Source organism: Solea solea, chromosome 7, assembly GCF_958295425.1.
Source record: "Solea solea chromosome 7, fSolSol10.1, whole genome shotgun sequence".
Lineage (NCBI taxonomy): Eukaryota > Metazoa > Chordata > Actinopteri > Pleuronectiformes > Soleidae > Solea > Solea solea.
Genome location: NC_081140.1, coordinates 25,137,333 through 25,209,421, shown reverse-complemented (window position 1 = coordinate 25,209,421; position 72,089 = coordinate 25,137,333). Strand labels below are relative to the sequence as shown.

At 39.7% G+C, this 72,089-nt stretch overlaps 3 protein-coding genes across 3 annotated transcripts; 1 reads left to right on the top strand and 2 right to left on the bottom strand.

Annotated features, from left to right (window-relative positions):
* Nucleotides 1-20,639: 20,639 nt before the first annotated feature.
* On the bottom strand, nucleotides 20,640-37,048 carry LOC131462588 (integrin-linked protein kinase). Its single transcript, XM_058633898.1, has 13 exons — nucleotides 36,936-37,048; nucleotides 35,075-35,329; nucleotides 28,076-28,241; nucleotides 26,280-26,375; nucleotides 26,069-26,165; nucleotides 25,898-25,981; nucleotides 25,711-25,796; nucleotides 25,473-25,582; nucleotides 24,338-24,465; nucleotides 24,017-24,138; nucleotides 23,669-23,768; nucleotides 22,579-22,709; nucleotides 20,640-21,444 (listed from the first exon to the last, which is right to left on the bottom strand). Exons 2-13 carry the CDS (start codon nucleotides 35,161-35,163, stop codon nucleotides 21,295-21,297), a joined length of 1,359 nt encoding a protein of 452 aa, XP_058489881.1. The 5' UTR covers nucleotides 35,164-35,329; nucleotides 36,936-37,048; the 3' UTR covers nucleotides 20,640-21,294.
* A 587-nt stretch (nucleotides 37,049-37,635) lies between these two features.
* On the top strand, nucleotides 37,636-43,603 carry rrp8 (ribosomal RNA processing 8). Its single transcript, XM_058633897.1, has 8 exons — nucleotides 37,636-37,770; nucleotides 38,134-38,253; nucleotides 38,449-38,689; nucleotides 38,781-39,609; nucleotides 41,251-41,380; nucleotides 41,468-41,574; nucleotides 41,670-41,766; nucleotides 43,087-43,603. Exons 2-8 carry the CDS (start codon nucleotides 38,149-38,151, stop codon nucleotides 43,198-43,200), a joined length of 1,623 nt encoding a protein of 540 aa, XP_058489880.1. The 5' UTR covers nucleotides 37,636-37,770; nucleotides 38,134-38,148; the 3' UTR covers nucleotides 43,201-43,603.
* Nucleotides 43,604-44,190: 587 nt separating this feature from the next.
* si:ch211-149e23.4 (uncharacterized) lies at nucleotides 44,191-62,703 on the bottom strand. The gene is made up of 16 exons (XM_058633331.1): nucleotides 62,632-62,703; nucleotides 60,837-60,941; nucleotides 60,260-60,344; nucleotides 54,874-55,200; nucleotides 54,080-54,394; nucleotides 51,562-51,846; nucleotides 51,335-51,482; nucleotides 49,659-49,813; nucleotides 49,298-49,579; nucleotides 48,859-49,161; nucleotides 48,470-48,763; nucleotides 47,814-47,976; nucleotides 47,137-47,297; nucleotides 46,220-46,295; nucleotides 44,941-44,968; nucleotides 44,191-44,605 (listed from the first exon to the last, which is right to left on the bottom strand). Exons 1-16 carry the CDS (start codon nucleotides 62,701-62,703, stop codon nucleotides 44,456-44,458), a joined length of 2,949 nt encoding a protein of 982 aa, XP_058489314.1. The 3' UTR covers nucleotides 44,191-44,455.
* Nucleotides 62,704-72,089: the final 9,386 nt, after the last annotated feature.

Below are 72,089 nucleotides of genomic sequence, written 5' to 3'. Positions count from 1 at the left end.
GCAATTAAAGAGACCACATAGTTACGCGTGTCTGGAAACTTCTATAAAGATAGAGAGGCTTCAAATGAATTGATGCTATGATAAAAACTTTGGGAACAGTAGTTCTCACTAACTTGGCACTACAGTTTTCCCTTTCACGTTCACTTTTTTAAGTTGTTCCATCATTTTTGTGTTCACTGCTTGAGGCTTTGAATGTGAACATATTCAAATAACCACATTTTCAATGTTTCTGGTCTGTTACAATTATTTGATATGCAGCAAATACTACCTCACTGTTATTAAAAGGAAGGAATTCAGGCAACTGTTACCAAATGCAGTGTAATTACAGATAACCGACAAATTCTTTGAAGTAGTAAAGCCCTGTATATGACAGATGAAATTAATTTGAGCTTTTTTGATAAAGTTACAGCTATGAAGGTCTAGTAACTAAATGCTGCAATACATGTATAATACAATTAAGTTTCCATTAGAATGTATAATGTATTGCAAATTTTAACTGAATTCTCAAAGATTTGGTTAAAGAAAATGCAAATTAATGTGTGTTTCCATCAACTGCACCAATAGCAGTTGATATTAGGGGTGGAAATCACATGGTACCTATAATATACCATGATACCAATAATAATATCAAGATACAACGATTCTGTGATAATCAATATATTGTGAGACAATCATATAGCGATACATCACGATATCTGAAGAAGGCAAAATGTCTGTGAAACGTTAAACCTGCATGATTTCTTTATTTATTCAAAACATAGAGAACAATGTGCGACGATATATATCACCAAATCAAATTTGACCCACCCCTAGTTGATATATGGTCGTATTTCACTGCTGCCTCAATTCAATTTTGTATTAATATGGATGGATGGATATGCTTCTTGATTTAAGTCAAGCAATGTCATGGTTTTTTTACACCATTTCCAGTACTTTTTCAGTGAAGCAAAAGCAGGATGTAGGTTTCAGTCTCAACATTTCTAAATGTCCCCGTTTATTCTCTGAATACGTTTCCATTGCACTCACATTCACATTCTTTTTCCACCTCCCCTCAAGGATAAAACATTTCAATGCGATATCTTCTATTTGGTGAAAATGCACAAAAAAAGTCTGATGGAAACCTTCTGTTTTTTGTTTTTTTTAAGACCGAGTACCTAAAATATTAACTTTGTAATATCGTGCAAAACTATCTACCTGGTTCATTTGCTTTTTACAGTTTGATAAACAAGACATTACTGTTCTGTCATAACAGTAATCCAAGGTGTTGTTGATCTTATGCAACACTGTGAAAGATTATTACCTTTCCCTGGTTACTGTCATGGTTTTTGTGAGAGCAGGCAGTGGCTGCAGACCACACCCTGTCTCTCTCGGGAGTAGCATTGAGTATGCACATGAACCAGCCCTGGGCATCAGCACAGAGAAGGAGGTAAGAAGGGGCTGAGAACACTCAGTCGCACTACTCAGGATGGATGTTTCCCATCATGCAGCTCAATCAGCCGCCCAATGATTCATTTCACAGACACTTGGGTAATTATAGGAGTCTGCTCTTCACCTCTGGGGATGTGGCTGCACGAGCGGCGGCCAGGGTGGGGAGAGAGTGGAGGGATGGTGGTGGAAGCAAAGACGGACTGAGGAGTGGGTGAGTGAAAACAAAGAGACATGAAAGACAGGGGTGAAGATGGAGTAGGGGATGTGGTGGAATTCATTTAACTGACGTCAATGCTCTTACTCAGGGAAAAACAATATTTTTATTGACTCCCCCAATGAAGCAAACTAATCACAGCTGTGTGAGCCCCGCAAAACATTTACAACTCATGTGACAAAGCAAACAAAAGCTGTGGAAATATACAGAGGATGACCTTTTAAGGTGGAACGTAAAACAAAAGCTGCGAAAAAAAAAAGGGGGCTAGATGATGTGGCATGAATAAAGATGCACAAGAAAAGAAGGGGGGAAAAGAGCTGGTGAAGAACACGGGTGATGGCAAGTGTGAAAGCTCCCCCTACTGGTGAAACTGTAGCATTTCTGCTCTGTATCTTTACAAAACAGTTGCACTGAAGAATGAAGCAGCAAACAAAAAAGATATTTACAAGATTTTCATGAACTCAATAGCCATTACTGGATTAAATGGAGAGTACAGGATACTGATTTAGATGAAAATAACTGCACTGAAAAGAGACTGATTAAAAAAAAATTCAATCGTTAAGTAATGCTAAGGATGTAAAAGGAGGCCACTGATTACATTTTGATGATTTCCAAATGTGGGATTATTCATACTAGATGTGCATTTAAGCATATCAGACTGAGCTGGCTGCACATTTCTGCTCAGTCGGGATCTTTATAGCCGTTAACAGCCCAGGATTTTCATTTCCACATGAATCATACTGCATGGAGCTACTACAGTTGCAGTGCCAAGTTTATGTAGATGACTGTGACTGTAATAATGAGAGTATGAGTATGGCTATTTGCAGTCAAATACAGGTGAGGTTGCAAATTGCAACCAGCTCACTAGCCCTGCCCTCACCCTCAGCTGTTAAATGCCAAGTAAATGGTTTGTCCATGCACACAATCATGATGCACCTTTAACCTCGATCCACTATAGTCCGTGTGATGTGAATGTCATCATATGTGACAACCTTCACATTTCGTGACAGTACCCGCTGATGCACTCTCCCAGTAGCACATTTCTTTACCAAAAGACAGAAATCACAGCTACTAGAATGAAATAGAGCTGCAACTAACTAATTATTTTCATCATCAATTAATCTGTCGATTATTTTCTCAATTCATCGAGTATTCGTTTGGTCTGTAAAATATCAGAAAATGTTGCTCGGTGTTCACCAAACCTGGAAATTATGAAATTCTCACATTTAACCCTTTAAAATCTAACCTTCAAAATGTCTGGACTTTTTTGCTTATTTTAATCATAAAAGGGCCAGAAAATGTCCTGTAAGTAATTTTTCCAGAATAACTTTCAATATCTGGCAGTTATTTGCAATTTGTTGCATGTTATAATAGTGTATCAACAATTTGAAATTAAGAAAAACAAAAATATATATTTAGAAAAAACTTTAGCATGTTAAATGTGAAATTTGAACAGTATAAAACATATTTACAATAACATTTTTGTGTTCTTCCCACTCTCTCCTCTCTGGCGACAAAGACGCAGATTCTCCAGCTTCCTGAAAGCGCGAGTAAAATTACACACGTTGTCTTTGACTGGAAACATCTCAGCTTTCAGAACCCGCTGGAATTTTTCCGATAGCGCAAACAGTCGCGTAATTACAGTAATGCGTAAAAAGTGGACTTGCGCAAACGTGTCTTCTGCGATACACTTGGTGTTAAAGGGTTAAGAAGATGAAAAATCAGAAAGGTTGTTTTAATTACACTCCAACCGATTAATGATTATCAAAATAGTCGATTAATGTAGAAATCGATTAATCGTTGCAGTCATTGCAGCCTTAGAATGGAATACGACATTGAGTATGCAAGCATGGAACACGAGCCTGGAGCAGATCCTCATTTTATTATAAAATCAAACCACACACAGAAAAGTATATTGGCTGTCTGCGAATACAGAGTGTGAAAAGCATGACCCAGGCATAAAAGGGCTGGTTTGAAACTAGCAGAAAACTTAAAAAATCATTCAAAGGGCACAAACCTTCATCAAAGCAGCTCAGTTTCCCGCTGTCAATACACTCCAACTAACAAGGTCATTGCCCTGAATCCAGATCACCAAAATCATTTATTCCTCAGGTCATAACCTACATCCATAGAATTTTTTTTTCCAACAATTATCAGTACTAGTGCCGTACCCACTCAATGTCTCTTGCACTTTTTATCCAAACAACATCACACACTGCAAATACTGGTGCCCTGAGTAAGTTATCTGCCAATTTTGAAGCCTGTCAAGCAAAGTGTTGGACAGACATGTGATAAACAAACATACATACATACAGACGTTGACTCCCACTCACCCATCTTTAATTTTTAAGGACGCGTGTTTACAAATAACTTCCCTCTCGTTTCTATGTTTTCCTCTTTGATCATTCTCCATCTGTGACGTGACTATTCGTGTTCATAGCTCGATGAGTGCTGTGTTCAGAAATCTGATGCTTTTGTTAGAAATTCCAAGGCTGTGTTGAGCAGGTGCACAGCCATTGTGACAAGCACAATTTATTTGCCGCTCCCAAGCAAAGGGAACACGTTCAATAATGTGCTGAGAAGATTAATCCATTTCACAGAACACAGGGCTGGGGCTCGCTCGACACGGCAACAGAGGTAATTTACACGTGCAGGTAACCCAACTCAGCAGTTGAGTCCTTCAGTTGTAAATACTTGTGTATTAGCAGTTGTAATTCATCTCATTACACTTAGAACTTTCCAGTCTGACACCATCATTTACATCAAAACTACAAGCCTGTCATAAAGACCACACATTACGACTGTCTGTGAAACACTTTACTGGGGTAAAAGGCCGGGAGAAAGCAGGGGCGTAAGTTACAACACTTTGTAGTGTCAGTATTGGTACGATACAGGCCAAAATCACTGGACAAAGGAAAAGAGTAAAAACCTGACATGATCCATTGAGCCTAAGTATGATATAAATGCTTCATTACGCACTGGAAACATGCCATAAAGCTGAGACGAGGACATGAGTGAGGACTGCAAAGGTCTCCCACACTGTGGGAGCTTAGCATGGCAGAATATTTAATATTTCCCAGCACAATTATCCTGAACAAAATAAGTGGGATTCATGATATTATTGTTTTGCCTATTTACATCTTGAAAGTACAAGCAGCCTGGGTTTTTTTTGATGAAAACTCTTTTTTTCTTGAGCCATCATTTTGAGGAATTTGCTGCTTTTCTTATATGTTAACTTTGAACCTCTTTGACAATGTAAATCCGCCCACTTGTTCGGTCAGCTTAACTCCTTGTATACTATAGATGTTCACGTCGCTGATATTTAAATAGGAAACAATGTTCTGTATTTTACCGAACCGTTCAATACGCCCTGTTCAGTTCAATACACAACAGCAAACAACGGTATCTCGGCCCGTCACAAAACGTTATCAAAACTTTGCACAGCCGCATATGTTGTGTGATAAGATCCACTCAGTAGCAGAGACATGAGAGCAGGCAGTGCCACACTCTGCTTATGCTGCCTTCAGAGCCAATCCGAACATCGCTGAATTTCCCCGGAGCCAATCAGCGCTCCACATGCAAATGCTGAGTAGCATCTTCGTTTAAATCCGCTTATTTTTACAATGCAATATTGCCTTTGCTAGTCTGAGTAGTTTGATATTAAGATATCAAAACCGTACCATTACCCAAAAACCACGATGCATACCGAACCATGGGTAAACTGTACCGTTGCATCCCTAATGTGGAACGTGTAAATAATACAGTAGTGCAATTAATTGTGCGTACCTCTCAATTTTAGCTGTTTTCCCACACTAAAATGAACTAAATGCTGAGTCATTGATATTGCACATTTAAGAATCATTACACCCTTAAAAATCAAAAGGGCTTTACAACCCCTGTGGAGCCTGAGTGCACCCCAACGGGGGTTGGTCCCATGGAAAGTCTCTGGACTGTACCACTCAGGAGAATGGAGCCGATTCACTAAACCTGTACTTCATCTAGCAATAAATGACAAACCGCTCAACCACATCATATTGCGTAAGTCTGGAGGCAAACCACCAGAGACCTTCTTGCTGGGGGCGACAGTTCCAGTTCCTGCTCTTCCCCGTGGAAGGAAAAGACACAGGACGGCGGATCATCGACAGGCAGGAAGAGCAGCAGGCAGTTAGCCAGACATGATGTACAGCTCTGCATAATCAGCTCTCAGCCCCATTAATCTGGGCAGACTGCAACACTTGATGAGACTGTGATGCATTCGATGAAAGGTCCCTCCCTCAAGTTGTCATTTTGAAGAACAGTGACGATGCTGCCATAGAGGTAGGTGCCAAGTCACGCAGCCACACCCCTAACCAGACCCAGAGGACATGCAGCGAGACACTCAGAGGACATCAGTTGTCTTCCTACTACCGCAGCTAAAATTATAATCACACACTCATGAGCAAGGGATGGAAAAAAAATAAAACTCCAATGCATAGTCATCGGGTCTCATTTCAAAAATCAAACATTTCTCCTTAACGATCTGCATCCAAGGGCACACAGTGTTAGGCCTAAAATCCACGAGTACACAGCTATTATAGCCCAAGGATCACAATGTGAGAATGTGATCCGGGCTCCTCTCACAGGAGTGGGGAGCTTTACACAAGTGTGAACACAAAGCAGGAGTCGCTGTGTAGGATGACAAGGTTAACTGGACCTTTTCTTCTGCAGCTTTCACTCTTCCCTCAAGGCAGGTCAGCCCGCACCAACATTTACAGCCATTTCAGTGTTTTTATTTCTGTTAATCCAATGAAATCTTAGCCGCAATCTATACTTCTAAAAAGGTAGGGTACCTTGACTTTTTTTTTGTTTAATTCCGAAATCACACTTTTGACATTTTATTAATCTGAAAAAACAGGGCATGTAAAATGGAACCCATGGTGCTACAGTGGCTAGCATGTTGTGTCACCTTGTTTCTACAGCAGCCCGATTGTACATGGAATGAGTATATTGCATATTAAAACACAGTTTCTGGTATCTGAAAGACACCTTAGTATCCTCTTTGCTCTTACGAAAGGCAAGGGTAAGTGTATGAGTCTCCATTTGTTGCAATCTACAGTCACACCATTAGATGTCACTACTTCTTACACAATGGACTTTAATGTGAATGAAACGTCCAGCGGCCAGCAAGAGCTGGAAACTGTGGCCGAAAAGGTTATTGCGATAAAATATTTCAAATCAGTCGATAATTATATCACAATGTCAGATAGTAAAAGACAGGTTTTTGGTCTTGAGTTTATATATATATATACATATATATATATATATATATATATATATATATATATATATATATATATGGTTATTGAATTATTGACCAGTCACACTTGCAAGGAACAAAGAACCATGTTAAAAGATATCCTTTCCTGGCCTTTTTCTACATAGTTCAAGCTCAAAAAAATGCAGAATTCCACTGGTATATGCAACATCGAAGACGTTTTCATGAGTCTACATATATGAGAGAAACCTAAGCTCTGTACAGGTCTATTCAGTCAAATAGATATTATGTAATACCTGAGCTGATGGACATAATGGACATGCTGTTGTGACTTAAAACAGTATTATATTATACAAAAAATAACCTTGAGCATGTCATCTGTGTCATTTAACTCGTACTATAGAAACTATATAGGAGGGTGAGTAACACTCCCTCTGACATGTAAAGCAACCTTCATGTTTTCATCGATGGCGTGACCCATTAACAGGCTCAGAAAAATGTAATCTGCTGTTCCATAACTACTGGGGAGACTCCATCTTGAGATTGTGTGATACAATCAAAAGCGCTAACGCAGACACTAAAGGACGTCGGAGTGAGATTGCTTTGCCAAATAACTTCTCATCTCAGCGGTGTGATCTATGAAAATCCACACCCTGGCGTACTTATTCATTTAAATATCAAATAAAAGATATTTTGGCTCCAGTTCCCAAGTGAACTTTGATTTGTCTGTGAAGCCGATTGTTCTACGTGTGGGTTTTGAGTCTTTTGAAGTTGTTTTAGGTGGTGTATGACTTCTGCAAAAATGGCAAAAAGGAATTCAGATGCAGTTTCTTTGTTCTCCAAGGAGACGACGTGGAGGCAAAACCTTATAATATAACCTTATAGTGGGGTCACATTTACAATGTAAAACACAATAAACATTATTATCGCAGCAATTTTAGTAGGGAAAGAGGCGCCGTTTGCGAGGAAGCCAGATATTTAGACTTAATGGGCCTTGGTGTGTGTGTGTGTAGGGAGTCGGAGGCGATGACTGTGACATAGTCCACTGGGACTTCACTCCCCTTGTTCTGTGCTGGCAGTCGTCGTGCTGCGGATTTTATGGCCCTCTGTAATATTTCACGACCCCACACATGGGTAAATCAGACTGAAGCAGATGAAAAGAGCAGCGGCAACAGCCACAGTCGTCCAAAATAAACATTGCCACTAAAAAAAAAAGCCTTCCGGCGTGATGTCATTTGGCTCGGTGTCATTAGGGTCATCACAATAAGCATGTGCAACCAGGCATCCAGTGTGAACTCTCTCAAATGGTGGTGCTCAGAAGATGACTTTGAAGTCATTTATGTTGTAATGGAGATGCACCCTGCTGTGCTGTTGGTTCTTTCCTTTAATTGACTACTAACATAATTCCAAATGAATCTTAGATCACTTTGACCCCGCAATCAAATTAAAAAAAGAGAAGCCAAAATCACTCCACTCTGAACAATCACACTCTCTGCGTAACAGAAGTGCATTTGTTAATATTTAAATTGACAAATACCGTACATGACAAGAACACAAACAAAAACAAATACTGTGTGACAGGAACAGACTTCATCAAAGAAAGAAATAGCGTCAGCCATGTCTTACTAAATTATCAACGTACCTAACAAATAATTAAAGCTTACTTCCTCATGACCCCCGATGTTTCACAATGGAAAAGTAGGATGAATAACTGCCCTCAAAACAAAGCAATACTGCCATCTAGTGGGATTAGACACAGAAATGTGATATCAAACCATATGAATTTAGCATATATCGAAGAAAAATATAAATATTTCATCTTAAAAACACAAACACACACCTGAATATCTACATGACACAGAGCTGAGACTGACCCATTCAGGCTCAAAGTAGCACAACTGTCTTCAGTCACTAAATGGCTGTGCGATACAATAGTTGGCAATACTGGTCATTTTACCAGCAAAATTTGTTCTGGGAGTAACTAACCATAAAAACAATGTCATTCTTTTAAGGTCAAGTGAACAATGGGACACAGAAATCACCTGCCATTACATTTACAACCAGATATTTAGCTCCAGCATGCTGGAAAAATTACAATTTTAATGCAAACCCGAGCTCCATTTAAAAACACAGTATTCAGTTAACTGCCAACGTCTATCCGTCTTGTAACCAGGATAAAATATTATTAAAAACCATGTGGCCCTCAAATCAAGGACAGGATTGGCAGCAGATCAGCGACACAGGACACACTACACACGCTCATGCGGGCCGATCGATTCCAAGCCACTGTCATTTAGTAAATAACAAAATTAACTGATTTTTTTCAAAATATTCTAATTTCAAAATGTGTACAAACAGCCCTCACACGCAATATGCTAGCTGTGCTGTGCGAGATTTACGCGACTCAAAAGTGTCAAAAAATATGCAAGACTAGTTTTTATATATTGTTTTCTATGCATTTGTTTTATATTCTACATGTCTAAAGACATAATTATACTTCAGATGCTGGAAAACATTAAACTCTGGAATGTTTGTGTTTTGCAGAAGTCACGATTTTTAATGAAATACATCACTCAAGTTCTCCAAGGTCTCCAATATGAATCCAGTACTTAATATATTGTTGATCGGTTTTTGTCAAACCTGGAAATGATGATATTCCCAAGTTTTACTGATTTCTTTGTTATATGGAGCAAAGATACCAGAACATATTCACACAAAAAAAAAAAAATCAGACAATTTGCTTGAATTATTGAAAAAACACTCAAAATGATTATTTTCTGCATATAGGAATAGGCAGTAATTGACCCACGTCTGCTGTCATGGCTACATGATGGTAAGCCATCACCATATTCTGCAAAACTGTGCTTATTTCAAGTTATATTACATCAAATGGGCATAAAGAAGGTTTATAGCAGGTTTTATGCTGCTTTTTGAAGATACATTTATAGATATTACGTTTTATGTAAAGTGACACAATTAATTGTCATGAGCTGCTGTTACCATAACCCAAAAACAGAGAGATTTAATACAAAAAAAGTATTCAAAATGGAGTAGAACAAAAACTGACCGTCAAAAATGCAATAATAAGTCACTCAGTGTCACGAGTGTAAATATAAAAACACTAACACTAAATAGAATCAGCTCAGCTGTCACACTGTTCTTTCCCACACTAGACTTAAATACATTAGTGTCTTCATTGCGAGGTCACTCCGTTACTCACAGACTCAATATCCATTTATTCTTGGTCGTAAAAAAAAAATAGAAAAAAATCAATCTGTGTGGAGGTTGGCAGGCGTCCACACTGGCTGATAAGGCAGAGTTGGCTCTTGGCACATTACATGCAGCACTGAAGTGCCTCCGGTGATGTAGCCACAGTTGCGCAGTGTATATGAGAAATTACTTGCATATCATTCACATTGATTGTTTAATCAGAGTTCGTGACTTGGCAGCGTCGCCGTAAACAGATGTAATGGAGCTGTATGACAGTTTAATGTCAGGCCACCTGAAACAGCATCAACAACACACACTCTACTCTTCTACTATTCAGACTTTCTTCTCTTGACCGGAACCAATTACGGATGAGTGCATCAGCGTGATGAGCTCCTTTTCCACACTCGTTTTACATAGATTCATATAACACGCGAGTATGAAGGACAAAGCAAGGAGGTCCAAGGTTGGACCAGGAAGACATCAAATAATACTAGATTACTAATTAAGTTTTAGAAAATAACATTCAAAATCAATTAAATCATGGTGATTGTCCTTTCTCCAAGATCTTGACTTTATGTCGTTTTATACTTGCATGCCTACTTTCTTGTTGGTATTGTAACTGCTGTGTTTAGTAGAAAAGTTAATTTGAACAAAAAGCATGAATGAATGAATGAATGCAGAATTTAAGTGCACAGTCAGAACTATAAAAGCATGAATATGAATGAATAAATGGACGGATGAATGTACTGTATATAGAATTCACAGTCTTTAGACTCACATCTTTCTTCCCATTCTTACATATTGATGATTTAAACATTTTTTCAGACTTCCGCAAGACTTTCACACAACAATTCAGACTTTTCAACCTCTGGAAAACAACGTTCCATAAATTCCATAAGACATTTAATATCTGTGCAAGCACCCTGTAAATAGGCCTGATTTTCAAATTCAGATCAATCTTTATTTGAAAGATCCAATTAATCATTTCATTAAGTCTTTTAGATCTTTATTTTATTACATGCTGTGTTCTGTATCCTTTGCACAAATCTCACAAGATTACAGTAGTCGTCTCACGTGACCACCAGTAGCTAACAGCTGAGTCCTCAGATTAGTTTGTTACTTTGCCATTGATGGTGTAGAACCAGAAATACTTCCACGCGCTTGCTTGTGTCCTCCATTTTACTATTGTCTTCTTCGGATGAGCAAAGAGGGCCTAGATGCAGGGCAAGCGGCTCTCACAGTGCCCTCTGCTGAACAAATTGGGTGAAACTGCCTGTGGTGCTTCTGGGCTGTATATAGTATTTTGAACTATAACCATTTTATGTTATTGGATTAGTCCATTTCAGAATCTGATGACTAGTCCACTATTAAAACTGAGTTGCACTGTGAGGTTAGTGTAACTTTTTTTAATGTAAACATTTATATTACTAATGGTGGACCAGTTTGAGAGATATTTTTCACTACCAAGCAAAATTGGTATGGAAACTGAAATATCTAATTGAATCTGGACCATGGGAACCAGAATAAAATTGATTCAGAAAGAAAATCAGCAGCAATACCCAGGCCTACAATTAAAGTGACCATATTGTGGGGAATCTTGATTCTCAGGAAAGAAAAAGTGACCAAGAAAAAAAACACATCATTATTCACATCTGGCATGGCAAACAGTCAGCGAGTGGAATAAGCTCACTCTCCTGACTGTGTCACATAATCGCTCTGTACAATTGCAGTTTTGTACATCCCAGGATGCACAAAACACATGACAGCAGCAGGTGAACCATTTCACCGTTTGCTCTCTTGTCAGCCAGGAACAGAAATCAGAGGCTGCAGTGGGAACAGATTCACCCGAACTAATCAGTTCAAGACTGGACATTGGACAAATGTAGCCTGGTCGACAGAATCTTCTGCTGAGGACGACAGAGTCACAGCAGCGTGAACACGAGGGACCAAGCATCACTGAGCCACCTGGAGCACTAAAATACCACTCATTCAATGTTTGAATGCCACAGCTTATCTGGATATTGTTGCTGACCAACGTCCGTATTTATCAGTTCAGCATCCTCAGCTACTTACGGCAGGACAATGCTCTATGTCACAAATAAAAAGTCATCTCTACTCAGTTCAATGAGCATAACACCTTTCGAATGTAGGAGAGAGACATAGAGAGAGAGAGATTTTCAGCAAAAAAGGTAATACAATTTAGTTGCCTGGAATCTTAACAATTATTGGCCTATACCATTTAAATTTTAAAACAATTACCTGGAGGTTTACTATTAATAATGTCAGGAAAAATGTTCTGCAGAATTTGATTCTTATACTGGACACCATGTCTTTTCTGCACTCTTCCATACCTTTTAACTTCTTATCATATACTTCTGCTGTATTTATCGATATACTCTCATATTTTTTAAACCTGTTGTATATTTTGATATACTTTTATATAGTTTAACCCTGTACTGTTGCTGAGCAAATTGCAATGACATTTCATTCTATGTGCACTTGCTGTATACTGAAGCCAAATTGTGAGAAAACCATTTTAGATTAAATATTGTCCTAATCTATACACATCATATTCCACAGATGGAAGAAAACATCTTTTGTTTCTCACAGATTTGCACAAATATCACACAGTAATAATTTGAAATGAAAATTAGTGTAATTATGTAAAAGGTAGCATTCTCTCTCATATTGTGAATTGCGAATAGCACAAAACGCAATAGCAACTAAACTACTAAAAAAAGTACTCATAGAGAACACAGCCTACACCAAGGTTGTCACAAAAGGTTCTGCATTGGGCTCAAACATACAGTATATCCCCTGGAAATTGTAACCAAATCTGCCACTTTTTATGCTGTTTACAGACAAATGTTAATAATAAAAAACGTTGTTGATAACGTCTTCAGATTTCAGCCTTCAGAGTAAAAGTTTTGAATTTAAATCTAAAAACGGACATCGTTATGGACTTAGAGTTATTTTCAAAAATGAAAATGTTAACTGTTGAGTCATCCTCTTGAATGTCAGGTAAAATATGTCGGCTCTAAGCTCCTGGTCTGGCTCCATCCCGTCCTCCCACACGATCCATCCTGGCATCTGCCAAAGCAGTCTGCCATTAATCTGAGCTTTTTTTGTACCTGCTGAATACACTGATCCCAATTCTTGCACATTAACCTTGCTGCTGCCCCTTACCACCCCCTGAAAACTGGCACCGGTGCAGGTCACATGTACGTATGTGTGTGCGTGTGCAAATATTTTCAGAACTTGTCACTTGTTAGTGTAGCAATTCCTGCCACACTATAAATAAAACGAGTCACAGGGAGGGATGGAAGCCAGTGGAGCGCTTTGACAGGAAAGGGCGTTGTGGCCTTGTCTCCATAGGATACGAGGATTAAATCTGGTGCACACATTCACAGCTTATCATGCAGCTTAGAAACTATGCCTTTGTACATTAATGTGCATCATTATAATTACAAAACATCAATATTAAACATTATTTTATACAGTCATGGTGTTACGATTGTGTATTCGGCATTAACGTGTTGTAATACTGTCTACTTGTAGTTCATAAAACGTTTGTTTTCATGTTTATAGTGATGTATTGATGTAGCGGTTTAACCATATATCTACTTATGTGTCAATAAATTGATCCGTTTCAATTTGTCAAGAAGCCCTACATTCACAATTTCTTACAATTATCTGTATTATTCTGTAATTTTTTTGACTTGTAGTCCATCACAACTTTACAAAGCCCAAGGAAGTCTTCATATAGCAATTGTCAAAAGAAATCCGAAATATATGCATTTTATAACAATAAACAACAACAAGAATGCTCAAAATCCTCATATGAGACAGAAAACAATTAATTACATACAACTGGTTGTCAAACAGATTGTATCAAAGACCTACAGCTTGCTTCAACCAACCAGTGACATCACAGTTACATCAGTAACTGTAGTGTGAAGTATGTGTCAATATGGCCACAAAGTAAGAATGGTGGTACAAAATGCTCTCGGTCTAATATCTGGGCAGAAAAGAAATTTAAATAAAAATATCTGCGTCTTACCTTGACCCTGCGCCTCCAGAAAGACACCACAAAGAATCATAAGGCAGTGGAAGGTGGAAGACGACAATAAACCCACATGACGTACTCTGCATCTCACACTTCTGTGGCTCCTTGGAGGCATGGCAACACTGGATACTGGGGGGGAAAAAAAGATAAATATATATACACACTGACAAAAAAAGCAATTAAGGTATTGGCAAGAACTTGGTACAGTTTTAGGCACATGATATGAAAAACATGCATGGAAAATCAATCAAAGCACATGAGGTCAGAGAGAAAATATGAACACTCTACTGGGCAAATTTTAAATTCACTGCTGAATATTCATCTGAGGCCATAACAACATGGCTTTTAATAGAAAAAAAGAAACCACCAACTGAAAATGTACCTGATTTAGTACAAACAATTTTAAAGGAAGGACGATTGAGCAGCAATGGTTCCCTGCATCATTCAAGCCAGAAAACATAAAACAGATACAATATAGAAGTATTTAATACTAAAGTTGCTTCTTTTAGTGATTCCCAAAGCGTGGACCACTGCTCCCTAATGGGCCCTCCAGGTACTGCAATGAGAGGTCAGTACAAATAAGAAAACACATGCAGATATGACCTTTTAGTTATGAAGTATAATATTTAGGAGTAACTCTAAAAGTTGCTGTGCAAAAGATTTAATTTATGTTTTAGCAGGAAATGTATAGAAGAACTGAGGAAGTTGAACATTTAGCCATAAATTGATTATATACACTTGTGATTTTCCTACTGGGACCTGTCAAAACAGCTACTGCATTTGTGGATAATTTGTGGAGGGTTTTATTTTGTACCATAGACGTGGAAAGGCATAATTCACCCTGTGAAATAAATCATGTTTATGGAAACAATGGATACTTTAGTCTTGTGTTTCTACCAAAAGCTATTATTTCAGGTTTTGGTGGGCCACAGAATATTTTTAGAATGTTCCGAAGTTTGGAAAAGGCTGGTTTAGATTAATCTCACATTATAACAGCCTTTAGTTTCTCAGTTAATCATTTAGTCTGGAGAACATCAAGGGTAGAAATCTGCTAAATCCCATGGATCATGTACAACAACCACTAAACAAGTCTCTACTGACTATGATATTCATTGACTGCCAACAACAAAATGTTCTCAAATGTTCTACTTTTTTATTTGAATGCCTTTACACTTCTTTTTTAGGTTGATTAGCATGAAACACATACTAATACATTTATTTAAGACCTTCTGGCTGTAAAGACACTGCTGCCGTCTTCAGAAAGAAATCTTCCATCACAAATGTGGGCAAAGCTCCATCATCAACATCATCCGTCTCCGTGATGAATGATGAAAACTGCCTGGCAAAGTTTACTAAGTGCTATCATTCACTCTGACATTTCATGCCAGGCTTCCAAAGGAAGAATAAAATGAAGAGGTCTGGACTTTTCTATGTACTAATCTTGACTTAACCTGAAGAATTTTGAGAATTTTGATCACTGGTCATTAGGACTGTAGAACTGGGCTAAAATATCGAACAGATATTGTGAAACAATTTGATTTGCAACATCATTTTGAAGTCAAACTTCAGTTCAATCGTCAGAGTGTTATAGATTTATACTTCCATTTCTTCCAATTACGGCTGGGTTTCGCTACTGATTTCCTGAGTTCATTCAAGCAAGCAAAGCATGTAGAAATATTCCAGTTTCCACTCAAGTTTTGTGTGTCTAATAAAGAAATAATCACAGAACTAATGCCACAAATAGTACAAAATTCTCTCAAAATGTGTCTAGTCTGGTGAATCATTAAAAACACTAATGTTTAAATTAAATTTTGACCCCAAAGAAGTAACATTAATGTCCTTTTTTTTTTAGAAACAGTGAAGGGAAGGGACAGTGGACAAGGGACAAGGGAACAGTACAGTGATAACTCAAACTCGAATTTTAGAAACCCCTTACAAGTCAAAAAATACAGCCTAAAAAGGCGCACCAGACGATTTGAAGTCAACAATACAGGGTTTATTGTCTTAAACAGTGGACACAAACAATGGAGGACACAAACAAACAAGGCAATCAGAGATGGCGGTCATAATTCTTGGGCCTCTGTTGCTCATATTGCAAGCAAGTGCGGAAACACACACAGACAGAGCCACCAAAAACAACACTTCACTCCCACTCCGTGCAGTGCAAATAATACACGTAAAGGCATATACTTAGATATCAATGTAAAGATTTTAGGAAGCCCTACATCCAAGACATAAATAAGAACGCCGTAAGACATTTTATTGACAATAAAGCCACTCCATGGGGTGAAGTAACAAATCAGTTGTCAGGTCCACCAGAGCTGTCAAATCTTGCATGACAGTGATATTTGTGCAGATAATACACAAAATGGCATATACTTAAACATCAATGTAAAGATCTTAGGAAGCCCTACTTCCAAGACATAAATAAGAAAGCCTTATGATATTTTAATGACAATAAAGTATAAACCCTGGTCCCATGGGTTATATATCATCATTTGCAGCTTTTGCAATTTGCTAATTGAATAGTTTTGAACTGCCATTTTGACTTGAAAAACAGCAAAATAATTGTTCAAGCCTACCAGCAGCTAAACAGTTGTTGAGCAGAACATTGCTTTTACCAATATTCAGAAATGGTTGATAAATACATGGGAATTAAAAGGAATCACAGCCAAGCAGAGATGTACACTAGTTAATGAGTCACTGTATGAGCAATACATATAAAAGCATGAATACAATTGTAAGTATATCCGAGTATCACAACAGTACTTACTTTTAAAACAAGTTAAGGGGTAAATCTATCAAGTGGTTGAATCCAATTAATGATGATGGTTCACAAAAAAACACACAAAAAAACTTTCAATAAAATACGACTTTAACTGCCACAAAAACCCAACGCCGCCATTTTGAGGTCAGAAAATGGTGCCTGAGTGAAATCCAGTCTGGCTAAATCCAATATTATAGTTTTATTTATGAACTTTTTCTAACTCATAATTTTTTTTTGTTTGTTTGTTTTTCAAAAACCCAGCTTTATGGATTTAGTAATGCAATGGAGGAATGAGCTACACGCTGTCTAAAAACGTAGCGGTTAAAACGTCTGAGCCGTTTAATTGGGATTGTACCATCTCATAAGAACGTTTACACTATTAAAAGTGTTTCATATTCGCGTCTTACCTTCATCTGTTGTGTTCCAGCGGCAAATAAATGATAATATTTCTCCAACACTGACAAAAACTGTACAAACATTGACAGGTGGAGTCATGTCATGTGTGTCCTCCTCTCCCCCGAACTCACCTAATGGCGTCACCTCATTACGTGACGTCACAGTCAATTTACCTGACTGCTCATGCGAAAGTCGGCGTTATATTACATTATATTATATCATATCATATCATATCATATCATATTATATCATATTATATTATATTATATTGTGTGATAATAGTAATTATTATTTATACTAATTAGTTATTTTAGTTTTGTTATGATTGTTTTAAATGAAAGTCCTATTAAAATTAAAACAATATACATTACAATATATGCTTTCTTCTTATATTGCTATACTTTTGTTTTGTATTTGCCTTATTTTGATTGCTTCATTTAATCTTTCTTTGCCACATGTCTATGCCCTTATTATACAAATGTAAATGCAAATTGTATAAAAGTTACATCTTTATCTCTATTTGGGCCTATATTTTTTTCCGGACTTGTTGTGATTTTTCAAACTTAATGATAATAAAAATGAATTAATCAGAGTAACAACACTTGGTACAAAACAGCTCTTTGTCCCTTCCCTTCTAGTGTTTCAGGCAAATACATTTTCTTACAAACAAAGTCATAAAAACTCATAATTTAGTGACACAAATGACTCACACAGATAAACACACAGATAAAGTACTTGTACTCTACCTTTTCTGTCCTGTTGTGTTCCTGCTTTATCCATGAATAAGTCTGTCTGTGGGACTTTCTCCTCTTCTTTGCCTCTGCTGTAGTTCACAACTGGCTCAGCTCTGTTGTTTCCTTTCAGCAGCCAAATGGTCCATCTGCAAAGACAGAGGGAGGGAAAAGAGGGGAATAAAAGGAGGAGAAAAGGAGAGGAAAACCAAGGGATGTGAACGAGAAGAAAAGGGAAATAAGAGACAGATTGCTTGGATAATGTAGATCGTCAGGAGCTGCTTTCTTTCTTTCTCGGTGACTCAGTGTGTGCGGAGAATAAAAAAAAGAACAACCTTAGAGTTAAACTAATTTGATTTCACATTTCCTCAGTGCTGCCGTTGTGCTTTTTCCATTTTATTTGTTCGCATTTTCAGCTTTTGAGTTTCACAAATGACAAACCTGGCCACTCACTGAGCACTTAAATCAACACACAGTGTGTGTGTGTGTGTGTGTGTGCAGCCTGAGGCCATTTCAGACATTTGTGATTCACAAAGCAATCACAAATGAAATCAGCTGCATTAAAATAAATGAAAAATGTTGTTGTAAATACAAAATAAAAATAGTACTGAAAGTGGAGTAGCAAGAAAATAGAGCAAGACTGAACCAGCAACCAATTTTATTGTTTGGTATTTAGATCCGGTGTTATTGGAGATTTGAGTAGACAATCAGATGTTCCATTATCAGTATTTAAAAGTACTCTCTTTTGCTGTATTTCTTTTTATTTAATTGCTAGATTTGGAGAATATTTTCAAGTATTTTTCTATAAACATGATTGGTTTGGGCATCGTGTGGCCATCACACAAGTTATTTATGTCATGTGACTGGTGAGGGACCGGAATGCACCTGGGTGATCTTATTCTTTTTCCTAGAGAGAGAGAAAGAGAGAAAGAGAGAGAGAGAGAGGCAAGCAGGGTTTCCTTTGTTCTTTTGTTGCCCACTTATGGACAATAAACTCACACAAAACGAGAATAACCTTCACAGGACATTATGTTTATTTCACCTGCATAAGATTTATTCACTTGTGGTGCAATTTTGGTCTTTAAATTAAGTTTATTGGATTTATTGGTTGTTTGTTTTTTTCAGCCACTACACAATGACTAATAAAGTACTGTAATACATGAATGTGTTTGTCCACTATATATTAATATCAGACAATCTGACCATAGACTGTATACGGTAGTGTTTACATGACATAGTATGTATATATATAAATATACACACATAAAATATTACCATACTGGCAAAAATTTGTAGAATAATTTCAAGCAATATGAAATTTGCACTTTTATTAATGTGATTTTAAAAATAATCAGTGACTATCAAGATATGCTTTGTTAAATGAAGAACTATTTAGTATTTTATATAAATAGATATATTTCTGGAGTACCAGTTGGATAAAACTGACATCCTGCTCAAATGTTTAACCACTATCAAATAATTGAAAACAACACAGGATTTCTGGCAACAGGAATAAAGTGTGTGAACCTAGTAGTCTCCACTAGATGGCAGCATTTGAGTTAATATATTGCCAACAATGTCTTGTTTATTGAGATTTCCTTTATAATTGGAATATAGACATAAGTGAAACTTTGTTTAGCATTCATTTGACAATTTTAAAAATAACAATATACTAATTATACTTCTCAAAAACACGAAATAAATGAAATTAGTTAATTCACTTGCCATGTAAACTTGGGACACTCATCTGTGGTTAAAAAATCATCAAAATTCAGATTCAAACGAATGTTTGTAAGTTTTTAGAGAATCGCCTTTGAGAAAGTTCAACAAAGAACTGAACCTGTGATAAATGTCATTAGTTTACCCGACAAACTCCAGTTCCCATCACAAATCCACACACTCAAGCTTTTCCATCCTTTTTTTCTTTTTAATATACTTATATATAAATACATACATTTGTAGTAAGTCATTCTCGATTTTGGCTTCAACCTGTGATTGGGCACAAACAAGCAAGCTGGTGGATGCACAGACGAGACAAAACACAAACACAAACCGATTCTGAAGTAAACTACAGGCTCCAAATAATAAGTCATACAAAAAAAAACAAGTGAGGAACAGATTGTATGATGTTAATAATACTATCCCTTTATGTCCCAGTCACCGTGTGTTGGCAGCAGCGCCGGATGCAGTCGTAAAAATAGTTGTTGTTGTCGACAACAGAACAAATTACATTTGTACCATGATAAAACTGGGGTTAAAACTTTAAACTAGATGACAGAGGTATGTTTGAGTAACCCAGCGGACTATATTATTACGATTAGCAAGAGAAAAATCTGCATCGTCCTCCCATAATTGCAATAATAAAACATATTTACTGCACTGGAAAAACAAAGTAAATGAAGATACAGTCAGGACAAGCTTTACCTTTTCCTATGGGACCAAACTAATCCTGCTCCGTTCACTCATTCATATAAATTATTCTTGGCTTCCGAGTCTTTTATTTTTTTGTGACATGCCAGCATACAGTTTGAAACATGAACCTTTATGGTTGATGTGTTAATTTATTTTTATCATAAGAAGGAGCAGTTGTGTTAGGAGTCGAGCTGAACAATTCATCGTTTTTTAAGTGGAAAACACACATTTTTGAAACATCGCAATTAGCAAATCCACAAATGCTTACATTTAATTGTTGTTTTTTGATTGTTTTGCTTAACGCCAATTTCAAAAAAACTGCAATAAATTCTCGCCGTTGCATTAGAGTTAAGTATTTTGTAGATTAATGGTATATTTATGCAGATTGTTTACAAAAAAATAAAATAGATAGATAGATATTGCCCAAATCATTCAGCCAAACTTAAGAGGACGGCTTTTTTCAAGATAAAAATGTGGCCTGAAATCAACTGAAGAAAACACTCCGATTGTCGTTCAGTCGCTTAAATAAGATTGTACTCAGTCCACTTGATGACAGATTAAAAGATGCGTCAGCAGATCGGGGACAAAGACGAGGACGAGGACGAGGAATAAAAACTTGACATTACAACAACAACAAAAAAGGAAGATATAAAAGAAGAGATTGCATCTCAGAAGCTATAGTGGCGTTGAATGCGACGTTAGATGAAGGCGTTTAAGGCAATACTGGTAAGCACCACACCACCATATCAAGAGTGATACATCTGTGGGAAGATATCCAGTAATGATCGTGTTCAGTACACACACCGACTGAACTTTTCACTTGTCCTGCATTTTTTCCAGAATGGGCACAATCATGTCAAACTTAGGTCTCTTGGCAGGATCTTCGTTCATGCAAATCTTCATCAGCTTGCAAATGTGGGGGGAGATGCCGGGCGGGATTGTGGGCCTCAAACCCTCCAAGGCAATCTGAAAAAAACACACACACACACGATATACTGTCACATCTGAATCCAAGTTCCTAGTATAATACAAGTTACTTTCTCACGTCTGAAAGCCTTTTTCTGCTTATGAGCAGCTGGTTCCTCTGTAAGCCAATGAATTTTTCTGGGCTGATGTTTGGCTGCTTTTCCATTTTTGTCCAGCATTCATAAAATACAACACTTGAAATGATAAACAAAATGACCGACTTCCTGTAGACTTGAGGCCATGGTCACAGTGGACTTTTTTGTTCGTCTTGGGCAAGTTTTGCTAAAACTTGCCCAAGACGAACAAAAAAAACCCTCAAAAATGCCCACAAATCTACGGAATAATAATGATGTGAAGGAAAACAATAGGCTCCACGCACTGTGTGCCAGCTGGACACTGAACATAAACTAAACAAAAATAATGTATGAACTATATATAATACGATCTGGTCTCAAATCCTCCGTTTATAATGATTTTACACACTTTTACCTTGTTTTGTATGCGAGGAAAGTCTGCTTTTATCCGTATAACTGAGTTCACTTGACAGGCTTCAAACTTGACTTAAACAAAGTTTGACATTGTTTGGATAAGAAATGCAAAAAATATAGAAATATGACAAACATATTGGTAAAACTGAACTTGCTTGTGGATTTTAATTGTTGTGTCATTTTTTCACTCTGCCTATAAGGTGACTTTATAGTGTTTTGATAAGGTACCTTGAATAAGATGTATATTATTATTATTATTATTATTATTGTTATATATATATATGAGAAGGTTTTAGTGACTCAAATTCATAAGAGCACAAATTGATTAACTTAGATGAGTAACTATAGGCCGTTTACTTTACAATAAAAATGGCCCAAACCAAGTGACCTATAAACCAACCTGTTCTCTGATAAGCCAAGTTTCCATTTACAAATTGAGCATTAAAAACCTAAATGGAAACACAACTGAATCGAAGAAAATTGGAAAATCCTACGTTTTTACTCTTGAGGAAGGTGAAAAATCTGGCAGGCAGATAGAAGATAAATACAGACGAGTTCAATGGAAACCGATCTGGCAACTAAAGGACGGCACTGGAAACACATTAAATAAAAAGCATTTTCTTTGACCACATTAGTGAAAACCGACCTTCATGCCTATTTCCATGTTGGACAGGTCAGCAAAGGGAACTTCCCTGGTCACCAGCTCCCACAGCAGGATAGCAAAGCTCCACATGTCTGCTGAGCGACGGTTAATATCCTCTGGTTTCTTCTGCAGGGCTGGAAAAATAAGTGAAGGATTTCATTCACGACCACAGCCACCACACTTTTATTTAAACTTGCTGCTGCACATTAGTATGAAGACCAAAGCTAATGTTTGAAGATGATGAGAGGTACTTTAATTTGATATCATGTTAGTCATAGAGCAGGTCACGGATGAAAGGTGGTAATAAATAGAAACTTTCAGTAAATTTCTGCTTTCAAAGTAAGAATCACAGAGAAAGATAAGGAATACATGATGAATAGCAATAATTTTCCATATTACGTTAGTTATAATGATAACAATAATAATAAGCCTAATATTTTAGTGCACTTAACGGTGCAAACACAATGTTCCTGAGAGTAATTTAAGTAAAACAGAAAATTGAAAACCAATTAAAACTGATCAAGTAAAACCTAGATATTCTACATCAGCAGCAGTTATTTTAATCTTTTCTTTTATTTGTATTTATGCCACATTCACAAGTCAAGAATCAAGGCCACACTTGAGCTTGTTAAACACTCTTTTCTCTTTACATCTGTTATACCGCAGGCTGTAACAAGAAGACAAAGCCTATTAGGCTTCTTTACATCAGCCAAATCTATACAGTTGTTCTTCATCAAAAGCAGCCATTTCATGGCTCACTACCCACTTTATGTCCTGAACATTGTGTGGAGCTTGTTTCTATGGTAACTGAAGGCGACGTCTCTCTCTTTTATTCCACACACCCACAGACGTCATGTTCAATTCACTCTTGAGTGAAAGTAAAATCTCACTGCAACCAAAGTTTCCTGGTTCTTTTTTTTTTTACATTTTTATAATAAGTTTTGTGTTTCCATCTTGCTCAGATTTCACCTTCAGCTGTGTGGGTTATATTTAGCTCAGAACCAGTCGGGAGAAACCTGCACCCGTCATTCACGCTCGAGCCTGTGTGGCTCCTGCCGTCACTCAGGATCTGTGCCGTATGAGTGATACCTACCCTCGGGGGCGACCCACGCAGGCGAGTACATCCTGCCGGGACACTGGAAGGAGAACTTGACGTCTGACATGCTGATCCTGGCTGTCATGTCTTCATCTATCTGTGGAAACAAGGAACGCGGAGTGAGACATCAGCTCACACAGTGTAAGACATCTCTTCCTACTTGTGAAGTTTTTCTTGGTCTAAGTTTGGGTCCACACTGGATGTGTCACTGAACATCTAGTAGATTTCACATCACATCTCCACAGCAGACCCAGCCTTTGTTGTATGAACAACAGGGGTGTGAGAGATGCAGAAGGTCAGTAATGCAACCTAGAAAGCAGCACTGGTGTCACAGCAGCTTCTTACCATAACGCTCTTGCTGTTGAGATAGTGGCGAGGGATCATGGGTTCAAGTGTGTGTAAGAAAGCCATTCCACAAGCAATGTCCAACGCAAACTTCACTGCCTGTGTGTGGTCCACCACAAAGTCTGACAGCAGAATGAGGAACACACACACACACAAAAAAAAACATGTTTCAGTCACTTTGGACTTCACCACTCAATGTTTTTTCTTCAGACAAAGTGATGAAAACATAAAGACAAATGTGGTTTGAATCACAAATTCCTGCAAAAACCACCAAAAACGGGTGAAAAGTAGGGAGTTTGTGACCAGAGCAAAAGTACTCACTGGTGCCTTCATGCAGCACGTTGTAGAGGGAGCCATAAGGCATCGCGTGTGTGATGATGATGGGGTGAGGGGCGGGAGGAGCCTGACATGCTCCCAACATGGGTAGAACATTCGGGTGGGAAAATATCCTGGGATGGAGCCCAGAGGGAGGGACACGGGAGAGAGACAGACACAGACAGACAAAAAGAGGGAAACCCACAGAGGATTTTGACATAGACTGACGACTAGTGTGAGATGCAGCAAACTCCTCCAAAAGAAATGATACGTAAAGTTTGGTTCAGCACAATGCAAACAGACAAATGAGTGACCACAGTAGTAAAGAACATCGGGGCCTTTATTCAGACTTGGTATTAACATCTGTCCTGAGTGATCTTGGATGAGTCTCCCATGATCACATAATTAAATCTGAATTCACCCAGAAGTAATGTTTGCTCATGAGATCAGGGAGAAAGAGAAAAGAAGGCATTACTGGTACTGCTGTAACATGAAATAAGTTTAACGAAATCATCTATTGGGGGCGTTGGCGACTATTAAATGAAACTTTAGACGCTTGCAAAAGCGTAAAGTTCACAGTGAAAGTGCAGTGGGTCAGATGACGACAGTTGAGGAGGTGGTTTCGACTGCAAATGTGTTCATTCATGCTCAGGAAGGTGGAAACGTGTCCTCAAACCATCTCAAGATGTAAGGGGGATTGGGTGTAAAAATAATAATAAAAAAGAGCAGTAACCTAATTTCTGTCATCAAGTGGACTGAGTACAATCTTATTTAAGCGACTGAACGACAATCGGAGTGTTTTCTTCAGTTGATTTCAGGCCTAATTTCGTCTTTGGCAGCGAAATAATTGTTACACTCTTGAAGCTTTATGCTGATAAAATGGCGGTAGTATCGGACCGATAATAAGCTCAAACAGCTTATTAGTCTTTATAAACTTAAAAGACTGTATCAGACTAGTATGGTTATCAAAAGACCGTCAAGATTGTGATATCAGTATCAGACTAGAAAAGGTTGTATCAAGTCATCCCTAATACAGAATGATTTGTGCTTAACACTGTCCGCATGAGTCACTCAGAACAGATGTTAACACCAGGACTGAGCAGGGTCCAACACTGTAAGAAAGACTGGATTAAATATTTACCTGAGTTTGGGATACTCCTCATTAAAGTCTCTGCTTTTCCTCGTGGTCCAGTCTCGAACTTTAAGCACCTTCACGACAACATCATTCCCCTGCCAGCGTCCTTGCCACAGCTACGGACGGAAAACAATACAGAAAAATGGAGTGAATGACAAGGCCCACCTTTTCAGTAGCTCTAAATGGAGCAGTTCTGCATGAATATTCAGCTCAATACAACAGTGAAAACAAGAACATCAAGTACCTCTCCTGATTGGTTCTCATTAATTTTAGCAAGGAGGGAGAGCTGTTTGTAGTCGACGCCAGCAAGTTTGTTCAAAGTGCCGTTGCCTAAAATTAAAAAAGGAGACAAAGGTTCATTGTTAGTTAAGGTTGAATTATTTCCATTTCCAAGTACCATTATTTATGTAAAAAATTAGCACATGACTCACGGGGTCGAGTTCTGGTGGTGCCTTTCCAGAATGTATCCTTGAAGGGGATTTTAGTCATGTTCTGTCCCAATTTCTCAGCTCTTTCTGGGTGATAGAGAAATAAGAAAACTCAGTACAGAGACACAAAACAGGATTTTGAACAGCTGATACCGAGATGCATGGAAGTAATACCTCTGAGGAGTTCACGTAGGTGAGGTTTGCCTTTGTCCAAGGGAGTTTCCCCATATTTGTTACAGATGCTCACCTGTGCCCCATTAGTCACAAGGTCCTGAGAATGAGAACAGCATGGTTTCAGTGGCATTTCTAAACAGTCATGATGTGATGTGAATTGAAACAGGAACAGATGCGGTTCTTCTGCAACACCACCAGGGGGTGCACTAACCTCAGCCACTTCGTCCTGGCCCCAGAAGCAGGCATAATGCAGTGGTGTGTTTCCATGTTCATTGGCTGCGTTTGTGTCTGCCTTGCACTGGATGAGCTAAAAACAAAGAGAAACCCGGGATTAGAAGCAAAACAAGACTGGTCAGATCCTGTTTGGGCTGTATACAGGGATGAGTGTTGATGCTGCCAAGAAAAAATCACAGAGGTATGTCTTGCCTGTGTACACATACCAGAGGTATTGAGACACGACTAATATTAAACTCAATAGCTGCCTGGCAGTTATTCTAAATCACACACTGCAGCAGAGGCATTGCATTATGGCACCAGCAGTATGAGCTGTTGCAGGTTGTCTTTATATTTCTCACAACTTATCGCCACATTAACACCTATTAATAAATTAAATTATAGACTGGCTCCATTTTATCCAATAAGAGCTTCTTTACAAATAGTTTGACAACAAATTTGCGACATTCAAGTGGATTAAAAAAATTAAATATGACATGACTCAAAAAGTAGAGTTTATGCTCCATCAGTAACTGCATATTCTCATCCGCAGTAGAAAAGGACATTTCCACTGTTTTTAAAAACCAAAAAGAGCAAAAAATGAAAAATGTTTATTTGCCATAGAGCACATGGAGTCTGCATGTTCTCCCCATGTGTGCGTGGGTTTTCTACGGGTTCTCCGGTTTCCTCCCACAGTCCAAAGACATGCAATATGGGGATTAGGTAAATTGGACACTCTAAATTGACCGTAGGTGTGAGTGTGAGAGTGGATGGTTGTTTGTCTCTATGTGGTCCTGTGATGGACTGGCAAACTGTCCAGGTGTGACCCCGTCTATCGCCCTATGTCAGCTGAAATTGGCACCACCCGCGACCCTCATGTGGAGGATAAAGCGGTAGAAGATGGATGGATAAATGGAGTCACTTTACAGTTGAAATATCAGGACATTGAAAAATGGCTCATACGTTTATAAAGGATGAATGAATTTTGAGGATCTACCTTTTTCCACATCCTTAACAGCTTGTTTTTCTCTTACCATCAAACAGGTTCCGTAATCATGCTTATTTAAAGGTCCAGTGAGTAAGAATCATTGATTAACTCATCTAATGGTGAATCTGCAGAATCTAACAAACTGAGGACTCCTCTGCTCATCCCTCCCTTCTACTCAGACGTCAGGGAAAAGATGTCGGTCAATGTCTCCTTCATTTGCTGAGCACATTTCCACTAAACGCAGACTCTGACTTGTTTGTCTGTTCCAGCTGCTGTAGAAACACAGCAGAGCAGGATGGCAGCCTTCATAAAGCAAGACCCTTAGCTAAAGTACATATAAAAGATTTATTCGAAGCCTATGAAAACCTAATATTTCTCATTATAATGCCGTTATGCAATCATAGAAACATACTTTAATAATGGGTAGTATATTCAATTATGGCCAATAAACCCCTCTAAATGTTTCACAGTTGAGCTATAAATTTCCCTTGACACTAACAAAACTGCTAAGTCCTCCCTTTAAAGCTGCTGATGGTAGAACTGCAAGAACAGACAAGACACAACCTGGTCTCACTGCTGTTGAGATGACATCGCTTCAGCTTTCATAACATCCTGTGATTTATCACTTAGACTTCAATAAAGATACATGAGCAGAAAACTAAGATCATCAATATTTTTTGGAATCTTCTATGCGACGAGGTATGGGTTTGCCAACACGCTTTGAAACATTAATAACAATAATCCAAAGAAATATCAGTTGGTCATAAAGCAACGATTTTGTGCAATAATGTTCACGTAACGCTCACCTTCCCAACGATTTCCCGGTGTCCGTGGCTGGCGGCCAAGTGGAGCGGCGTGTCGTCGCCACGGTTCATGACATTAATGCGAGCTCCTCTCATGATGAGCATGTCCACCACGCTGGAGCGGCCCTCCCTGCATGCCCAGTGCAGGGGGCTGAAGCCGTGGTCATCTCTGCAAGGAAGAAAAAGAGGAGCGATCACATTCAGAAGAGGCTACACACAAACACATTCAAAAACTTCAGCACAGCATGGTTGAAGAAGAACTTCAGAGAAAACAAAGTTTTTCCACTGCAAACTGTGGTACAGTTGAGACGAATCCAAACGGTACAGAGTGGGTCTGATTTTTCGGAGGATTTGTGTTTTGCTTGGACAATCAAATCTTCACTTTTCAAAAACGTGTGCAAAAACTGGGCAGTCAACCCTGGACAAAGAGTTCACTTAGAAGTCACTCGGTGCGGAACTGCAAACGATTACTAAGGTGTTTTTTTCACCAAAGCACCACCTTTTACCCCAAATCTTGGCCACAGTGCTTGTTTACAAATTGACTCCAGCTTATCCAGATGCAATCTATGTCATAATATTTCACATATTTTTTTAACCGATTAATCTGCCGTTTAGACTTAGCGCCCTACCACACCACCACTACCATCCTGCAGGTCCTCTGCAGTCAGATGGGGGTTTGCTCTCTTACTCATGTGTGCAATTTTAATCAGAAAATTGTCATCCTGATCTTATCATGGTCTCTACAAATCCCTCGACTACCGCTCCTTCACATCATTTCAAACAGAGGGAAATTAATCCAGGAAGTGCTTTGAGATTCCTCAAACAGCTTCATCTACATCAGTTAGCACCATTTTTGAAAAGAGTGAATTGAATTGTTTTACAGTGAGGTTTAAGAATCAGCTGTGGTGTTATGATTAGCTGCTGAAATTTCCTCACCGGCCATACAAGTTCCAACAAGTCAGTTATCAAGTTGTGATTGTCTTTTAGGTTAAATAGTTTCCTAACTCTACATTTATCTTAATATTTAGTTGTTATTGTGTAATGCCTTATAAACAGTCTATATGCTTTTATGTTTCATCAACATCTATCCATCTATCTAAAACTACAGCAGTCTCAGTTCTGCACTACATCACTAAGTGTTTCTATTTTAATATTTTGTCCCTACCATTCATTAAGTAAATGATTGAAATGACTGCACTGCAGTGTATTAATCTGACCCTGAAGCATTACGCTGTGTACATGCTGAGCTGAGGGAGTGAACTACGAGGAATTTCATTTGCACTTCTGTCATCTCGCTCTAAAAAAGGAAGTTCAGGCAACTCGTAGTGAGACGACAGCTAACAATCCTCTGGCACTTGTTATTCCTCTTTGTCACACTGACAACGGTAACAACACATGAGGACTGTTACATGACAGTGCGACAAATGACAAAGCTCCTGAAAGACCAAGAGAACAAGAGCTGAGCGACAGGATGTCAATCAGGAAAAGGCTTTGGAAAAACAAAAAAGAACACAAGTGGGCTGAGTGTTGGTTACAATCCTTATAAGGAGGACCACAGAGACTTTTCTTCAGCAGATGCACACACTCCAGCTGCTGTGAGATTGTTTGTCAAGTCTCTGCCCTCTCAGTCACAAACTATCTCATCTGCAGATTATTGCTCTCATCTGCAGATTAATCCCCTCATCTTCATGATTAAATCCATCCTCTACCTCTCAGCTTCACGTTTGACCATCAGGCCTGGATTTATTTTGATTTTATGGCTATAATATTGTCAAAAAATGTTATCTTAATGTCACAAACCAGTCTAGGAGTTACAGTAATTAAAAGTATGCATGCCAAATCCTGTCGACGGCGACAGGAATGGTAACAGAACGGTTAAACATTCAATGTGAAACATTTTGTAGCTTTAGAATACACTTTTCATATGTACTTTATGCAAGGGCCAGCCATCTCTCTTGGGGTTACAATATGTATATATTTCCATGGGGATTAACAGGTATTAATTGGAAATTTTCAAAAGTAAAAGGTTGGTAAATAATATATTGTATCATAATCTGGCTAAAACAATCAGATTTGATGCAAATGCAGTTGAATATCAATGCTCTTCCTCAAATCACAGGCACACCACTTACTGCAGGGCTACTGAGGCCACACCCCCTACATGCACTGTGCATTCCTCCATCACATGACATCACAGATGATTTCCAGAACCCTGAACTATTAAATGAATCTGCGTCATGCTTTTTTTAAATTGTATTATTTTGCATAGATATCTTCTTATTGTCATAATCAGATATCCAACCTTTCCAGTTAATTCTGATCATTTCCTATGGAAGGTTTTCCAAAATTCCTGAACTGAAGTTGCCATGGACTGTTTCTAGGAAATATGCTGGCAATTTTCTGCTCTTTCAATCTCGATCTTGCATGTTTCTATAGCAGTTGATTATTGTGCCTTTCATGTTTTTTTTAACACAAACTTAGAAAACTGCATAATTTCTGGTATGTAAAGGCCAGGGTAGTTTCCCGCCACACTTGGGAAAGGTGGGGCTGAGCAAAGGATTCCCACATTTGTTAAAATCTGCAGTCTCCTCATTATATGACACTAACTTATATACCTCAATGTACACAACATCTGTCACTATTAAAATAATACTGCACATTCCTTCTGTGAATAATGTGAGACTCTTTTTTGTGAAACTGTGAGTAGGCAGACAGCAGAATAATACAATCAGAGAACTGAGGGAGGTTTATGAATCTGCAGGAATTTAACCCCCCCCCCCCCCCTTCATCAATTCACTGGCTTGTATTCACACATCCTGCAGAGTCTGGTTCAAAACAGCATCAAGAGCCCCACAGAGACCCTCAGTCCCACAACACTCCGTTATTTGTGCATCTGGCTGACCCGCTGTGGCCGCACCAGATCTGCTCCCTGAGCAATTTCCTCTCAGAGCAAAAGGCCAAGTACTACAAACTAATTAGTCAAAGCATATGAGACAAAAACTCCCCGCAGACTCACTCCCATTATTTCTTTTAGGTTAAAGTTAGATCTGTTTAGGGGAGGACGTGGATTTATGACTACATTAATGGCTGTATTCTTCAGCACAGGGGTATTGGAAGGTCCAGATTAGAACATCATCATTTCTTATTAGCAGTGCTACAATTTAGTGCAATTTAGAGTATATTTGTGTGCATGGAGTGAAGAACTGTAGAAAGATTTAAAAAGGTACAGTGTGTCAAATTTCAGAATGACATTAATCCAACACTTCTTAGACAACTGATTAGTCATTTGAAATGTAATCAATCAAAAGCTTTGTTCTCTTTCTGGTGACTTGAGGATGGATTATTGTGAGTGGCCAATATAAGCGGCAGAATCTCACATGTAGAGAGAATGATGTACAGAGTCAAGCAGAAGTTATTCTGGATGTCTGGCTGAGAAATGAATGAAGAACCTATATATTCTTATGAGAATCTTTTTCTCATAATAAGGCTGAGGAGAGACACAATTATAAGACTGAGAAGAGACAAAAATGACTTTGCTCTGGGGTGAACTTGACGAAGAATGTACTTTGAGAAATTACATAATCTCGCCTAATTTAATTACATTTTGCTTATTGGTTTTGCAAGCGCACGCTGCTGTCACTGCAAACGAATTATAATGATTCTCAAAGCTCACAGATTAGTTCAAAATTCTATGATTCTGCAAGACTAAACATGTTAAAAGGTTTTCTGGGGGAACTTTAAATCTTCTAATACATTTAATCTTCAACAAATATGAAACATCAGCGGCAACAGGTGACATTCAGGCAGCAGGCTACTGGTTTCTGTGAGCATTTTCTATTCAGGGACTTTTTCTTTTTTTTAAATGGGTTACATTTTCGCATTGAGCCAGCTTCACCCATGCAACCAAAGGCACTAGAGTGCCAGGGTTGTTCTTGTGCTCACCCCCTCCACACTGGTCATTTATTTCAGGCACTTCCACCTGCCAACAGAGCTCAGTTTAGCAGACGGAAAAGCCAGAGGAAGCGCCCCTGTCTGCACCCTGTATGTGCCTGGCCTGAAATCCACTCCAGGTCATATAACAACCCTCAGCACAGGGAAAACGAACAAATAACTTTTCAATATTTATCATTTAGTCGTTTAGTTTATGAACAACATGCCAAGAATTCTGATTTGTCTCTCGTCTTTGTCATTACACGATAGTAACCTGAAACTCTCTGGATTTTGACTTGTCCAGACAAAACAAAGACTCTTAAGAAGGGCTGCAACTCACCATTATTTAATCGACTTGTTGTTTGGTCTGAAAAATGTCAGAAAATGTTCTTTTAAAATAAATTTCGATCAGTGTTTCCCAAACCTCAAAGTGATGATGTTTTCAGATGTCATATTTTGTCCACAAAATAAAATGATTCGGCTTTGTATGATTAGCAAAGACACCAGAAAATATTAAAATTTAAGAAACTGAAAAAAACCAAGGGTGCTAGTTTTACTTATTAGAATCACTCAAATTAATTATTAGATTATGAAAATTATGAGGTTTAATTTAGTCATCAATTCATCCATTAATCGTTGCAGCACATACAGTACAGGAAGAAGGCTCAAATCTATGACATTGACTTGAAGTAGTAGACTAAAACCTACAGACCAAGGACGGTAACAATAATAATCAAATAATATTCATATTTGCAACTTTATTTATATAGCACCTTTTAAAAATAGAGTTCACAAAGTGCTTTGACAGAGTGGTTACGGTTAGAAGCCAAACTAAATAACAGAGAATAAGCAATAAACAATAGTAACAACAAGGGAATTAAAGTACAAAGCAACGGTACAGTGCAGGCATTTGTGATAATTTCAAACTTTGCAATTAACTCCAGTGAGCTTCGAGGAAAGATTGAGGGGAAGTGAGTGGAGCTATCTAATACCACTGGGAGACAAATTCCAGAAAGACATCGGTGGAGGAGGGGAAGGTGATGTGCTGTGCTATGACTTACTGTGCATTCCTCTTCAGAAAAAAAAAATCTTTTCAGCCATACACACATGCACACATACATGCACATGCACACACGCATGCACACACACACGCACACGCACACGCACACACACACACACACACACACACACACACACACACACACACACACTGTGTCATACACTCCTCTTCCAGTCCTGCCCACTTCAATAATCTCCTCCCTCCTTCTCAGTTTTGTTAGGTGGTAAATGGTTCCCTTAAGGCCTGTGTGTGTTACTCCTTGTAAGGAGATTCAGCATTCCACTACTGTTCTTTGTCTGGAAGATACATCAGTGACAACACACTGTCAATGAGCAGAAAATATTCTTGTGACTGTCTGATAGGAGTATAGTGGGATTAGTAAAAGTATAGTGTGTTCTGCAGGGGAATTAAAGGGCAAGAATACAAGCGCCTGGCTGAGATACATCAACAAGAAAAGGGAAGTTGACATGTAATCAGCTAATGGGCAAGTCACATGTGGGGGGGGGGAGCATGTACCCACACGGGTGTGACGTAATCAGCCTGACAGCACTGAGACTACGAAAAATAAAACTAGAACAAACAAAAGGTCAACAAATCTTCTGCACAGGAGGAAATTTCTAAATATTTTGTGCATACATTTTGTGCCTATGAAAGTTTCAAAAGTAAACTTAACACCTGGTTGTTCAGCAGTTTGACAGGATAAATACTGCTCATCTCCATCCCCGCCTGCGCTGCTGCTGTATATACACAAGCGCTCGCTCGGTCAGGTCTGATAGTTTTGCTTCACAGAGCTTGTTCTCGGATTAAGGATGTAGCATACAAATAATGTAACATTATGTAATATAACATTATTTGTATGATACATCCTATTTATCAAATAATGTAACATTATTTGTGTTCACAAAGACAAAATAGAGGCAGAACAACATCAACAATGACACAAAAAGTTAGCTCAAAGGTGTGCAGAAGTGATTCATTCATGCCATCTTTGTTTGCTTTTAAAAGAAATACCAAAAAGTGAGGAAGACGAGCGTTGTGGGTGGCCATGAGCACTTGATTGGAGAGTTTTTTCCTTTGAAATCATCTGAACGTCTCTAGCAGGTGTTTTGTGATGTAAACATGTGAAATATGTAACAGAAGCCTGTACTGTATTTAAGCATCCAGATCTTACATCCTGTCCAGTGTTTTAACTTTTTCTGTAAGGTTTGAATTTGCAGCCACACGGCGTCACTAACTACCATCACTGCCCGTTTCCTGTCCTACATTACGCTCCATGTCATTAACATGGCCCCCACAAGGAAATGGGTTCAATCTCTGGCCAAAATCTCACTGGGGACTTAAAAGGCAGGCTCATAGTGTGCTCAACGCAACATTTAAAGTAAACAATGATAGTGTAGTGTAACTGGTGTTGCTTTTCTTATATTCTGAATGACTCAGTCCTTCCTGGATACTGAGGCCTGTTTTTGTGATTTTTCCTGATTTCGTGGCAGCTTTTTCAAAAACAAAAGCAAAAAAGTCAAAATGTGCTTTTTAGTCTAGATTTTTTTTTTTCATACAATGATAAATGAAAGGCCTATCCCACATATCTGCAACTTCCCACCTCCAGATCTTCAATAAAAACTGCTTCTTCTTTTTTTACATCATAACAATTGTGTAATGATCAGAAAAACATGTAGTCTGATTCCCTGCTCCGAGGTTGTTCTCACTCTCTGTATTCAGCTCTCTCTCTCTCTCTCAATCGTTAAACAGTAGCAGCATATCCCAGCGTAAACTCTATTCTCCAGTCCCAACAACCAATGTTTTGGCCCCAACCCACCATTTGAGAAACAGTGATTAATGACGAATGATGAGACAGCAGCTGACACTGTGATTCTGCGTTGCAGAAAACTATGGTGATTGGTCAAAATTGTGGAAAAGTTGCAGTTACAGGGCAAGAAATACAAGATAACTGGTTGAATTTGTGTTAATTATAGCAAATTCCTGGTGTGGCTGTTTTCTTCCACTTGACTTACCCTTGGTTGAGGTCGTTCTCTGTATTGTCCAACCATAATCGTACTGCGACTGCGTTGCCTTCTCGGCACTGTGTAAAGATGTCATCCATTTCAGCTGCTGTGTTTTTCCTCTGAAAGGTGCCACCACTTCAGAGTAGATGCAGAACTAAACTGTAGCGAGAGGCTGGCCCAAAGGGTTCAGCAAAGTCCTGGCCAGCATCAGTCCCTCATCTGGGACAAAGAGTGTCAGAGATGCTCAACAGCTCTACAGCAAACCTGGGGAAAAAAGGAACACCAACAAAAAAGGTTGCTATTAAAACACTGACAGCAGTAACTGGTTGTACTGTAAGGATCGGTATATATTCTTTCATGTTTAACCCTGTTGTGCAAAGCCCACGGGGAAGGAGAACAACGTAGTATTGAGCAATTTTACCCACCTCTGTCATAGTGGGTGGGTATTCAGATTACAGCATTGTGACTCACAGCACTTGGCTGTGACTTGCACCCTGTGTGAGCGCCACAGCAGATACATATTTCTATGCAGTGTGTCACATCAATTTCTGCACTCTTATGTTTAGATTATAAAATGAAAGACTGATTTGATTAGTTTGCTGGCTTGCAATCAGATTATGATTTCTTTTGTGTGACTCAAAGCATTATTATGTCATTTAATAAGCAGAAATGTCAAAAAATTAACTACTTTGTGCTTCTCACTTCTGAAAATTGCATTGCATTTCTGTCTTGTGATACTAGTTCACATATTTTTGAGTTCAGACAAAATAAGCAAGTTGAATATATCACTGTATATCACTAATATCTGACTTTAGAACCAGCCTTAATAGATAAAACCATTTCATAGGTCATTCTTATGTATGTTCATTAGTTTTTAACTGTGCTCAAGTAGTTTTAAACAACTGCTTGTTTGGTTTTAATCAGTTTCATGATTTTTTACTACTTCTTGTTAAGCACTTCTTGATTTTAACGGCAAAGCACTATGTAAAATTGTTGTTGTTGTAAAAGTGCAATATCACTCAAGTGTATTATAAAGTAATAAATGACTTAATTAATGAGGTACATTGTTAAAAAGGAGGGCGATATACAGCTATATATACTTCATAAATTAAAGTTTTATAAAAGTGTAAGCTACAATGGACGTTGCGAGTGCAGGGATAGAATACAGCATGAATAAAGCATTCATTCATCGTCACTCACTCACACGGCATTAATTACAATTGAGTTATTTGTTAACTACATAAATAGGGCTTTTGAAAACTGCAAAAAAAAGACATAACACCAGCAAAAACTAATGAAAAACGGACGACTAATACTTAATTATAATACCCACGAAAGAGAACATTTACATGATTTGATGTTTGATTAAAGGTGTATTGCAGCATTGATTTAAAACTATAGCTGCAGGCTAAGATCATAGACGTTTACACAGAAAAGAAAAAAAGAGTTTGAGTTTGACTTTTATTCTTTTTATTATTATGTGTTCATACTGTTGGCATAAACACTGCAGCAATCATTAAACCATTTGTCATAATTAAATCAGCAGTCTGACTAGCTGCACTGCTAACCCGGCTAACACAGGATTATAATACATTAGCTGGTTAACCATTTGGCTACTGACAAGTACAACAAGTGTGCTCCCATTACAGTAGATTAAAACAATAATAAAGTTATATATAGACCAAACATCACCTCCTGACTGACTACGTGAGCCACAGGCAGGTTTTGGCTAACAAGCTAACCCACTAATGAGACACCGCGAACCGTCGTGTGTGTCTCATTTGACGCTGAATGACTGAAAGTGACACTCCAAACATACTCATTTGCTGCTTTAAAGGTGCTCAAACTGAATCATGAAACACAAGCTTACCCGGTGTGTTCGCCCGTTTCAGAGTAATAAGAGTTCAGACGGACATAAGTTAATAGCAGCGGTGTATCTTGTCTCCAGCGGGTTGAATGCAGGGGGGAACGTCCACACCCTCACCGCCGCCGTGACGACGTCACAGCGGCCGCAGAACACAGAGACTACCGCCCTCTACAGGACAGCAGGGACTCAACATATCCATGGCCTCAGGTTATGTTTTTTTAATCACTAAAGTAAATGTTTTTGGTTTTTTTTGACCCGATGAGATAGTATTATGGAAGCCCATCTCCGCTACTTGATAAATTGAAATACATAAGTCATCATTATGAGATACTTTCTTATAATTTCATCAGTTTCATCACCAAACTGTATTTATCGCTGGGATTTCTTGTTTTTTTAATGATAGGTTTTTAAACTTAAAAGCAATGTTAATCAAATCATGTGTACACAATGTGAATATATGTATTTATTATATCATGCTCATAGTCATAATCATAATCATCTTAATCATATACTAACGCGATCGTTTTATTCATAAATGTATATATTTATATACGAGTAGTTGTCATTGCGGTTTATTCAAACATCATTAAAGTATTCAGTCTTTACTTTTAACTGCATTTTCTTCAACTGCAAGTTCTGAATTCATTTAAACTTCATTTCCCATAAACCCCTGGGTATGCTTACGTCATCCACTTGCGCCAGCGTCTACGTCTGTTTTGCTTCCTTCATCCACGAGAAACTCAACGTGGTCCTCGAATTTTTGACAAGGAACCTTTACAGTGGTTAAATAACGATTAACGTTAGTGTGTGGGGGAAAAACGGTTCAACCAGTGAACAGGTAAATGACGAGTAACTCGGTTTATAGAGTTTACAGCAGGTTGATCTTTTTTCTACAGGTTTTCTGTTTGGTTTAGCACTGGGTTTCTAAGTGTGTGCGTGTACATGTATTTATATATTTGTGAGGACCACAAACGTACAAACCTATCTATGTGAGGATATTCTGTCTGGTTCCCACACGTTTAAAGGGCTTTTTATGGATACAGTTTGGTTTTAGGGCTAGGGTTAGGGTAAAGTTAACTTTTTTAGGTTTAGGAAGTTGTGATGGTGAAGGTTAGGGTAAGGGGGCTAGGACATGCATTAAGTCTATGATGTGTCCTCACTAAGATATAAAATTAAGATTGTGGGTGTTTGTTTTTTGCAGTGTGAACAGGGAAACATGTTTAATGAAGAAGAAGACTGGAGTGATGAAGAAGAGGCTCAAAATCTGAGTAAATCTGTCTTCACAAAGACTCAAAAGACGAATAAAAGCACCGATGGCAAGGTAAAAGACATTTAAAGAATATATTTTTGCATTATATCACTGTAATAGTGAAGTAATATGTGTACACATTCTTTAAAGTAACCCTCTTGGGATAAAGTGGAAGTTTTGACAGTTTACGTGATCAGTCAATACGTGCCACACTGACTGTGGCACGTATTGACTAATCACGTAAACTGTTTTCTTGGTCATTCCAAGGTTATTGGAAAGAAGAGCCTACTGCGAACTCTGCAGACTCTGGGATCAGTACCAGAGTGGAAGAGCGAGAACCAGGAGCAACAAGACAGTGACAGTGAGACAGAAGCAGCTCCGGCGCACCCAAAGAAAAAAAAGAAGAGAAGGAAAAACAGAAAACGCGGAAAGACTTCGGAGGAGCAGCAAGAAAATGGTGACGTAGAACAAAAGGAAAAACCTGCAGCAAAAAAAGGAAACACATTTTGTGAGTATTTAACAGATTAATGCACAGCCCATTTTAGAGAAATATCAAAATGTCAGTGTCCAATAGAATCATGTTTTCTTTCTTCTTGCAGTGGCCAAGAAGCTAAAACCCACATCTGCAGGTACGACAATGGCCGAAGGCGTCACAACATCTGCAAAGGCAAACTTAAACGAAGCAGAGAACGCAGACAACCTGAGTAGACAGCAATGGAAAAACAAAATGAAGAACAAAAGGAATTGTAAAAATAAATACCGTCAGAATGATCCTGAGGTTGGAGAGAATAAAACTCAACCTGTGGAGAAACAAAAGCTGGAGAAAGACATGAAAACAGAATCACCTGGGAACAAAAAAAGCCAAAAGGCAGCCCCTAAAAAGAAAATTGAGATGACGAGTAAAGCACAGAAGAGGAAGAAGAGCGAAGAGGACACTGACATATCCTCTGCACCACAAATACAAACACTGAAGGAGGAAAAACAGTCGACTAAAGCGAAGAAAGACTGTGAAAATACTACCATCCCAGATGATCAGCAGCAGCTGCCCATGAAAAAACTGAAACCGGAGCTGAGCAAAGACCAGATTATGAAACGAGAGAAGCTGCGGAAAATGCTCCAACGGAAAGATACAAAGCAAAAAGAGATAAGTGTGGAACAAAAAGACGAGCCTTTGGTTCCGGCAGAACCAGCGGCGGAGGTGAAACTGGACCGCTCCGCCTCCCTCAGGTCCCGCATGGAGCAGCGCTTGGATTCAGCTCGCTTCCGCTACATCAATGAACTTTTGTACAGCACGAACAGCGGCGAGGCCAAGCGAATGTTCAGTCAGGATCCACAAGCCTTCAGGGTCTATCACAGAGGATACACTGCTCAAGTTCAGAGGTGGCCCAGTAATCCTGTGGACGCCATCATCTCGTACATCCTTCAAAAGTGAGTCGCCTTCACTTCTCTAGCATTTTACATTTTAACTATATATTTGAGGATCTGGGGGTGTTAATCCCTGGTTCTTCTAGTCTTCATGCAGGTGTGACTTATTCTGCATTCCATTTGTCTCCAATCTAATCCAATTTAATATGTAAAGCACTTTAAAAACAACCTCAGTGCTGTACAGAATAATACATAAAAGACACAATAAATAAAAGGCATAGAAGCTCACGCAAGGTGATAAGATATATCTAAAATAAATGAAGACATAAAAATGTGGATTAAAAGTAACAGCCAAACAATAAACCACAATAACAACGGATCAAGTAATATAAAACAGAAATAAAAATGTAATTAAATAGAAATAACATCAACAACTTAAACAGTGTCAAAGGCCAATGAAAAGAGATGAGTTTTAAGAAGAGACTTTACTCGGAGCAACCTCACATACCAGGATTCAGGATTCTAAGATGGGTGTTCCTCAGTATTTATTTTACAGTAAATAAGTCGTACACAAAGCACCGTTTGATTTTTAACCATAGACATGGTGGCTGTGCTGTTTGTGTGCGCAAAATACCACCATGTAGAGCGTTGTTATTGTCTGGTAACAATGGCTCGCCCAAGATATGTTTGCATTTCTGCTCGCTCCCCAATCCGAATTTCCGATGTAAATGGAAAACTCTGAAAACAAATATTTGTGATTTTGTAAGAAGTACAGTAAACACAATGACCTCTGCATAACTAAAGGATTTTCAGCAGCTTTAAATGTGGTTTTTAACACAATATTTAAAATGTTAAATGCACAAACCTGTTGGTGATTCGGTGTGTGATGATGATTAAGTCATGGCCTGCTCTCTCTGGTGCATTTAGACTCTCAGACAAAGAGAAGCCAAACTGAACCAGTAAGATGATTCTGTATCACGTCAACATCTGCACAATTTAACAACATATAACTATAGAGAGTCGCCTCTCAGCGAGAAAGTCACCAGTGCGGATACGAGTTTTACTGAGGGCCTTTCTGTGTGTGTGTGGGTTTTCTCTGGGTTCTCCAGTTTTCTCCCACGGTCCAAACACATGCAGAGGTTAAGTGAACACTCTGAATTAACCGAGAGTGAATGGTTGTTTGTCTCTGTGTGTGTTTGCCCTGTGATGCCCCGTGACCCTCATGTGGAGGATAAAGTTGGCAGAAAATACTCAAACGAAGAATATTCTTACATTTGAGTATTGTGAGCCTTATTCCAGTATAAGGAAAGTCCTGTGTCTTCATCTTCAAAGAAGAAACTGAATAAGAAAGATACCTTCACATGTTTTTGAGGCAGGTTGTTGTTGTCTGCAGTAAACAACTGTAAATGCTTTGTTTTTCTCTGCTGAGGAAGCTTTGACAGCGAGGACTGGAGCCGTGCAGGAGATAATTACTGCACTGCAGGTGTTTAATGACACTTGAGTTAACTGCTGTGAGAATATGACCTTGTTAGTATGAGCAGTTTGGGGGGGAGATTAAATATTCTGAGGTAAAATTGTTTGTCTGTGGCTGTGTAAACTTTTACATCTGCATTGTTCCTTGTTGAAATTGTAACTTTAAAGGTGAAAATGACCTTCCCTGTGTGATATGCTATGATTTTAAAACACATGTATGGTTTATTCCAGGCCATCCTCTCTGGTGGTTGCAGATTTTGGTTGTGGCGACTGTAAAATAGCTCGCAGTGTGCCGAACAAAGTGCACAGCTTCGACCTGGCTTCTACCTGTGAGCTTGTCACAGTCTGTGACATGGCCAACGTGAGTGTAGTTTTTCCTCTTTCCTAATAACGGCACATTTTCCTCTGTTACTGTTCTGAAATTTAAACACACATTCTGTCTGTCCAGGTGCCACTTGCTGACCGCTCTGTGGACATCGCAGTGTTCTGTCTTTCCCTCATGGGAACCAACCTGGAAGATTTCTTAGCAGAGGCCAATCGAGTCTTAAAGATGAGGTGAAAAATGGAATGAAAACATGATAATTATCATTTTTTTGTGGTACTTAATTTCATGTGTGTGTTTGTAACCGTTTGTTGACTGATTATCACAGGGGTGTGCTCAAAATAGCAGAAGTGGCAAGTAGATTCGAAAACGTGAGGAGCTTCATCACTGGACTCGCAAATCTGGGATTCAAGATGGTTTCCAAGGTGAGGTGACGTCAGTTTACTCAGACAAACATGTTCTTAATAATCAACGTCACTATGTTGTTGTCTCAATTGGGACCAACTTTAAAGTGGGTAAAATTAATAATTTTCTAGAGATGTTTTGCAAATGATTTACACTTTTATGCACGTTATTTATGAGTTATACACCTAAATCTTAAGTTTTAGGATGGGAAAATTCAGCAAATCTGTTTGAAGACCCATCTGTGGGTCTCGACCCAGTCTTTGGGAATCACTAGTATATATATATATATAATAGTATATATAAACTAGTATATAAGCCAAGTTAGCACATGCATTAAAAGCACAGTATGTAATATCTGTCGCTAGGGGTCAAAATAATAACAAAGACCTAGTTTGGTGACAAATACACCCAAAAAAAATCAAAAACTTAACACACAGAATAACTAGAAGTACCAAATATATTCTTCCTCACTCTAACGTGGATAACATTAGCCTTGAAGAGAAATACAGATTTCTGTGGATTTCTACACTACTCAACAGAATATAACATTAGTCTCAGGGTTATTTTATGTTTAAATGCAGAAATGTTGCATATCATGGCTTAAAATACTGTTATTTTAGCCTCAAGACAAACATGTCACACTACTAAGGCTCAATAATTTAGCCCCAACATCATGGAACTTTGCTGCCAAATTGCTCAGTATGTTGTCATGCACATGTAAGTACAGTTAGTTCCATCCCAGATTAAGCAAAGGGACAGTCTGGTATCATGTAATCTCTAGCTACTTGAGTTGATCACTAAATTAGAACAATCCATGAAATTCACTAATATTTAAATGAGAAAATTCATTACTAAATAGAAGACTAGTTTATCACCAGTAACAAAAACAAACCAGGCTCAGTATTGTGGTGTTTTAAAATAAACACATTAATCTAGTTTGTTTCCTGAAGTGCAGTCTTATTCAAACCACAGGTATCTGTAATAATAATCTGTCTGCAGGAGGCTGTAGTTTGCAGCTACATCCTTCATTGTAAACGTGTAAACGTGTGGCTGTGGTCAGGAAACCTCAGGGAGAGCAGAACGCTCAGTAAACAGGTTTCAGACACTGTAAGTGTATCGAAGAAAAACATGAGACATGAACACAGCTCAACCTGAATAATGTTTTAGAACCCAGTTTTTATCAGTTATTAAAGTGATGAGTGGAGTCTCAACTTGAAGCATGCAGTCAATGATAAAGTATTTCAATAACATTAAGTGGTTGAACTTGCTGGTTACTTTAACCCTCTCTCTAGTTTGACTCGCAGTGAATAAATGATTTGTTTTTTCTTCTCTTTCTTCAGGATACAGAGAATACTCATTTCTACTCGTTTGAATTTGAGAAGATAGGGAACTCTCCAGAAAATATCAAGAAATTTGGACTTGAATTGAGAGCCTGTGTGTACAAGAAAAGATGAGGAGGCTGATGGAGAATGTCATGGATCTAAAAGTGTATATAATTCTTCACACATATTTTATATGAACAAGTATATACTTGTTCATACAATTGTTTTGTTGTTCTTTAGGCAACACAAAGTTGTACATCCTTATAGAAATGTTGTCATATTCTGGTGGCACAGTAGATGTCTGCTCACTGATTTCAACATTATTAAATTGTGAAGCTTAAATACAGGTGTTTCCTCTATAAAGAGACACATCAATGAGCTAATAAGTGAAATAAACAGCATGTGACTGCATGTCACACAGTTAATGACCTAATTCAGACAATTCTATATGAAGAGTGAAGAAAATGTTAGGAATGTTTTGTTGGTTTTAAAAAAATATGTTGAATGCTGTCAAATACAAGCTTTTTTAAATGAATCTCTCTGGTGTTTGTTTAACAAAATGATTTTAGGAGCACATGCAGTCATAATGAATGGTCATTGCTGTGGTTTTTATATCTCTTATTATTCAGGAAAAAAAATATTGCCTGAAGAAATTGCGAAGGAAAAGAGAACAAAGATAAAACCTGATTAACAGTTACTGCAGTTACAATCCTTTGCCACAAGGGGGTGTGATATACAACAAGGTGACTCCTGTCTGTAATTGCCTGGGTAAATCATATAGTATCATACTTTTATTTAAAGAATTGCTGCTGCCGATGCAGCAGATTTCTTCACTAATATTTACAGGGTGCTTGCACAGTTCTTGAAAGCCTTGAAAAGTCTGGTATTTTGAAATGCTGTTTTCAAGACCTTTAAAAGTCTGGAATGTAGTGTGAAAGTCTTGACAAAGTCTGGAAAAAAAGTTTTGCTCATAGAATTTTAGAGTTTGCACAAAAGCATTTTAAAATGTGTAATAAATGAAGAAAAGCAAAAAAAAAAACTTTATATCATTTCGGTAACATAAATATAAAAGCTACAATAATGTATCTGAATCAGAGTTTTTAAAAACAGCACAGTGGAAGATTTATATTAATAAAGTCATGATTTTATTGAGAATACAATGTGCACAACAATGGGAAATTCAAGTAACATGAAAAAGTGCCAAAAAGAATAATGCATTATAGATCATCGGTCAAAATAAAACTGTTTCAATACAAAAATCACTACACTTCAAATGCTACAGTCATAAAAATACACTGAATTCACAGACTTTTCTGCTCTGAGAACAAACTCTCATATCAAGTTTGTGCAGAATGTAAAGCTGAACGCTCACAACACCTCGTCCTCTTCACACCGTGCTCTTCACGTCGATGACGATGGAGTAGCTGAGCAGCTGAGCATACTCCTTACTCTCATTTTCCATCATCGCCGGCTTCTTCACCTCAGGAGAACCGGGCTCCTGCATCTGACTCGTCAAAGCCGAGAGGGAACCCCGCTTCTGAAATTTAGAGAAGAGTTCATCAGCCAGAGAAAAGGGAAGAAGAACCAGGATCTGGAACGTGATCTGCTGAATTATCTATTCATTTTAGTCATTCAACTACTTAACAAGTGAATTTGGAACCATTAAAGCCTCATCTAACCTTAAAGTTACAGTGTGAAGGAATCAGTGACATCTAGTGGTGAGTCTGCAGATTGCAACAAATGGAGGACTCTTCTGCTTACGACCCGATCGGAGCCAGAAAACCCAATCTTTTACAACGCATGTGCAAAGTGCGGCTACACACTCTGGACTTCAACTGCGCAAACTTGTATGTTAATGAAATTTAAACGTACCTTATTTTGCTTCCTGTTGTTTCTTGTGCTGTAAAAAAAAAAAGAGGGAACATTTATATAAGTCACTAAAACAGTCCTGTTTTGGAAGATGGATTATTGTTGAGGAAAATTTAGGCCAGACATCACCACTAGATGGCAGTGTGGGCTAATCTGACACACTGACAGAACAAGCTGCAGGTGTGCAGAGTGTGTTATGTGACAAGAATACTGATGGAGACGAGTGGAGGCCCTCCGAGTCCTCGTCATTGACCTCTGGTGTCAGAAGCAGCAGCAGCAGCAGCAGCTCGCTTTGTGCATTATGACCCTGTTGACATGAACTCAATGAGGAGCAGCGTTTGCTCACTATAAGTGTCCCCACTGCTGGACGGGGGGGGGGGGTTTACATTAGTCCCAGAATAGCTTTTCTCCCTGGGAGTCATGTTTTCTTGTGTACGCTTGTTGTACGCCGTGAAGCCGACCTTCCCAAATTAGCCTGACAGGACCCTCCCACCGGAGCCCAGGGATAATGGGACAGAGGCTCCGTCAACCAATGGCACCTTGACCAAACGTTCTGACCACAGAGGCAGGCCCATTGAGGAAGCCTCTGCACAGCGTCGAGCTTCATTCACCATAGAGTTGCCTGATCTGGTCCATTCTTGACTTGACATTCTTAAAAGAAAAAGTTCAGATTTGGCAGCGAGCATGGAAACGTGGAACGTTCCGCAGACAGAAACCATAAACGGCTCGAGGATCGTGACACATATCCCACATCACTTGTAAAAGACGAGTGACTCACTGCTTTTTTTCCAGCAGCAATAAGATTAAGAGATGGATTTGTGGATCTTTTTCCCTTCTTCTCATCTTTGATGAATGACATCTCAGATTTCATTATACTAATGTGGACTTTTTGAACCTTTTTACCTTTGCTTTGGCAGAGTGGCGTTGATGATAATGGACCAACTAACAGCTGCCGGGCTGCAGAATATGCCAGAAGTAACACTGCTAAAAGCCAAGCAGGACGCCGGAGAATAAATCTGTTTTTCAAAACTCACTGAGGGAACGTTGTCTACCTGTCTACACGCAGGAGCCGCGGTGGCAACAACACCTGTCTGCTTCTACCACACTGCTTCCTGTTTGTGAATAATATGCACGACACAGGTTGTGGCGAGTTTGGTTAACGATCCACACATCCTGTTTTGTCTCATTAAAGGTACAGCTCTGGCTGCGCTGTCCTCATTTACCCATCAGCACATGCCGCTGTCAGCATGGTGTCTGTCACCTGTGGGGGCATTTAACTCACCAGCACACCCAGAGAGTGACGGCGAGGATGGAGAGGATGGTCAGGGCTACAGAAATGCAAGTCAGGGCTATCAATCCTGCAACACAGACACAGTAGACAGAGATATTAGTCACATAACCCAAATATCTCATCAGATAATCACATGGAAAGCAGTCTTTTATAAAGTACCTTTACCTAAGGTACTGAAGTAAAAGTCTTAAAGTATATGAGTAAAAAAGTGAGGAGACAATTAGCAGCTCTTCTTTTTCTAATGATAGTTAAAGCAAATGTAGTGGAGGAAAAGTAAAAGTTGCTAAAGTACAGATACATGAATTTTGTACAATGTTACATTACAACACTGCAAGAAAGGTCAAGAAATTCAAAGTTCACATCACTCCTGACTTCGCTGCAGTTTTTTTTTTGTGAATTATAAGTGATTTAAATATTTTACTGATCACTTTTAAAGCTTGAATGGGTCTAATTCCAGACTGCATAGCAAAAATGCAGACCACATACGAGCCAGCTCGCAGCTGTAGGTCCCCTGGTGCCGGTTGGGGTTCTGTTATCTGTCCCAAAGTCGAGGCTGAACTCTACTTTTTCCGTCAAGGCCACTCCACTTTGGAACGACTTACCTGACGACAGAAGGCTCGCAGATTCAGTGAATTCTTCAAAATCACTCGTTAAAACCCATTTTTACAGACTAGCTGTCAAGTCATGTCGTCTTTTATCTTTTTTTTTTTTTATCTCCGGCAGTAGTGACTTTTATTTTGAAATTTGTTGATACCCAGAGGTCACATCTCGGGACACACAACACGTGAAACCCTGAAGCAGATGGTAAAGTAACCAGCGACTTTATACCTCGGGCCTGTTGGTGTAGAATTTCTCAAGAAAACATGTCGGTCTCTTTACTGGAAAAATCCCGGAAGGCAGACACTCACCAAAGAGTTTGCTCTCGCTCATGACCTCCACTTGAATCTTGACTGTGGCTGCGTGGTGATAGAAGGTAGCACAGCAGGTGTACAGGCCTCCGTCTTCCTCTGTGATTTCTGACGGGAAGACCATTTGGAGTCCCTCCATGCGGACGAGTGCGCCGCCGCTCCTGAAACACGAGCGCCACTGTTAAATTAATTTGTCCTTGAAGGGGAAAAAAGTCTGACATTTTTGTGAAATACACTTATTTGCTTTGTTGCCAAGAAAAGGTGCAAAGAAGATTGATACCGCGCTTTATTGCCGCACCCGGCAAAGAAATATTCCTGCACATAAATCCACATAAAACCACAAATTGCCATTTTTATGTCCCCTTTTCTTGGACTAAATAAACAGCCATGAAAATGTGTGGGGAGAGTTTTGCTATCTTTGGACAAAGACATGCTAGTCTTTATGCTAAGCTTTGCTAACCATCTGGCTGGGCTTCATCTGCAGAATCTCTCACCCCTCCCTGAAAAAGCTAATGAGCACATTTACTAATCAAAATGATGCATTAATAACATGCAAACAACCCGATTAATCTTAATTGTGGTTGTATTCGCTCATTTTTAGCAGTGGAATGATTGAACTTTGTGCAGAACACTGAGTTTCCCCAGGTGCTGCCTCGTGATGAACGGTGATACACCACCTCTTACAGCTGAGGTCATACTGTGGCACGTTGCCTTCGACTCGCAGCAGTATTCTCTGGTTGTGATGATTTTCCTGGAGAGTTAATCTGTGTATGACGGCTGCATCAGCGTGGCGGTTTCTCAGAGGTGTCGTGTGGTTCAGGACTCGCACAGCAGAGATATCTGCGGAAAGAAAGTCGGTTCAACTTAAAATTAACCTTATGTGGTCCAGTGTGCAGTGACTTTATCGGCAAACATTAAACATAGGGCACAAAAGTATGTCTGTCTAAGTGTATATTGCTTTAAAATAAATACAATTAGATTCTCTAGCCTTAGAAATGGCTTTCTTGCACCTTGATGCTTTGTGTGTTTCGTGTTTGCTTTCAGGTGACCTTTAAAGGTCTAGTGTGTAAAGATTGGTGCCGTCTAATGGTGAGATTGCAGACTGCAAGAAATAGAGAACTACTTTCACCCTTTCTGCAGTTTCCTCCTTTGCCATTGTTACATTTTTGTTTATGCACTGTCTTTTAGGGCAGCACAAAATGGCTGCATTTATAAAGCAAGGCCGACAACCCAAGCAATTCATATTTTAAAGCAATTATACACACATTTCTGCTATTAAACCCTCTTAACTGCTATTGGTTTTATATTATTTTATTCATTCTTAAAAACTCACAGTATCTAGGGATGTGAACGGTCCTCCTCTCTGTGACCCCGTGTTTAAACTGGTAAACGCAGGTCAGGTCCTGACCTTCATGAAGGGCCAAAGGGAACTGATAAGTCAGCCTGGTTTTCAGGGAGTGTCCTTCATACTCTGCGTGCAGGGACGTTTGACCTTTGGCATTTTCGGGAAGCACCCAGGTGAGGTTTGTCTCGACACCCTCCCCTCTGCACTCACACACACTGCACACTGCCAGCCAGAGATGAGAGTCCTGCTGTCTCACCAGTGACACACTCAGCTGAGGGGCCTCTGACGGGAAATGAGAGGCGACAGGTAGGAGATGAGCAACGCTGTGAGGTGAGGCAGAATTAAATATTTCATAGAAAGAAATATATGTGACGTACTCTGCGCGGGAATGTGTATGGTTCGGTTCTCTGCCGCCTCCGTGCTTGGATGCTCGACCATGCAGGTCAAATTCTGACCGGCATACAAAGACGACAAGAAGTTCACGGAGCTACGGGCTGAAACCGAACCGTCCGCCTTTACTTCAGTCTCTGAAAGGTTACTGGTGATGCTGTTGTCACTGTTCCCAACATACCAGGTTATTACTGGTGCAGGGGCGACGCTGTCTGCAGAGCAGTCCACCTGTGTGAACTGTTCACCGTGTCTCCAGTCGGTGCTGGAGTTGATGGTGATGTTAGTCTGAGCTGCATGGGGGGGAAAAGGAAAGTGAAAAGACAGAGGTTGTGAGACAAAAATCTACGGTGCGTTTACATGCGGCCAAAATGCTGTATGTTCACGGCTCTACACGGGATTATCCACGGCTTGATTTGTTGAACATACCGCAATGAGGCAGTGTTATGCTCCTGCTCTCTGGCTCCTCAAACGCTGGGTGATTTATCACACACTCTGCAGTGAGCTCCCGAGGCGAGCAGGCAGGGAGGAGAAAAACTCCCCTGACAGAGTGGCTTCCATTATGAGAAGTGAAATTGGACCAAGAGACTCCCGACACACCCTTTGGTAGAAGCCAGGATACGTTGGCTGCGGGAACAGCATCATCTGCTGAGCACTCAATCACCCTGTGTCCACCTTTAGTCTGCATATCCACTCGTATCCTGGGAGGAACTGAGGAGAAGGTTCCACATTAACGTCACATAGAGTGCAGAACATTCAGGGTGAGGGCAACACCTGCAGCTTCACGTACCGTGAACTGTGATGTTGATGTGCACCGTTGCTTTAAGATGGTGATAGGAGACAACACATTCATACAGGCCCGCGTGCTGCTGCCGCTCCACAGGGCCGTGAACTGTGAGGTAACTGCCAACCAGCTCCAAACCTTCAGGCAAAGGCCCAGCATCTCTTAAAAAAACACAAGCAAGTATACAAAAGAGAGAGTCAGCTTCAGTTTAAATGTTCCTGCTGTCAATCACTTGTGGTCTGGTGCCACCAAATGTGTGACCACATCCTCCAGAAGATATGCATGTTGTTTCTGTGTATACAGTAGGGTTTGTGCATGAAAAAAACCAAAAAAAAAAGGTTTAGAAGCAATTTGTATCTGGAAAACTAAACTTTTTTTCCAGTGTCCTTTTGACAAAAACAATAATATGTAAAAGGAAAAAAAACACACAAAAGATCTCCTGTTTGCAGACAATGTGACCTGGAAAGAAAATCACTTATTGCTGAAATCACTGAATGACGGCACACCAAAAAAACTCAGCATGGGATTTAGAAATTCTGTTCAGGTTTTGGCACGTAGTTCAAGTGTGACAGAAGAAGGGGGAGGAGGAGGCCGTGATGCAACTTTACTGCTGTAAAACACCAAAGAACAATAAGAGGAATGTTGCAATTCATTATGTTTAAGGACATAAAAGATGAAGTGTGTTTGGAGGTCATACAGAGAAAAACTCCCAGTCCTACACTTCCCATAATGCAACTTTATAGAACCTTGTTTTGTGCCTTGTCATTGATGTAATTACACATTTTACAGAATTCACACAACATAAAAGTTATAATCAGTGTTAAAGTCTGATTATAACTTTTTATTATGATTAGTGCTGAAATGAAAGGTATAGAAAACCTTGATACTGCAGTAAAACACGGAACAGTTTTTATGTCGCTTAACATAAAAAAACTGTATGTTCACGTAACTATTATTAGACTGTGCAGCAGCTGCTGACACAAGGTGTGAGCATGAGAAACTTAACCACCACTTTCCCCTCATATTTAAAAAGAAAAAGTCATAATAAATAGACAAAAGAGAATAAAAACAGTGGCAGGTTTTTAAATCTCTTTTTTATGTTTAAATGTTGATGTGCTGTGTGTGTGATGATGTGCTATATATATATAATTCTGCCTTTTCCTAAACGTCATCACATCTGGCAGACCTTTACGATTATACATCAACAGTAGCAGGTGAAAAAAATGCACATGCATGGTATTTGTGTACATATATAGAGAAGCATATACATTGTGTACAGCTTTGTACATTTTTATTTGTTCATTTCAGACCCCTGACGTTTTATTTTCAGGGTTGAGTTGACTGTTTGCAATTGTGTCATTTTAAAAAAAGTCATGATTTATTATTTTACATCCTTGCTCTTGTAAAGATCTAGTATGCAACATTTTTGTGTCCCGTCACTTAATATCAAGATATGACTTATTTGTATGTATGTTTTTAATATCACATGATATAAAGTTCACATTAAAAATGTCTTTCTGTAAATTAAAAAAACACCCAGAAATAAGTCATATAACTTGATTTTAAGGGGAGGGCCGCAGGTTTGAGACCTGTGCGCTAGGGAAAGGCAATCTGAAGACTCACCATTAGGTGTCACTATTTCTTATACAGTGGGAACTAATGAGAGTTCAAATTCTCCTTACTTTGTGCATGTAACATCGTATCTCGGCACGTTCCCAGTGACCTCCAGGCCGATAACAACTTCCCTCTCTCCCTCCCGCAGCTCGAGGTTTTCGGCTCCTTCACCTCCGATGGTCGACTCAGAGTTGATCAACTGAACTCCAGACAAATCTGTGCGTGAGAGGGAACAAGTGTGATTTCTGTAACTCCTGCCTCGCGACGTGCATGAGCAGATATCGACGGCACTCACAGAAAGACGGCAGTGCGACGGCCCGCGACTCTGTGTGTGTAAATGTGGGATGGTCAAAGACACAGGTGACGTTGCAGCCCTCGTACGCCGTGGCGGGGAGGACGACGGAGCTGCTCTGCTCTGTGTCTGAGTCTGTGCTGTTCTCTCTCTGCGGCTCTTCATCGCAGTTCAAAGACAACCCGATACCAGTGTCAGGTCTCCCTCCAGATGAAATGCACGAGACCACCCAGAACTCATTTCCTCCTTTTTGTACCATCTCTGCTTTAATGGTCACATTTGGCCTCACTGCAGAGAGGGGAGAAGAATTATTCTTTCACAGAGGCTGATGTGTTTTTTCCAGAAAATTAAAAAGTCAGAGAGCAAGTGAAGTCTCGGGGTGTTTTTGTAAAAATAGGAAGCTGGGGCCGGATGAGGCGAATGTTAGCTAAACACGGACCATAAGGTGGCTTCTGCTTGGGTTTTTGGATGGAGTGCTGACTTAGGCTTATCACCTGTCCCATCTGTTGGCCCGGGCCGCAGCTGAGAGCAGATGTCTGGCACAGCTGCAGTCCAACCAAAGCTGGGAGAACCACAGGCTTTAAGACCAGGAATCAACAGAGATCAGAAACTATTATCAAATCCATAAAAAAGGCCGCGGTGTCATGTGATCGCCAGCCGTCCGTAATGAGTTAGAAAATTGAGCTACAGGCTCATAATAGCTGAAGAATTTGTACGATCAAAGCACTTTGGCTTTAAATATTCCATCTGTTAACACCTAAAGATATGCGTGTTAGGAAATTAGATAAGCCGCGGTGATTTAGTGCCGTGTTGAACGTATCGAGAACAAATGATCCGGCTGACCGGGCTTATGATGTTACGATTGTAATCAACCGCAGTGCTGCGAGCTTATATGGTGTTTCCATTGCTCTGCCTGAAGAGTGGAAGGACTTTAACGTATTTCAACAACACTGAGCACAAAGTAACAAACAGGAAAAGAAGAAAAATGTCCTTGCACATGAGCAAATGAACAAAACTAAGAGAAAATACAACAGCTTATGTAATACTGAACGTCTTCCAAAAGTAGAGCAGCTAGACACTGCCTTTTTTTAATATTCCTCATCATTTAATGCATTTTTTAAATGGAAAATATTGATTATAGCTTTCCAGTTTGTTAATCTTTAGCACCTACACTCACCAGCCACTTTATTAGGTACACAGGACGTCTAATATAATGGCTTATGCTGCTGTAACTCACGGCTCAACATCAATGTCTTCGAGATTCAGTGGATGAAAATGTTAAAATGTCACAGGATGTAACGACGCAGGTGACAAAGTGTTTGAGCCTTGGCGGAGGTGTGCCCTTTTATATGTAGTGTTATATTTATTATTTTTTGTCTTATGGCACTTTAAGTCTGTGATAAAGAATGAATGTAATTGAATTTTCTTCTGAGGGTGACATGAGGAGCTGGAACCAACCCCAGATGTCACACCCAGTGGTGGCCAGCTGGACCTTCTCTGCTAATTTTTGTTTTTTTTTAATAATCAAATGAATGTGTCTTAACGTGTCCGAATTCAATTACTTTTTCAGTATGTAATGATTATATTTCCAGAAAGAATATGGTTATTTTTTGTGAAGCTGAGCTGGATTTTCCTGGATGTCATTAAACGCATCATAGCTCCGTGGACCTGCTCTAGTAGTATTGCTAGCCTTTCGTTGAAGCTGCCATTTCCTATTTGGTTATAACTTTGACTGACGTGTGTCGTCAGCCAATCAAAATTTGATGCATAGTGACAGAACGCCCCAGGCCCAGCGATGTGTCTGGCGCTAGCCCCCGCTGTTGTCATCAACGACGTTTGAACCTTTGGCGGCTTTTGAAGCTATGGCCACTGCATTAACACCACTGATCCATCATGTTTCTGATCTCCTTCGTGGGCACTTTTCACGGCGATCGTTTGGAGAAAAGAAGGAAATTATTTCAAGAGGAAGACCTACACCGAAGAGGTACATCATTTCCGTTAGTTCGAGTGTTAATGATAAATTTATAAAAAATTTTAAAGTGGTGAGGACAAAACTGTTGATCATAAATAGTGCTGGGGATGTGTTCCCCGCGCAGCTGACACCTATGCTTATGTGGAAGCTTGTTTTTCTGTCATATGGTGGCTTGTGAAATTGCGGTTGCTGAGTGACATAACGGAAGATGTGGTGGTAATGATGCAGTAACCTATAGATGCGCAGTGGTGTGCGTGTGCGCTATGGTTGTTGCAGATCAACTGTCTCGTGAATATAGTGTGTTTTGAATGTGGTTGTGTTTGTTTTTTTTTTACTGAAGGCCCTGACTGAAAGCCCACGGTACGCTACTGGTCACACCCCAAGACAAAATGAAACAGTGATGATACTCAACACAAGTTAGTGAGAAGCAGCAGCAGAGTCATGAAACATGACAACGAAAGTCAGAAATAAAAAACACAACAACAAAGACACACACACACACACACACACACACACACACAGACACTAAGATGTTAAATGTAAGCGCACCATATGTTTCCACCCTCACTGTGGTGAGTTTGGGGTTTGGGAGGGTGGGGTGTCGAACGGCACAAGTCACGCTGTCCTCGTCCTGCAGGTGGGTGGGGAAGCGCAGGGTGCTGCTCTGGCTGAAAGTGCCGTTTGCGTGAGCCGTGATGTTGCTCTCACTCACGGTGAAGATCTGAGGATCTGAGGGAGGGAGGTTGTTGACCAGCCAGGTGATCTGAGGCGCGGGCCTGCCGTCGCCGACGACGCACGACACGGACTGGTAGTGAGTGCCGTTCACCGTCTCTGCAGTCACCAGGACTTGGATATCAGGCCGAGCTGTGGATTAATTGACGAGTTGATAACATGTCAATATGAGTCATCAAGTGATAGTTCAGGGTTTTTTGACCACAAGTGTTGTTGTAAGAGGTCGAGAGGAAATACAGATTTGATATCATGAGAATGTCTTTATCTTGGTGTAAAATGACGTTTGGGACACTTAGTAAACCTCAGAATTCCTGCACCAAACTCCATCGAGAAAACCAGCGATTTTAAACCACTGCACACAGGAGTCGTTGATCCACAGCGACCGTAAGATCAAATTTAGAAATAATTGTGACTTTGGTGTTTGAAATCCTTCATTCAGATTTATTTTAAGTGACAAAAACGTACCAAACTTGGCAGCAGTAGACCAGGAGGAGCTCCTGTGTCCGCATGAGTTAAAAACGTTGATGTTGCCTATGGACTTTGGTGCAGGAGAGTGACCGGTTTACAAACATCACCACATAGTGGTGAATGAATGACAGAATAACACTCACCTACTACAGTGACATATGCTCTGTCTAGGAGAGTCCCCTCCTCGGTTTCAAACTCGCAGATGTATTCTCCCTCCACGGCCACACTGGACACGGTCATCCTCACTGTCAGGTTGTTGACAGAGAGTGGCTCAGAGAGGTCACTGTTGCTGTACACCTGACCATTTGAAAATCCCGCCAGTTTCTTGGATTTGAGTCTGGAGTTAAGCTGACGGACCCAGTGGGCGCTCTGGACCTCACTCTGACCCTGATATCTACAGCTCAGGTACGCGACCTCTCCCAGGACCGCTGTGACGTCAGTGACCTCCACGTACGGCTCCTCGCTCGCACCTGGGACACAGAACATAACAACAGCGTTGGGTCATAATGAGAGGTCAAGAGTTCACCTGAGCAGTTCTGACACTGAGCAGAAATGTCTTGAGGGAGAAAATGTGATTGTTCTTGCTCCTGCGAGGACAGACAGCAGGCTGATGGATGTCCATTGTTCTGCCCATGAAAGGGCTTTTCTGCTCATTCCATTGTCTTTCACTGGTCAAGTGAAACTGTGATGGATGAGGTGAAGTAAACGAGTCAGTGGTCACGAGGTTGTCCGTCATTTTATCACAATTACCGCGTGCCAATAGCAAATCAATGCAAATAAGACTGAATCAGGGGCTGAGGCTTCGAGCTAAAGGCTAATGTTGTTACGCTAATGCAATCAAAGATGGAGATAAATACTTTTATTGTGACTTAACTGGTAACAGGTGAGGGTATGGAGGTCGGGGATAAATGGAGCCTCCAACAAAGGTTTAATCGTTGTAAGTAATGATGGCCCGTGGTTCACCACAGAGATAATTATCTCTCAGTGCAAACAATTTAAATCCATTACCATCTACAGCAGTGGTTGCCAAACACTGGGTCGAGACCCATAGATGGGTCATGTGAGATATTTTTAGGGTCCCCAAACAAATCTGTAGAATTTCCCCCAACCTTTTACTTCTGATTGATGTTTATATGTTTTACATAACATGCATACAATGAAGGTTTAATTCCACAATTTAATACCAATTCAAAGTGACATTAGATGTTACAAATATGGCTCTAAATTACTCACTAAATTATGCACAAATCGACAGGATTGAGGTTGTAATTTAGGTTTAAAAATTGTTGAGTCACTCTTGGTGCGTTCCTTTTGTAGTCTGAAATCGGAATTTCTGAGGTCATGAATTCAGATTTCCAACTCGCAAACTCAGTCATATTTGTTTCACACCAAATCCGTCGCACACACACAGAAACCCATGTAGACAATGGCTCTAGCTATACATAGATTCATTTGCGTTTCTGACTTTGCAACTGGAATGTGGTTAACTTTCAGTTCCAAATTCTGATGCAAATGATGTATAAAAGCACCTATGCTCATCTCTTGAGGAGCCCAGGAAAAAAGCTGTGATCACAAAACATGAGTATTCGAAATATCCTGCAAATTAAACTCAACAAACTAAAGTTAAAAGGGAAATTGGAATTATTCATGATAAAAAAAAAAAAATACAGTCCTTGCATTCTGAACAAAGTTAATGTCTAAAAACATTGACCTGAAGAAGATGCAATTGAACATTTAAATTAAAAACCCTCCAGGCTGAACAGGAACTGAACTTTTTCTCCTTACACATTGGCACTTAATAAACTGTCTTGTCCTCTCCTGTGTATATTTAAGAGAGCAGTCCACCAGTTACACCCAGATCTATACCCAGACTCCAGCGACCTCTTCCCTCCAATGGCAATGAGAAATCAGCCGCGATTAGAGAGGGCCGCGGAGAAGGGGACATTTAATAGAAGCTGACAGGTTTTAGCACTTGCAGAAGGGACAGTGTGCAGACTCCGGTGCATACCAAGTCCTGCTCACTCTGCTGACTTCATCACAAGTGCACACGAGGACACAGTTTGCTCCATCAGCTGCTCCAAGCCAAGACCTTCTATTCAGCTGGAGATGTGTGATGAGCAAAAAAGAAAAAAAAAGGGGGGGGGGGGTGACAGCTTGCTGCGACACTCCTCGTGTTCATATACAGCAAAGAAAACTATATGCATGCAAAGGTGAAATGCTGTTTTACTTTTACTGACAGAAGATGGAAACAATGCAGAGCCTTATTTCTCTCCCTCCATCAGTTCAATTATACCTAGTGGGTTCATACTTCATTTGCCCTTGCAGGTTATTGCCAAAATAAATGTCAGCCAAGAGTGGGGAGAAAAAAAAAGAGGCACACCTTAAGGATACGAGCGCAGTAATAACCGAGTAAAAAAAATTATATCATACATTCATGCACTGCATCATATTTCCTGAGCCCCAGGCTTTTCTTTTCCCTCGCCAAACACAGCACCCGGCACAGGCACTCAGACACTTTGCTCCGCCAGGCCGGGGATGTGGTAAACAAATAAGAGTTTCGACTTTGACGCACAAAAGCAAGCATTTTCACACATTTCTAACTTTCATCTCCAGTGACTCTGCAGAAAGACTGAAACTAAACTGTGGGATCATGTGAGTAATGTCTCGCCTGCAGAGGTTTTTGGTTTTTTCCCCCCTCAGTTAAACAAAGAAAGAAAGAAAAACATAACAACACTCATATATTAGCTTTAAAAGGCTATAAAGGAGTTAATGTGGTTTTTAAGGCGGCACTGCTGATCAATAACAGTAAACTGAGAGCCAGACTAACACAACCAACATACAATCAGCCATAAATTCCCAAATCATGTAGTAATTATTAAGTTTTTTTTTTTTTTTAAAAGATGCACCCAGTGAGTGGCTTTATTGTGCATTTATAATTGGACTAATCACTCAGGGAAAAGCTGCACTGTTTAGTGTGAATGCCACAGGTTAAATAAGACCTTAAGGGCCAGTAAAGTAAGCCCATAAAACAGCTGCCAGTCACAGATGGACTGTAACCCTGCACACTTACCCAGGATTCCCAAGCAATGAGCTACGTTTAGGAGGAGACCCAAAATCAACAGCCCAGAGCGTCGCATGATGGTGTCATCAAGAGAAATAGACTCTGATTGACTGCACCTATGTTAAAGTGTACAGGCATTTAAATTGTGTGAGTGTGTGTTTTCTGTGGTTTATGGTTGTAGGTACACACCCTCCACCTCTGACACTGATGTGTGTTTGTACGTGCACCGCCAACCATCTCTCACACACACACACACCTATACAACACACAAATCACTATACTTATGAGGACACAATGCACTCACAAAGCCATTTTCCTTTATCTTAGACGGATAATAGATACACACATAAATAAATAAATAGCCTAACCCTGATTTAAACCCTAAAAACCAGAGTCTTAACCCTCAAAATGCACCGTAAAGTTATAAAGTCCTGCTAAAAATGTCCCCACAACAATGGCTTTAAAACAAAATGTGTCCTATGCACACACACACACACACACACACACACACACACACACACACACACACACGCGGACCAGCAGTTAAAACCACTTCTCCCTTTCTAAAACAGAAACTGTCTCTCTGCAGCTGTTCTCCATTAGGACATTAGATTGATTCATTTGGACACACACAAACCAAAACATAATCCATAAACTTAACCATCACTAGTTCATGTCTAACCTTAACCTTATAGCACAGTTCAAATCTTAGCCCTAAACTTACCTCAAAGTTCCCCCCAAAATGAGGTTCTGCCACATTAGAACCAGTTTTTGGTCTCCATGACGATTACTGGTCCTGACAAGGTCAGAAAACGTCTTGAAGGGGTACAGAAAGGAGTACACACACATTCTTGTACAGCATACAGATAAAATGCTGTCCTTAGCCCCTTAACCAAAACAATGCCTAACCCTTAACCTTAACCGAACCAAAGTTCAAATCTTATCGCTTAACTAAACCAGTTTCTCAGAAATTAGGTTCTGTGTCATTAGGACTAGGTTTTGGTCTCCATGACAACCACTGGTCCTGACAAGGTCAGTGTTTATGCCTAATAAAGGTCCTAAAGAGGTCACAAAAACAAGTACACACACGAATGGTAAAACCACTTCTCCTTTTCCAAAACAGCAACTGTCCCTGTATAAATGTCCCTGTGCGACTGTCTCTGTGCAATTGTCTCTGTGTTAATGTCCCTGTGTGACTGTCCCAGAGTAACTGTCCCTGTCCATGTAACAGTGCCTGTGTAACAATCCATGTGTAACTGTCCCCATCTCTGTGTAACAGTACATGTGTAACTGTCCCTATGCATCTGTCCTTGTCTAACAGTGTCTGTAACAGGCCCCGTGGGACTGTCCCTGTATAAATGTCCCTGTGTGACTGTCCCCGTGTAACTGTCCCTGCGCATCTGTCCTTGTCTAACAGTGTCTGTAACAGTCTCTGTGCAACTGTCCCTGCAGACTTTTCTGACACTTTTCACAGGATGAGTGCGTTTAGTCCCTCGTCCGCCTCATATAGCAGAGCGCCTGTTGTGGACGTGGTAAATCCATGCATCATTCATACCACCCAGTCCCGCCCGGTCCTCCGAGACTGCCCCGTCTCCGCTGCTCGTGCCCGGCAGTGTGGGAAATCACTCACCTCTGGGTATTGTTTTATTGCACGGTGTTCCTCTAATTCACTTTGACACTTTTTTCACAATTTGTCACCCTGCAAGCAAAACAGAAACTAATGTGGGTCTTTGCACAGCACAGCAGTTTTGGAACAATGAATTTCAAATCCGTTTTCATTTCCCGTAGAAGCTGATCAACTCTCATGTTGAGTCACCTGCACCGCATGAGGATGACAGTGCATGAAATGACCTGACCTGAAAGGAAAAAAAAAAGAAAAAAGATGCTGCCAACACATTTTGAGGGCACGTGGTTTTTTAACGACTTCATGAATTGCCTGGTGTGAAACTGGCAACCATCGTGGGAAGTTTTTAATGTGAACGAGGGTTTTAAAAACTGAGAAAAGCGCTGAGTCACACTCTTTGATTCTCCGTGCACACTCACACACTCGGTGTGTGCGGCACAATCAATCAGGACGGCCTGCAGGTGAGAAGCATCCATTAAAAACCTTTAAATCTCCTCTTCTCAGCCACACACACCTCCTTTCTCATTAGATGCTGGATTGTTAAATATACCTTACCACAGTGGTTCCCAGACATTTCTCCTTGAAGACAAACCAGGCCTCATAATTGAACCCCTGTCCATGCACACCAAAGGGATAAAGTGAATAATATGTAATTTATATGAAAAAATTAACAGCAGCCGCAGTTTTTGTTCCTATGCACACAGTGTGTTTGGATAAAAACCGTCCCCTAAAATCAAAACCAAGGTGAAAGCCTTGTTTTTGAAGTCTTTTCCGTTAAACAGTTCTAGCACGACTTGACTTGCATTTCCATTAGTGATAGTACTTGGTGGTTTTTTATTAGTACCTGCTCTGACGAGGTTCCAAGTGTCGTCACTGGAAGAGTCAAGACCGCGACGTCCGACGCAAGAATCAAACCGAACAACGGCGAACTGTAGATTAAAGTAAAACAGACTTAAAAACCCTGAAAACATGTGTTAATCTCCAACATTTAGCAAAGGAAATGTATAAAATCTCAATATTTAAGTCTGGTGTGTTTAGTGACAGCACTGCTGAAAGCCGGCGATCGTGAGTTAAATCACCACCAGTCGTATTTCAGTCATGCAGGAAATACTGAACGATTCTGTGAACACATCTTTTTAATGAACTGATTCTAATGATTGAGTTACACCGAAAACAGCTGCTTTACAAGTCACTAGTTTGTGTGTTTGTGTCGCGTATAAAACCGCGTCATGGCAGTTTGCATGTTTGAGGAGGAGGTAATGGTAAACGACGTGTCTGATGACCAAACCTGTTAAGCTTGTTAGCCGTTAGCAGAACCCCTCTATTGCAGGACACAAACACTTAGTCAAAAGTATCATTTTAAAAAGCGAAATGAAAGAGTCAGTACAAAAAAACCCAAAAAAACGAGTAAAAAGAGTTACCGTGGCTGGGATCCAAAGCTGAGAAGGCAAGCACGAAGGCTGGCTGTTACAGAGAGCAGCAGGTGCGTTGGAGGGAAACCAGGTGAAGGGGTTTCTCTGGCCAACCTGCAGGGACAAGCAGACACACCCATAAACATAGGGGGGAAACAGACAAACAGCCATAGAACCGGAGGGGAAAGGGGAAGAGGAGACATTTTATGCAGATCCTAACAAAACCGTGTGGACCAAAAAAAGATTTTCTACATTTAATATGCACAAATTGAATTATTAATAACCTAACAACGTCAGAGCAGACAAAGTATGTGATCTCTGGCGCCCCCAGAAGAACGAGTCTTCTGATCTTTTTTATCCACACAGATCGGTCAGTACCCGATACGACCACACTTCAAAACACCAAGAACTTTCACTTGAATTCAAAGTCTCTGGTCGGGTTACTTGTTCCACACACCTTTCACCTTCATCTCCATTTGAAAGAGACCCGAGTCATTGGTATCCAAGTGTTCATCAAACCCATGCACCGTTTGTGATCTCCGTGTGTTCTTAAGACTCTCTCCTTTTTAAGTCTACATTTGCAATTTGACAAAGTAGCTTCTGGGCCGCACACAAAGCTTTTAGAGTGATCCAAGCCTGATTAAAACTCTTATTATTTCCAGTCTTGCTTGATTCGTACCATGGATGATCATATCTCCGGAAGGTAAAACACACAGTATTACACGCAACATTTGATTTCGGGGGTCAAACGCTTGACACACGGTCGAGTCCATCTTTTAAAACCTGGTGTAATCACATGAACATGGAGCTGGAGGTAATTTATCCTGCTAATTAAATTACCTGAAGTGGTTATTCCCTGAAGGTATACATGCACCGAGGTTGAGTGGAGTTTGGAACAGGAGTCTGGAACATGTCAGTCCTTTTCCGGGTTTGTCCTATACCGTCTGCGCTCTAATGCATTTTACTGATGATGAATTGTTGACATTTCGCCGACGAGGTATTTATAGATTCTACAGATGTACAACTGGCATCATTTTCAACGTGCGGCTTTTCCCTTTATCGCTTTCTCCCTCTCTCTCTACGGATCACTTGGAAATGCAGCTGGAAAAAGGTATTTGGTGACCAGCCAGTAATAAAGTGTGTGTATGTGTGTATAAAATAAAATAAAATAATAAAAAAGAAAAAAACGGTGTGTTAACCTACTTAACTCTGTGGGACCTTATCATCACTTTGTCCTGAGGAAGAAACTCATGGATCACATGCATCATTTCTTCCTACTGTTAGTCATTCACAGCTAAATTATGGCCCTCCTACACACACATTCTTATATGGTGTTTTAAGTGAGGACACGCAGAGACATAATGCATTCCCCAGCCCCTTACCCTTACCTTACCCTAATTCTAACACTTAAACTAAATCTTCTAAGTTGTGCAGACCAGACAAAATGTCCTCACTTCCTATGGTTTCATCAGGGGCTCGCACCAAGTGCCACCTGCCACAGACAATATTGAGCTCTTAAAGTAACACCATTATCACCAACGTTAAAACACAGTGGTGTAAATAGGTCGAGCAAAGTCAGCTACAGACTTTTCACAGGAGGCAGAGTTATTCCCAATAAGATAATTTGCTCTCTCATCATCCTCCTCTTCCTCACATATACTTCACACACTGGTATAGTGACATTAGATTAAGATGGAGCGAGAGATAAGGCGACTAATTCTTATTTAATTTAAATTATTTGTTATTTGTTCCAGTCAAAGTCCCTCAGCTCCACATACCCTGCTTTATACAGTAGAACAAGTACTTCTGATTTTCCTCCAAGTGCCACCAAGCTCGCATACCACTGGTGGTACACGTACCACAGTTTGAGAACCATGGGGCTTGTATGACTTTTGGTCCACACACATACACACAGTCTAGTTTCCTTGACTTCAGAGGACATTACATGGACTTAAAATACATTACTTGGCAACTTACTCCAACCTTAACCTCATCCTAACTATAAAACATGTCTTCATAATGTGACTGTGTAAACACATTGAGGTCCCCACAACATGAGCAATACCGGAAACACACACACACACACACGTTCATGCAGCTATTCTTCTGAGGACACTGCATTGACTTTCCATTCATTTGAACAGCCTAAACAAAGCCTCATCTGTAACCTTAACCTCAAGTTAATCAGAATTCAAATCTTAACCCCAAAGTTAAACAGTTCCACAGGTTCTGCCTCATTGAGGACCACGTTTTGGTCTCCATGAGGACAACTGGTCGGGATCAGGTCAGTGTTTATGCCAGAAAATGTCCTAAAGAGGTAACAAAGCACATCATCTAACCCCTTTACCCTAAACTGAACTATCACAACTAAGTGTCCAGCCTTAACCCTAAAAATAAAAAAGTAATTTATAGTTTTGGGGCCCAGACAAAATGTCCTGACAAAGACATATAAATACACAGGTGCACAAACACGCACATAGAGATTCCACACCGTCACAGCACTTGATGGATACACCACGATCAGTCTGAGTTCACATACCACTGGTGACGGCCGGTGAAACTGCTGGCATTTGTGTACAAAGAGAAATTAAAAGAATCATCAGCACCATGTTTCTCTCTCCAGGCTTTAAAACTTTGTGACATTCAGCTCATGTGTGGTCCACACACACACACACACACACACAGAGAGAGGAGAAGAAGGACAGCCTGGTTGGCAGGGTCCGTCTCTGCAAAGCACAAATAACAATGATCTGAGGACAGACAAGTTTTATTTTGGAATAATTTGTGTTTTGTTTTGGCTTCAAGGTGTTGGAACAGACATAAAGCTAAAACTTTCCATCTTAGCCTGGATCTTGTTCAGGAAGTTCAGTTTAGTGGCAAAAGACATAGTGAGGACACGGGCGGACAAAGAGACAGATGAGGAGTGCTCACATAGCTCAGTGGATGAGTCAATGCTCATGTTTGATTCTCATCAGACGCTGGAAAGTTCCAACATTTAAAGAAAGGAGAAGAAGAAGAAGAAGAAAATCCAGATTGTGAGCTTGAGGCGCTTCGGGCACTCATGATCTCAAATACAAATAGAGAAAAATAGAATAATAATGCGCCTTCTTCTGGCAGACGGACGAGCACATATGAATACTGTCAGCATCAGCGTTAAATGACGCGTGAATGAAACACAAGTGTGGACGTTTTGAAGACGTTCAGACAAAACAGATGCCTGATGTGAAACCACTAGATTGGCTCCATCGTGTGATGAAAACGAGGACATTTAAAGCTCCAGTGTGTAAGAATCAGTGACATCTAATGGTGAGAATGCAGACTGCCACAAAGCTTTAATGTTTTTGTCATCTCCTATAATGGCTAATAATAATAATAATAATATAGTACATGTAACTTATAATATGTACATTCAAACATAATCATCTCATAAATGTTTATGACCTTGTCTGACCAACTTAACTAAAGTCATGCTACTTTAAATCCAAAAGTTAACAGCATGACAACAACAATATAATACAGATAGTTTAGAATGGTTTCCGCACGGGCACAGTGTTGTATGAGCTCAGAGAGTAAAATGACTCAAAGCGAAACACACTTGTAGTTTCTTACAACTGACAGGAAACGTGTTGAAAGGTCACATTCAAGCCAGTGCTGCAGCTCAGAATCAGAATCTAACAGCAAGTGCAGGTACACTGAGTCAGAATTGAATTAAAACACACGTTTTTTATGATGCATTTTTTTTTTTTAAATGACAGAAAACAACCACAACTTGCTGTTTCTTTGTAACTCTTTTACTCTGCGAGTCCAAACGTCTCGGCTCCATCTCTGCAAGCTCTAGCCGACAACACTGAGTGCTTAATGGTTATTTAATTGGAGGAAATCACTCAAACAGTGATGTGGCAGTCCTGACGATGATGCATCTGATGTTCAGGCCGCGAGCCCTTTATGTGCTTCAGCGGCTGAGGTCGTACCACTGAGTGCTTAATGGTTATTTAGCGGATGGAAATTACTCAAACACACTCAACAAGAGTGGGAAGGCAGATCTGGTCATGACAGGAAGTAGTTTGCACCATAATACCCAACGCAGCTCTGATAGATGTTACAGGAAAGAATCCTCCCTTACCAAGTACCAGAGGTGGACATTACATTTACTTATGTTCCTGTAATTGAGTCGTTCTTCTGTGCACTTAAACCTTTTAAGTAGTTTTTAAAGTAAGAGAGTAAAGTAATACATTTTTTTCTGACTCTGTCACCCCACGTGGAAAATGTTCAACTATTCAATAAAATGTTCAACTATCATCAAATTTGAGGATTGAATGATTAAAAAAGTTGCCGTGTTAAAAAAATTAGGTTTCAATACATTTCTGAGGTACAGGGGGCGTGTTCATTGTAGGAGGCAGGACACAGCTTTAGTGGGGAACAAAGCAGCTGAAAGTCATTGTTTATCAGTGTTTGTACAGAATATTAACGTAAATGATCCACTTGTTTAAAGAGTAACTAAACCCCCCTCTTCTGAGGTTAAGATCCACCCCAATGTCTAAATTTGAAAAATGCCAAGAAGTGGGGGTCAGTGTTGGAGGCGTGGCCTGGTAGTCGAGTGACGTGCTCAGTGACACGAACCACCCAATCGCTCACACCAAGGCATGGGTTAGGGGAGATAAAGAGGGTATGGGGCAACAGTGTTTATAAAAGGGGGAGGAGTCAAGCCTTGCACAGATCAGACAAGATGGTGACGAAAGTTTGTACAAGTGGTGGACGAGTGGACTGAACTAGCCAATGGCAAAATTTGAACGCAGTAGCTGGTGTTTGACCAGAGAGAGGCAGCAGATACACTGATTTTTGTCACATGAATCATTTCAATACTTTATATTCAACTGTAAAGATTTGCACCTGGGTCAACAATTGCTGTCATAAAATAAACGGTCAAATATGTAATGTTGTGTTTACGTTTCATTACTAAAAGTACATGTAGTATAAAACTGTATGACAACTTGAAGCTCAGCTTCAATTGATCTATGAGACAGAACAGAACAGGTTTTGTTTGCTGATGCATGATGATTGGAGGAACTGTCTGAAGAGACCGGAGCCTTTTTTCATGTCTCAGTTGCATCCGGAGTTTACGAGTGAAGTCCAGAACCTTTTCCATTTCCTTTTGTGCATAATATACTCCATAAATAAAATCAATATTCTAACATTTTCTTATTTCAGAGTTACATAATTATCGCGTTTCCTTGTTCCAGTTGTTCATCCGTTCATTCATTTTTTATCAATGTTGGCTGTTTGGCTGTTTCACAGACCAGCCACTGCTAGATATCCATATATACTAGTTTATACCTGAAAAAGGTGCTTTAGGGGTTTAACCCCGACATACTCTTTCTCCATCAGTGATAGTCTGCTTTCCTCTGCCTCATTTTAAATTTAGTGGCAGAGCTTCTTTTTGTTTCTGCATCCAGGAAAGAGGCATTAGCCATTTTCTTGCTGCTCTTCTGTTTGTAAAGGTGTTCCTTCCTGTCCCGTCAGCTGAACCTGAACCTTCGGTGTCTCTTTTGTTCCAGATGTGAAAAAGCAAGCATCTGGCGGAGCATCAAGTGAGAATGTAAGTGAACTAGACAGCAGATGGTTCTGGTTTGTGCACCGGTTGTTTGGGACATGCTGAGCATGGCTGGGTCTGTGCGTGCACCCTCCAGACCTGGCACTCGTCCTGGTTTCCCCCCACCACAGGACTCTGCAACCAGGGAGGGAGGGAGGCTGCGAGTCTGCACTAATGCATCCTCTACATCTCCAGTCAGAGGAGGAGGAGGAGGAGGAGGAGAGTAACTGAGGTTCATCTGAGGAAATGATGCCATTCATACCCAGAGAAAACAAAACAGTCCTCATCAGGCCCAGAATCAAACCTGCTGTGCCTGAGGTGAGGGGGTTACTGTCACACAAACAAGTAACGTTTGAATCGTGTGTGCTTGTTTTGTTTTGAAACACAAAGCAGAGTGTTGTTTCAAAAAACCAAGTGGCCACACCTCACTAACCACTTCCAGAGCACTGATCTGGTCATGTTAAACGTTTGACTGCACAGGGTTTGACAACAACTGTAATGTCCTATCAAAAAGAGTTTTTTCTTGTTTGGTGAAAATAAGCAGCAGCTCCGTGTGGAGGCGTTGGGGGACGTGCAGTATCAGACACTGAGTGACTTTAAAAGGATCATGTCACTAATGCAGGCTGTGCAGTTTGATGGTGACACGGATTGGATTTGTTCTCCCTCTGTCGTGTTTTCTGTTTGACTCATCACTGTTTGTACACATGCAATCCAACGTTATTTATAAAGCACTTTAACAACACCTGCTGTACATCACAGATGAATAAAACAAATAAATTATAGAAACATAAGACCTAATATACCTAAAAACAAACAATAAAACAGTAACATAAATGAATACGTCCATTATAGTTTAGCTTGAACAGAAATGCTTGTTGGATCGTGTGCGTAACAGAGCAGTACCACATCAAACTTTAGGGGGCAGTACAGCCTGTGTTTGTCGTGATGCGTTACGAGAAATTTTAATAAAGGCAGAACATTTTCAAAGAGACTTTTTGTGAGTCTGTAGCACCGATGACGCAGAGGCACATTATTACAACCTCCTGCTTCACCGTATTGATTTCTGCGCTGCCCTCTAGTGGATGTATGACTGATCAGGCCAGTGTGAAGGTATAGCGGTTATTGTTCGTTTTGTACATAACTTTATCTACATTAATTACTATTTTTGATTAACAGTATGTCACTGTGTGTGACTAATTTCAATATTATACAATATAAATTAATTAAATTAAATGAATGATTAAGACATCACTCCAAACATTTCTTTCAGCCTAATGTTTTGCTCCACAGCTTTACAACTTTATGTCTCTTAGCACTTTTCACAGCTCAGATTAACCTACTTAATGTGAGCTGCTGCCCACTGAGCAACAGACATGTAAAGTGAGTGAGGATCAGCTGAACATGGGGTAGTGTTGAGACCAAACATGAGCTAAAGAGGAGAGAGAATCATGGAATTGTCAGTGAGCTAGAAACAGAAATGTGGATAAATACTACTTATAGTCAGTGAATGCATAATTTAGGGCACATTTCCTCATCTTAATGACTACTCAACATAACAAGTTATAGTCACCCATTCACACACACATTCATACAGCTTGTTTTACTGCCCCCATGTGGCCAAAAATGTACTAATTAATACAAACTTAATTATTTTTTTGATGGAAAAATGTTAAATTGTTCAGTGACAGTGGCTGTTTTGGTGACTTTTTACTTATGTTTCAATACATTATCACATACACATGGCTATAACAGCACATTTTCATCAGTGTACTTTCATTCATTCATGCTACTGCTTTATCCATCCATCCATCCATCCTCTATAATAGGACATTTGGGCAATAGGCGGGTTCACTTTACATGAAAATCACAGGGGCTGCTGGTGCTAATCCCAGGTGACACAGGGCAAAAGGTAGGGGGCAGCCTGGACTAGTCGCCAGTCCATCGCAGGGTCAACATTAGAGCTGAAACGATGTATCGATGAATCGATTATTAATCGATTACTAAATTAATGTAATCGGTTTGAAGCTTTTATCATGATTAAAACAAGATTTCTGATTGTTTAAGCTTCTTAAATATGAATATTTTCTTAATTTCTTTGCTCTGGATAACAAATTAATCATTAAAAGTCAATTATTTTGGTTTGTGGACAAAACAAGACATTTGAGAACATCATCATTTCCAGGTTTGATGAACACCGATCAACATTTTTTATGGACCAAACGATTCATCGAGAAAATAATCGACAGATTAATCGATTATGAAAATAATCGTTAGTTGCAGCTCTAGTCAACATATATATAGATGGAAAAAATGCACTCACTCACTCACTCACTACTAATTAACCTCTGCATGCAACCTCCTTTTGTACATGTGAGAGGAAACTCCACAGTCCCTGACTGGGACACGAACCAGCAACCTTCTCGCCGCGAGGCAACACGTGCCGCGTGCACCCCTGTGTGGCCCACCAAAGAACTTGATTCCTACGAAATGTAGAAGTGTTGTTTTTTTTCCCCCCTCTCCCGATAAAATTTGTGTGCAACAGATGTGTTTGTGACAAAGCTACACACACTCAGCTGTGGGAGATAAAATATTGTCTGTTGCTGTGTGGAGATGCCTACTGTAGGAGGTACTAAATGACTTAAAGATGTCGCTCCAAAACGGTTGACAGGGAGCTCTTAATTAAAGCAGCGTGGGATAATGAGAATTCGCCTCCTCTCAAGCGTGCACTGCACTAAACTCAGCTGACACTACAGAAAATTCACATGCAACCTTAGACCCGGGGGAAAAATTACTCTGGCACCGGCCGGGCAGGGACTGTGCAGGAAGGCGAGCAGAGAATCAATACACTTTTATAGACCTGAATCACGCCTGAATGTACATTCTCTGCTCTGCTACTTTAATTCATCTCACTGTCTCATGCTTATTCGGGAGACGAGACAGGCGACACACACACACACACACACACACACACACACGTGATGGAGACTATTGTGTTGTCCTCTCTCCATTAGTGGACGTGAAGTCTCTATTTTGACTGTTGCATCTGGTTTTACAGTTTATTTCACATTCCTCTCTATAGTGTTTCAGGTTACAAATGTAAAAGACAAAACAGAGCTGGATGCAAAGTTTCTGCAACTTTTTGACTTCCAGCTACACAAATTCATGGCTGCCCCCTATGGGCAGAAATTAAAACTGATAAGAGTTTGGATGCAAATAGCACCAGTGTGAGTCGACTTGCATTTTATACGAACCAGATGTAAAACATTCCAGATGAATGAAGAGATTGTGTTTTTTGTTACAGAAGTTAGTAATAATTTGTGCTTTTTTTCCATCTGTATTTCCCATCGTTTCTAAGATATACAACTGTTTTTCCTCTGTGGTACAAAACAAACTACTCTCTCATTTCTAGATTTTTTTCACCCATTCACACAACAATAGCGGTGAAGCTCACATGTCCGACACTGGTCTGGAATATAGAGGCTAATTGGAGTTCAACATCTTGGTAGATACAATATTAAAATCCAACTTTTGTTGATTTTTTTTCCATATGATTCTGTCTCTGTATGATCTTTGATCTTTGAACATGACTTGTAGGTCATGTTATATCAATGGTTATTTGTCAATGTTATATATCAGTGGTTGTTGGAGTGTCCAGGGTGTTACCTCGTCTTTTTTTCCCCTTTGTCAGCTGGAATTGGCTCCAACGACCCTGGGACGGAACTTGTATCAGTGCCAAAAATAAAGCAGAGAAGATGGGTCGGAGCCGAGTTCGATAAAAACCTGCAGTAGATGAGGAATGCAGGATTAAAACGAGCAAGATAAAATGTATTTTTTATCTTTCATAAGTCTTTAACAAGTGCAAGATTTCTCTCAACTTTTATGATAACTCCTTTATTATTGTTACTGTATCCAGTGAACAATGACCAATGGGAATTGGGCAACTGCTCAGGGAAAGCCCTTGACCTGGTGAGTACTCAAACTGGCAACCTTCCTTTCACAAGACAAGTTCCCTTCCCACTTAGCCATGGGCTTCCCCTTGATAACTCCTGTATCATTGTTATCATTATTTCAGTCAAAAAAAGAGTGAACCTACAAAATGTTCCCTGTAGAGAAACACACATGCACGCACACACACACACACACACCAGAAATCCATGTGATGCCTCTTGTTTATGCAATAACCGCTCAAGCGTGCCTTCCTGCAGCTCACTGTACTCTAGGTTTTTACAAACTGATTCAAAAGGCTTATTCCCAATTTCTTGTGTGATCTAAAATAAAGATAATAATGGAAAGTGCATTAAGGGGAGTCCTGTGTGTGTCCCTGACTGACTGCCCTCTCTCCCTCTCTCTCTCTCTCTCGCTCTCTCTCTGCCAGGAACACACACCCTGACCTTCATCTTATCTACAACCACTCAGCATTTTTCTACATAATGATAAGTGATTATGCTGCTTGTGATGCTCGGTGGGTGTGATTTGTCAAAGTTCAATCTTACATCCCCTTCACCACATTTAAAAAGCTGCAGCACGAGGCCATGAATCCAAACCGATCAGGGATCAAATTACTCCTATAATAATTAAGGATGAGCAATAACTTTTCCCCGTATATGTTTACTGTGAAATATAAAGTCCACTTTATCTGTGGATGGGTCCACTTTACTGTCGTTTGCACATAATAACCGTTAATTAAGGATTTAACCGTAAAGGGTTTATTGCCTAAAATTTGACTTCAGGGTCAGGATCCTTTCAAGCTCAATAACGATAATGCAGACGGTATAAGTGATAAAGGAAGTAAGGTTAAGACACCGGGGTCAGGTTTCGTCGACTCAGGCTGCAGCGATTGAAATGGATCCGTATTAAGGAAACCGGAATCATCAATAGGTTTTGTACTTTCTGTATTGAATGGCACCATTGAAGTCTGCGACATTCTGTCACTGCTGCAAAGATTTAAATTGGAATTTTTGGAAGTTTTATTTATGGAAATAAGAAGTTACAATGTTCTTATGTGCCTTGTAATAGTCTCGAGATCAAACCCCCTTTACTAAAAAACATTCCGATTAATCTCAACAACTGTCACATAGATTAAAACGTAAAACTAATAATCCCAGGATATATAGCTCATGTTTACTGTCATGAACTACACATTTACTTTGTTTTAAGCTTAACTATGAGGTCACTGGTTGAATTTTAGTTAATTTACAAATGACACGTTTGTGACATTAACGTCAGCTGTAGTAGCTACTGTGCTTGTGCTAATGAGCAGTTATTTAGCTTAAAGGTTAGCGTTGTCTCACAGAGATTTGTGGATTATGTTTGTATAATTTGTTGAATTACAAATTGCTTTGGTTTAGACTTGAAATTTGACAAGTTGTGAAGCGTCAACATTTTCAAAAATGATGGAGCCCTTGCATGGCAGTTCATTTTGTAGTTGGATTAAGTCAATAGTTGTAGTTCTAAATATGTTTGAGAAAAATAAAGATTAGCAGCATCATGTTTTCCCCTCTGTTGTTATACCTTAGCATTTTGCACATTACATGCTTGTTAGCTTGTCAAACTGTTATCCATCGTAGCATTAGCCTATAACTTATCAATTTGAAGAAGTAAACCATGTAAAACTAGTCATTCCTGACTAGCTTATGACCTACAGATAGGATGATAAACTAATTTGCTTTTTG

Bases quoted from the DNA above. Each gene is read 5' to 3' on its own strand.
- rrp8 (XM_058633897.1), top strand. From the start codon at position 38,149: ATGTTTAATGAAGAAGAAGACTGGAGTGATGAAGAAGAGGCTCAAAAT. The intron at 38,254-38,448 runs GTAAAAGACATT...GGTCATTCCAAG, and splicing joins ATAAAAGCACCGATGGCAAG to GTTATTGGAAAGAAGAGCCT. The intron at 38,690-38,780 runs GTGAGTATTTAA...TTCTTCTTGCAG, and splicing joins AAAAAAAGGAAACACATTTT to TGGCCAAGAAGCTAAAACCC.
- si:ch211-149e23.4 (XM_058633331.1), bottom strand. From the start codon at position 62,703: ATGGTTCTCAAACTGTGGTACGTGTACCACCAGTGGTATGCGAGCTTG. The intron at 55,201-60,259 runs GTACTAATAAAA...TCTGTGTCCCAG, and splicing joins TTGGAACCTCGTCAGAGCAG to GTGCGAGCGAGGAGCCGTAC. The intron at 49,814-51,334 runs GTAAGGAGAATT...TGTTTTTTTAAG, and splicing joins TACGATGTTACATGCACAAA to AGATGCTGGGCCTTTGCCTG.
- LOC131462588 (XM_058633898.1), bottom strand. From the start codon at position 35,163: ATGGATGACATCTTTACACAGTGCCGAGAAGGCAACGCAGTCGCAGTA. The intron at 26,166-26,279 runs GTTAGTGCACCC...TCTCATTCTCAG, and splicing joins GCCAGGACGAAGTGGCTGAG to GACCTTGTGACTAATGGGGC. The intron at 21,445-22,578 runs GTCGGTTTTCAC...TGTTTTTTTCAG, and splicing joins ACATGGAAATAGGCATGAAG to ATTGCCTTGGAGGGTTTGAG.